The 72,089-nt window shown below is 38.0% G+C and overlaps 1 protein-coding gene across 2 annotated transcripts; it reads right to left on the bottom strand.

The window, feature by feature from the left end:
- Positions 1 to 21,031: 21,031 nt before the first annotated feature.
- Positions 21,032 to 62,007, bottom strand: LOC116905352 (DNA polymerase alpha catalytic subunit-like). 2 transcript variants are annotated; one of them, XM_032908266.1, is made up of 3 exons: positions 61,491 to 62,007; positions 60,992 to 61,114; positions 21,032 to 21,453 (listed from the first exon to the last, which is right to left on the bottom strand). In XM_032908266.1, exons 1-3 carry the CDS (start codon positions 61,590 to 61,592, stop codon positions 21,421 to 21,423), a joined length of 258 nt encoding a protein of 85 aa, XP_032764157.1. In that variant the 5' UTR covers positions 61,593 to 62,007; the 3' UTR covers positions 21,032 to 21,420. The 2 variants fall into 2 exon arrangements, with proteins under 2 accessions (XP_032764157.1, XP_032764158.1); XM_032908267.1 differs by lacking the exon at positions 21,032 to 21,453 and adding an exon at positions 25,193 to 25,699.
- Positions 62,008 to 72,089: the final 10,082 nt, after the last annotated feature.

Here is a 72,089-nt window from a genome sequence, read left to right as displayed (position 1 = left end):
CTATGAATGACTGTTACCCTCCCAATTAGACCACACGCTTCTGGAGGCCCAAGTGCAGTTCACACCTTCAGACCTTAGATATGACAAGCAATCAAAACTGTATGCCAAGTGACTGGCAGGTCCCATAGTAATTAGTTTTTCTAATAAACACTATAATTAAATTATGGGACAATGTAATTTAGAAAAATATCCAACAATTTTTGGGGGGAAAGGGAAATAAGGAGATTGGCCTAAGTGAAGCTAATCACAGAGAGGATAAACTGCTTATCAAAGGTTCATCTCCACCTCCTTATAAGACTTAGCTACTCTCATCACACGATCAACTCCATAAGCTCCCTGGGTAGCTGAGGTAACTGTTACCTGTAAATGAAGTAACCCAGGATCAATTTGTCACTTTTCACTATATACTCAGTATCCAATTTTTATTCCTCTTCTCTCATAATGTGCAACAAATCTATGCTGTCACCCCTGCGCATGATCTAGTAACTTTCACCACTCGCCTCTCTTCTAATCTGCCAGAGACTCAATGATTTTCAGGTCTGACCTGAAGGCTGCTACCAAAACTATCCTCCCTCTCTAGTGACATAAACCTTTGAGTGGTTTGGGTTTTGGTGTTGCTGGTGTTGCTGTCAAGACAGTGCTATAACTGCTTTTGTCAACTAATGCTTTCCTTTTAGAGATGATTCTAAAGCCATATATAAAGAACCCACTTACTCTAATGACCACCTAATAGTCTATTATAGAAAGAGATCATAATTTATTAACGTTCCATGCACATAGGTTGTTTAAAATTTTTGCCATCATAAACCATATTTCAATTCCTCCAAGTGAACTTACTGAGTCAATCATTATGTTTTATCATTTTTTAAAAATGTAGCCCACTAAACTCACTATAGAACCTATAATGATTTTGTAGTTAGTTTCTATCACCATGTTCTCCACTGCTTTCTACCAAGAGCTGGTGACAAAACCCTCAGTTAAAGTTCTCATCATAGTCTGCAACTCTTCAGACTATCTTTATCTGATGTTATATGAGACAAACTGGAAACAGGCTGACCACGATCTTCTTGTTCTTCTCCATTAAGCTGCTCTACATGATGAATAGATACTGTGGTAACCTATATAGTCCAATGCTTACCCAAGTACTAATAAGCAATATCATGCAAAAGCTGTCTTAGGCCCAGGCCTCAATTCTAACTGTTCACTGGAAATGGCTCTGTTGTTGGATACCTGGTAAATAACAAAACTTAGCATCTATTAGAGGGCCTGGTACATGGGGACCACTAATGACCAACTTTAAGGGTGATGGATGAATGACCAAGGTTTTCACAAGGTCCATGTGACAAATGAGGAAAACTAAGTAGACACTTTACCTAAAGATTTAGAATAATGTTTGACCCAGAAGTTATAGTTCAGTGCCTGGTCTAGAAACAGGATCTTTGGATTCATTTTCTTTGCATTGTGTTCCTAGAGCCTTATTACAAAAGTCAACCCATATGAATGTTCTATAAGCTAATAATTATAAACTTATATATCACAGGCATTTTCTCCATTGAGGAAATACATTTTTAAAAATAGCTACTGGTATCTGGAAAAAATACTGGACACAAGGTACAGTGAATACATGATGACTGTTCATAAATTCACTTCAAAGTGACAAGCCTAATATTAAAGCTAGCCATTCTGACAGAAAATCATTTTATAAGCACCACTGGCCAGCAAACAGGGCTGTAAGATTGCTAAATTCATTAATAAGGCAGTCTGCAGCTATCTGATTTCACAGCAACACCTGCATATTTAGCTACTCATTACCAATTGGATGATGGAATTTTTTTCAAGCACATTTCAAAAATCTGCCAACTTCAAGTGTAAAAAAATAAACTTTGTGGTTAATTTTTCCCTTAACAAAGTACAGCTGTTGAGAATAATTGTTCAAGATCTTACCCTGTAATGTCAACTGCAGCAGAACAAAGAGTATTTAATTAGCAAATCTATCCAGTAATTCAACACCTATTATATAAAATGCCTTCGTGATTTTATTCAGGATAATTTGCTAAGAGGGTTATTACTGACATTCAGATGGAATTTAAAATTCCTACGCAAGTCGAGTCATAATAGCAGTAATGATCTCCCCAATCAGGAGATTCGGTGTCACACAAGGCTCTCTTGCAATGCAGCAGCCGATTTCCTGACTTCTTAATTCCTGGGCTCAGCTCAGTGAGAGCCCTTCATGCCGATATTTCAGTCAGCAATACATCTTTAATGGGACTCTATTAAAATAACTAGAACAAAAATGACTTTTTTTTTGGTTAAAAAGAATGACAGCACTGCCATCATATCAATCATTTACAGGCTTTGCAGAACAGTGCGGTTAGGGGGAAAGAGGAGGGGGGAAATAGGAAAGGAATGGGGGTTGGGAAAGCAATAATTAAAATAATATCAAAAGGCATTTTAACCCAAATCTGAGCCTCTAAGGCAGGAGAAAGGTGGCAAAACTATAAATGAAACTTAAAATTTTTTAAAAAGCTGTTTTCCCCCCTGGAATACATGTACAATATGTGGTTTACTAAGCAAAAAGCACAAGTGTTCTACAGGGAGGTTACCAACAACAGCGACCTAAGACTACTATTGCATGTCTATTAATAGGTCCCTAACCTGCCCAGTAGTACACATGGGGATTTATATTTTCTTTCAAAAGAATGCTGCAAAGCATTCAAAAGTTATGAAATGTTTTAGATGTTGTTACAGATTAATAGTGTTTAACACCAAATAATTGAAAACATCAGCATTTCAGTTCAAAAAAAAAAGTTTCTAGGTCCTACTCCCAAGGGTCTGTCTACTATAATAACTACTAGCAAGAAATCCACTTCAATGTATGATCTGTGTTAAACATAATGGAATACTATATAGGAACAAATTTCAAACACATAATAAAGACAATGAATACTGAAATCTCAATGGTTATTAGTTATACAGAATTAGAAATAACTGGAAAAATTGAACATTACTATTACAGGGTTAGAAAAATGAAGGATTTTTGAATGATAGAAAAGAAAAAATAGAAGATACATAAATATTATGATATTTGGCAACCCAGCCATCATCTAAGTGCTTCCTACTCTAAATTTCAACAATTTCCAAGCAAGATCCAAGGCTACACAGTTCTCCTACTTGATGAACATTTAAGTACGTGCTATTAGATTGCATTTTTCTCTTCAGTTGTATTCTCAAATTTTACATGTGTCTTCTGTGCATTCTGTTTTCTGTCTTTAAGAATTCCTCCTCTTATGATAGTAGGTTGCTTACTGCTATTAACATTAATTTCATTTTCTCTGAAACTAGGGTGTTCTTAGAACCTAGTTCTCTGAGCTGGGTAGGAATAAAAAGAACTATATACTTAAAAATACTCTATAAAGATAAAACATACCAAGACAAAAAAAAAAAAAAAGGAAGCAAGCAAGAGGTCAAAACCTGAGCCCTGATTGAAATTGCCAATTCTAGTTAGGTCTCTGGATCCTCATCATTGATTCAACAAGGAGGCTGGGATTACCTTCAAATCTAAAAATCTAGAATTCCAAGTTTGACATGCATGAATATCTCTTCACATGATTGGGTTGTTTTATTTCTGAAACACATTCATCTCTTTAGTATTAGGAAAGAAAGACAATAATATATCCAACAAAAATAACAACACTGAATACAAGGATCTATTTCCATATTCTAGGTTGCCTTTGAAGACTATTAAATGTAAAATAACTAAAACTGTTAGTGGTCACAGACTACACAGCTTTATTGCCACTGTATAAGTGAGCAGCTGACTATCTGCACTACTTAAAAATACCCAATGCCTTCTGTTGAGTTATCTTTTCTACTTCCACCAAGTGCCCAAACATGCCTACAAATACATCATGGTTTCTGAGCCTCAGCACTGCTTATATTTTAGGCCAAATAATTCTTTGTCATGAGGGCCTACTTTATAAGACGTACACTAAAGATGTTTAGCAGACAAAGGGAGAACTTCCTCTCGAAATTCAATGAACCCAAATGCCCTCTGATACTAGACTATATCTTTGCAATGTGGGGCTGCCTTTGCATTTTCTCTTACTCCTTAGATTCTCACCATTCAGTCTGCCTCTAGCATTAGTATCTTCTAAATCAGTCTTAACACTTTGCCAATATTCATCCTAAAACATTCTTCCCTGAAATGAAATCCAAGATTCCTCATTGAACCTAAGAGTCAAGATCTACTTAAGGACTTATCTTCTAATGTTTGCCACATTTGTCCTTCAACAGTCCTTTCACACATAATTTAGGGTCACTAAACACAATTATGTTTGGTTCCTCCTTAGTCCAACAGGTACCACAACAGTCACGGATATACACCATGTTTTTACTCTTAAAAAAAAAAAACAGGCCTCATAGCTCTGCTAGCCTGGAACTCACTATGTAGACCAGGTTAGCCTCAAAATTCGAGAGATCTGCTTGCCTCTATCTTGTAAGTAGGGGTGGGGGTGGGGAGAGAGATTAAGCTGTCTCATGTTCTATTTTTACTTCTGTGCCCTTCACATGCAGTTCCCCCATGCCATGGCTAACTGTGTACGTTAGCTTGGTTATACCAGATACCTAAAGATTTGGACAAACACTAATCTAGAAGTCACTAAACATGTTTTCCAAACAGGATTAAGACTCAATGAATTCTGGGTGAAGCAGATTTCCACCACTTCCAATTAGGTGAAGGTCTCAGAAGATAAAAATGAAGCTCTCTCCAAAGAAGAGATTCCACCTGCAAATTGTCTTCTAATATCAATCGCAGCATCAACGCTTTCTGGGTCTCCAGCTTGCCCACCTGCTCCACAAATTTTCTACTTGCAGGTTTCTCCATTTGCATGAGCAAAATCTTACGTATGCAGCCTCCCTACAAGTCACACAACACTACCTCTTACTGCATCGGTTTCTGTGAAGAATGTTAACACAGGGAACCGAAATGCAAAACTTAACAGTGTGTGACTCAAGAGAAAGTAATAATGTCTTGAAATTGCTAATTCCACAGGTAAAAACAGACACAAATTGACAATTCTTTATAGTAGAATATTAAATATAACATGGTATATACTTTAATATGTATACTTTCTGAAATAAAAAATTTGATTATTATCTAATATCCATTTCTATTATAAGGATCATCGTTCATCAGAAAAGGCCTCTCTTGCTCTGATAATTCAATGATACTAATGAGCATGTCAATCCTACCAACATATGGGAAGTAGATTGAGAGCCTATGAGCAAGCTATAGACTGAGATCATAGCATAATTAACACAATTCTTAGCACACAGCAATAATTCAACAATAATTATCTCAGGTTATGGGAAAATGAAGAATATTCTCAATGGTCCATTTTGAAAGAACAATTCTATTAGAAATCAAAACCCTCCTACACACATAAAATATATATTCAAATGCTGGTTCTCCCCATACAAGAAATGAAGAGTGAATCAGTTTTACTCTTCCAACACAATGCATGTTATATAAACAAATCAACAAGTGAATTTCTAGCTCAATAATAACCACCCATCAATTATGAACTTAGCTGAAAGCACACTCTTCTAGACAACTTCGGATAAATGGAACTTGTTTTAAATACTTACCTAGGTCTTCTAGTAGTAGTTCGTGTGTAAACAAAATCAAACATGGTGACAAAACAACACTTTCTGAGAGGGTCTACATCGCAGAAGACACAGTTAACAATATTTCTAGTATCTCAATAACTGGCCTACAATTTGACAAGGGCTCTAATTTTGATCTAAAAATCTAAAATATGACCAACTATGGTTTCAAATTTTAAACTTAATCTCTTCCACATCTTACAATTTCTAATCTCTAATGTGAATATTATTCTGTGAGTTTTCAAAAATCACATTCTAACTTTAAAAAGAAGCCTTACACAACCAACATGCTTATTCTCCGTTCTTCCTCCACTTCAGTCTGTTTTAGAAGTTCAAGTCATGTTAGAACAAAATGGCAGATTTGAGGTCATATCTCACACAGGACCCATTTGTAAAAATGGCTTTAAAGCACACTTGAATTTAATCTACTCATCAACACTAGAACTCAAGTATAGGCCTGTACACTTTTAAAATATTAAATTCCCTGTAAAAAAATAAATAAAGCCTTAAGAAGGTAAGACTGAAACTAAAGCAGGAGATATTAATCAAAGATCCGTGAAAAAATCCTGAAAACTCCCAGCAGAGATTTGAATGTATACATTTTTCTAAGAAAAGGGGTCTTTATTTTTCATCAAATTTGAAACTTTAATTTGCTTCAACCTAGGTACCCTTGGAGATGCCCAAATGAGTTACAGGAACAGAATTTTCTGGCACCTCAGGATTCACAGAATGTCCGTAAACTATAAACACTCCAATTTAACAGGCCTTGGCCCTAGCTTTGGAGTTGGGCGTTTTCAGCCCCTATCTAGAGTCCAATTCTCCTCACAAAAAAAAAAGCATGTACGTGTCCAAATGCTCAAAGAGTGGACTCCCTGATTGATTCATCTAGGGGGCTAATTAAGATGCAGCCAAGCTATGTCCATGCTTTAGTGAACATCAGCACTCAAGCAAGTTTCACACAACCTGATTAAAATTGACTCAAAATGTCTTACTTCAGTAATCACTTAGATGGAATGAATTTTACATTAGTGGGATCAAGCATACACCAGGCCTCAGTGGAAATGAAAAGGGCTTACAGTAATAGGATTTATAAACCCACCCATTAGGTTAATGGCTAAATGATTTACATGTAACTTTCTCCCCCACCCCGCCTTCCCTCACCCTTTAACTCAGTAAAACTATGCTTGGCATTTTCCACTGCAGTGCCACACACAAAGGAAATAGCCTTTCTATTTTGGGACATTCTAATTTCTAATAATGGCCTGGGTAGATACCATTAACTCTTTCAAAGCACAAATAATTGACTAATAAAATTAAGTATTCTATAAGGCCTGAAAGTGCTTAATTGATCATAATTGTCTATTTGAGAAGGAGGCGTCAGGCTGGCTATGCTCAGATAATGAAGTTGGGCAATTCTGAAGCACTGCAATCAAGATAATACTTACAGCTAAAAAGGATATTAGCATTTTCTAGAATCTGCAACATTTTCTTTATAACTGAGGTCATGGGAAAATCTGACTAGAAAACTTTAAGTCCCCAAGTCCTAACAAACAAATGACAGATCTAACAGGTTGTCAGTTGTCATTACTAACCAAATAGCCTGAAGCTCAATCCTGAAGGAACACATAGCTAGCTGGTAGTCTAGAAGACGTGAAATTGGAAAGTGACCAATGCCTTGACATCACCACTTTGCAGAAGCATTTCTGATTTCATCCAATGACCTTCTCAGCATCAGCGCACAGCAAGACAGTCCCCGTGATGCCTTTTATCACATGCACATGGCAGAAGGAACTTTCATTCTTTATTTTATTTTTTAGAGTCTTGAAAATTGAACCCAGGGCTTCATGAATGTCAGGAAAGTGCTCTACCACTGATGTACCACCGGCTTAGAAAATCCTACATCTAATACCAAAGGGCAACCCTCTTCAGTAAATTCTGTTCTATGGACCATCTTTTAACACGCCCTCTTTTAATAATTTTTATTTAAAAAAAAAAAGGTTATCCCTTATACTCCTCTATCTCATTAGAAGCTCCTAAAAACAATTTCATGAGATAGCTATGCTTCAACTTTAGGGGCCCACTTGAGGGAAAAAAAAAACCTTTAAGAAAGATAATCTAGTTTAAGGAAAAACTAATTGTGCTCATCTATTCTGGAGAAATATACTACAGAATTATTCAGGCATTCTTCTAGAATAAAAATATTTAAGAACGAATCAAATCATAGGTTCGAATTTATCAATCATTTTTCTCCTGTCTCATTATCTTCTATATTTTCAGAAGTCTGAAAGAAAATGTGAGCACTCATCTAGGATAGAGATACAGAATATAATCTAGAAGCAGTAATTTGAAGTCTGTGTAAGATTCTGATACACACTGCCAAATAAATTCACCTTTACCTCCAAAATGCCATTTCTCCTCTTTCAAGCTGGCCACAGTGCAAGCATTTTCTACAAATGATATGAAGCACTACGTTACCTTTTTGTTTGGAAACCCTTGAAAGAATTCACTTATTGATGTACCAAAAAGAATTTACTGAATTACCCACGTACTAGCTAATAAGGAACACAAAGATGAATAAGAAATGACCCCTTCCTTGGTGTGTTTGTGTGTGTGTGTGTGTGTGTGTGTGTGTGTGTGTGTGTGTGTGTACACATTCACATACATACATATCCATAATAAGAGCCCCTGGGGCAGGAGTCAGAGCAAAGTTCTTGGAAATAGATTGCATGTAAGTGGAAGATGCATCAGAGAATATGAGAAAGGGGATGAAGGAAGACTGTGTGAAGAAGATACAAATGACGTAAGGATGAATGATGGTTGAAGGCAATCGCATTGTTCTAAAGGTTTTGAAAACTGCTGTAGCTCCCCAATAGGAAGAGTACAAAGCATCTGGTGGAGTTAGAGCTCGGGAAAGTGGGAAGAGAATAGAGAAGAGCCAACTCAAGGACTGTAGAGATGGTCCCATAGACTCGGGGCTTAAAGAGGTCTCCAAAGACAATAAAACATGTAGCAAGCATGGACAGTGGGAACACAGTGATCAAAGTGGCATGCTGTGGGTTGAGCAGCACAGAAAGTGTCAGTAAGGACACAGAAATCACATGCATGGAGGAAATGAAATCTAGATGACTTGGCAACAGGTTGCATTTTGGACAAGAGGACAATGGGGTCAAGTATAATGCTTATGTTCATGGCTTGACAACTGCATCTAAGAAGGGTACTTTTGACATTGAATAGGGGGCACTTTGGGAACATTTAAATGAAGAACACAGGACTGGGAAGAGATTCGGTGGCTAAGTGTACTTGGCTGGGCAAGCCCAGTGACCTGCATTCTAACCCTGAAATGGGTGGGGGTGCAAGGAAAATGCTGACTCCTTAATCTCCACATGGGCACCCACCGTGGCATGTGTACATGTGTTCCTTTACCCCCCCCCCACATATACACACTAACAACAACAGCAATAACCAATCTAAATAAAGATTACAAGCAGGCAGGGGAGTAAAGATGGTCAGCAGAGAGGAAAGGATGGGGGCAGGGAGGACAAGAAATCTAGTGTTTGAAAGAGATACAGTATATGAATACGCAAAGCAATGTCGTCCCAGAGATAACTTGCGAGGTGGATAGCACAACTCTGGAAAGGCCCAGCAGCAGCGAAAAGGGAAACTAAGCAAAGGATTACACCACAACCAACAACACTAAACTAACAGGTGCTCCAAGGAGCTCTTGATCTCTCATTCCTCCATTCCCTTCCATTCCCTTCCAGCGATCATGTCTCCATTCTTTCTGTCAAAATTGGCAGGTGTGACACAAATGAGGGGCCACTGGCAAATCTGACACAGGCTGCCAGTCAGACAGCCAGGCACCACATAATAACCTTGAATGAGAACAATCCTAACAGGTGGTTAGAGCAATACTGAACAAGGTCAAAAAGGAAGAATACTGTGCCTTTTCACAAGCCACAAAAACAGCTTCTGGGGGCAACTCGAACAACAGCCAAAAGTCCATCTCTGCCTGCTTTTGAGATGACGCTGATGAGCTGCATGGGAAAACTGACCAAGGATCGAGTTGTATCACAAGAAAGAACTTGCTTTTAGTTTCAAGTAACCATGCTTTCCTCTGTTTCGCCCCTATGTTGGACGGAAAGGTGTTCTTTATTTCAAACTTGATGCCATTAGCAAGCATTTGCTTTATATTTATCCACACTTGGTGGCTCACACCTAAAGTCTCAGCACTTGGTGGCTGAAACATGAGGATGAGCATGAATTCAAAAGCAGCCGCAGCTACACAGTGAGATCTAGGTAAGCTTAGGCCACGGAGTAAAGTAAAACTAGATGCCAGAATGGGTTCTCCTCAGTATCCAAATCAAATCCTTCATACATTTCCAGAGAACTATGACCAGGTCCTAAGTGATTTTCCTACTGTGTCACTGGTTAGATTTTATAAGAGCAAATGTCTTGTAGTTCTCATGGATCTTTGGCCACCGTTTATAGACAGGCCAGGCAGCTGGAGCTCAGAACTAGGCGGGAATGGAAGGAATGATTCAACCTTCTCTGAAAGACAAACACCTTTATCAAGGCTCAACAATCCTACTGCATATTAAGAAGCCAGAGAGGTGTGTGTGTGTGTGTGTGTGTGTGTGTGTGTGTGTGTGTGTGTGTGTGTGTTTCTTTTCTTTCTGAGACAACTTTTTCGCACCCCTCCCTCTGCACAGGGTGCATGGTTAATGAGGCACACATAATACTGGCATGTGGGTACTCAGACAAAGAATCCAACCAGTAGATCAGATTGCTGGGTCAGCTGAGAGAGCCAAAGCATTTCAGCTGCTTCTCATTCTTTATTTTTAAATGGCAGAATGGGCTCAAGGGCATGGTGGCCTGTCACACAAGAAGACACTAAGGATTTTTAAAGATAAAATCAAAACACTTGAGGGTGCACAAGCTCAAATAGGAGTAAGGAACTGAACGTGTGCTTCAGAAAAGCCTAAGAGCAGAACAGCATTTGACAGAAACAAAAACTAGAGGACTTCTCTTAGTGACAGAGGAAAGGGGAACCTAAAAAATTGTAGCAAAATATCAAACCCAAATCAATTTCATCGATTGGTTCTAAATGCTTGGTTTTTAGGAACACTGAGAGCAGAGCATTTAAATGTTGAATGTGCTAAAGCTTCCTTAATCAATCTTCTTCAAAACCAAAAGGTACAGATAATTAGACATAAACCAATAAAATGTCAACAGTCTCAGAAGAACTTAGCTATGCAGAATTAAAATGTGCTTTATGTGTCCCTATATCACTACCGACATCACCACTGGATCAGTCCTGACTTAATTCTCCTTAGCTGAAGACCAAGTTGGATTTTGATGTGCAAACTGCTTTTGATGATATTTCATTTTAAACAGATAAACACTTAAAAAAAACCCGCAAGCCAAAAACACCCTTTTGAGAAACTAAGAAAACAGATGTGGAAGCCATTTGTTTAGATGAAGGGGAATTTTCGCTTTTATAGGAATACAATGATTCATGAACAGGAAAAAAACTGTCATCAAGTTTACTTCAATAGATACTCTTGGGTTTGAGGCAGCTTTCTAAATATGGCCATTGCTTTGCTTCACATCTTAACTCTCCTGAAATATCTCAAAGTACCACTAACAAACATCACTTTTGTCTTTGTTTTTTGAAGTTTTCTGCTTAGTATTTATATATTATGCTGGGGGGAGGTCCCTAAAACCCCACAACTGTTGATGCCATAGAAATACATAATTCCTTCTATTGCTTAGGTAAACTAGACTACCACTATCAAAAGCTTTGGTTATTTGTCAAAAACATGCTGGACTAGGTATGGTAGCACAGACCTTTAATTCCATTACTCTAGAGACAGAGGCAGGGAGATCTGAGTTCAAAACTAGCCAGAGCCTCACAGTAAGATCATGTCTCCGAAACAAAAGAGAAACCTGGAAGGCTTAAGATTATCATAAAGAACACAAAAGAACTTCTTAAATAACAGCTCTCCTCAATACTGAAGGAGATGGAATGAGAGAATAATGGAGCTTTCTCCAACAACTTCTGCCAATGAGAAAACTACCTTTTTTGGTTTCTGTTTAATGAGATGCTAGGAACTAAACCAAGGGAAAAACAAATGGTATTAGGCCTAAAGTAAAGGCTTAAGAAATTTCTCTTCTTCCTTCTTGTGCTCCACCCATCCTCTTCTCTTCCGTTCTACACCCAGCAGCTGGCCTCCTGGCAGTGTGTTCTTCTAGAGGTATCAAGAAGGGCAGGCCTGTGGGTATAAGACAAAACTGGTCCACGCTGATCAATTTCTTCAAAGTGGCATAACTCTCTCCCAAAGGGTAGCCTCTTCCTCAATATTAGTACTTTTATGCTGATGCTGAAACATAATGGGTACTTGTCACATCTTTTTATTTATCAACTTTAATTGTTCTGAACACGTGATGCGTTCAACTTAAAGGAGGAGAGAGTTTAATGAAATCACGCCATGAGAGCTACTGTCCATTATGTATGGAAAGGCATGGCAAAGAGAAAGCAGCTTATAGCTGGGGCAGCACAGGAAAGGAACAGGGACACGTAGCTGGTTTTCTATCTTTCCCCTTTTATTTAGGCCAGGAACAGGCCTATGTCACCATTCAGGATGGATTTTCCCCTCAATTCTCATTGACAGGCCCAAGTCTGCCTTGTTGGTGATTCTAAATACAGCCAACTAATAATTAATTAATCAGCCCCTGATTACTTTTACCAAAAAAAGTGACTGGGTTTGCTGGCCCAAACGACATGTATGAATCCTTTGCAGATCATCCTAAAAATAGGTTCTACCACACATGTATGAAAGTCAGAGAATATTTTGCAGAAGTCAGTTCTCTCCTCTACTACATGAGTCTTGGGATGAAATGAGTTATCCAGCTTTGTGGAAATAGCTCTTAGGAGCGGAGCCATCTTGCCAGCCCCTATGAACATTCTTCTAAGAGAACAGCTAGGACATAGCTTTCTTACCTTGACATATTACCTAAAGATATTTTATTTACTCTAATCAGAATTTACTCCACAGAAAGAAAAAATAGTACAATTGTTCTATCAGTATTAATTCCCCATTCTCCTTTTAATTCTACATTCTGCACCCAGCCCTACCACACACAAGTTACAAATTAATGTTATCTTTTAAATCCTAAAAATGGACATGTAATAGTTACTTTTTTTAATACTTGATCTTAGCCCAAAAGCTGAGCCCCAGAAATTTACTAATGATACATTTTCCTATCTCAACTCTACTACTTATGTTCATGATCTGGTGAGTAACTTTATAGACTCCTTCTTAATTAAAATACATATTTGCTAAGGGCTCAGAGTGGACGTACATGTAAAAGGAGCTTCAATAACCAAAAGAAACATCATCGTGAAACAAAAAAGTGAACACTTCCAATTGAACATGTTTCATTGTTTAAAAATTAAAGCAATGGGACCTAAGAGCTGGACTGGAGGAATGTTAAACCAAGAAGACAGCTATCACACCAAGTCCCAAACAGTTTTTTTAGATGCATTCCTAGCTCTTGAAAAAGAAAAGGCATAACTTCAGTCTATGCACACACAAACAGTGTAGTTCATTTTTTTAAAAGGGTGTTACAAGGTGGGGGGTGGGTTGGACATGTTTAAGATACCTGACTTCAGCCATCATTCATATAAAAGTATTCAGTAAAAAAAAAAAAAAAAAAAAAAAAAAAAGTAATCAGTAGCCAAGGCTCTTGCCACGGCCGTTTGTCTGGTAACTCGTGTGGCTTCAGTGGAATAGCACATATGCTCTTTCTTTATGGCCTAAACTTCACATTTCCTCAGAATCCAGTCACTCTGTCAAGTAAGACTCTTCTCTTCAAGCCTGTCCAGCTACTTTCCCTTCAGTGTCTATAGCACCCATTTCTCCCCAACCAAGAATTACACTTTTACAAACATACACTGACAGCCTACAATGCTCAAGACATGGCACTTAAAGCCCTTTAAGAACTTACAATCTATATCGAGAAACTGCAATCAGATTATTGACAGGAGCCTCATTTCTTCCTATCTTTGTTTTTATTTCAACACCATCCCTACTGATGCATCATGATTGATGTGCAAGGCCTTCATTCTGAGAACATAAATCAGCCTTTTGCCAGTAAAATCTTCATGGAAAAATAAATGGTCATTTCTCAGACTACATTCAGCAAAGACGTATCCTAATGGAAATAAAAGGTATGTCGCTCTCCCTCACCATCCAATATGATAAGTCCATATGTGAGCATGCCTCAAGACATCAAGCATCCCATATGAGCAAATTTTTCCCTCTTGAGAATTACTAACCTGTAACCGTAACTAAAATAGCCTCTATATAATCTTGGTGTGGCATGCTTGAGAAGTATATTGATTCTAGACACAGACCTACATCAGAGAGCAATTTGGCAGAATGTTACTCTGGTGGCATGAATCTTTGATGTCGGACAAACTTATATATTCCAAATATGCCAGATACTCTCACCATCACTCGTGTAGTGAGGGGGGAGACTCAACCTAATGTTCCATGACATACTTATCACTGCCAACTGGGTTTGGCTAATAGGATCGGGAAAGGTAGGAGATAAGTTGGGGGGAGGGAGGGAGGAGATTGGGGGCAATGTTAATGCCCATGGCTCTCTCTAGGGGAATAGAAAATGCTACCTGGGTCCGTATACCTATGATGAAGAGTCCTGTATGTAACTTTAAATTTTTCAAAGCCTACTTTTAATGATGATTCTTGAATGCTTTAACCTCCCTTCTAACCCACCACCCATCAGAGACAGTGGAAAAGAAAGATATGGAGAAAGCTCCATTAGAACTGTTTGGGAGCAGATTCCATCTGCATTTTTAGGAAATCAGCAATTCAGGTCACAGGTTAGGAGCAGCAGCTTGATCTACTTGCAAACACTTCAGAGATATCCCAGTAGTCCAATTCATTAGAGTTGGGATAACAGCAACAGTGGTAAGACCTAGCAGGACCAGTTAGGCCTCTGCCTAAATAGCAAGGGACAGTGGGAGGGACCAGAAAGAACTCCGGAAGTTCTCTGCTGTGCCTCTCTCTGTGAAGCTAACATCAAGCAAAGACAGGAGACCAACATTGCACAGCTAGCACTATAAACAAGCCAAGCCTACCTCCATCACTGTCTCTCAGGCCCTATTTACACCCTCCAAACATCACGTGTCCTCCACAGGTCTTTCCTCAGCGCATGAGTCTTGTGTCAGCTGACATAACCCTGTCAATCAGCCGGAGTCCACGGAAGCAGCAAGAAACCACAAAACACCACTAGAAGGGGTGTGTGTGTGTGTGTGTGTGTGTGTGTGTGTGTGTGTGTGTGTGTCTTTCTCAATATGGAGTCCAAACAAATGCAGCTCAACTATGCAACGTAAGGCAGACAAATACACGAAGGCTGCTAACAAAAAATCGTTCATTACATATCCATCCCAGTGCTTGCTTTAGCTGAACATCCTTTTACCTGTGTCTGGTTCAGCAAAATGTTCCTTCACGTATCTGCTTAGCAAAACATCCTTTCACTTATGTCTGCTTCAGGAAAACACCCATTCATGTGTTTACCCCAGCAAAACACCATCTAACACAACTGACTTTCCAAAGACCCTTAAGTTTCCACTTCACTTTTAGGTATATATCACCTCCTCTTGAAGAAGAGAAAAACATCCCTGTTATTAGTAACCTTAGAATTCATATAGTTTCTATTATCATTTCACTATTGTCTGCCCACATTTTTGTAATCATATCTTTAGCTGATAAAATTACTCCCAGTGCCATCTCGTTCTTATTGTAATCACGAGAGATACATCAAATTTAAAAAAGATAAAGGAAGCATTTTTTTTTTTTGTCAGAGCTGAGGACCGAACCCAAGGCCTTGCCTTGCTAGGCAAGCGCTCTACCACTGAGCTAAATCCCCAACCCCAAAGGAAGCATTTTTAATGCCTTGCTTTAAACTCCACCTCTTAAAATCAGACTCATAAGAAAATCTAGGCTTTTAAGATTTGTAAACTATATGTACTGTGAACTTTCATTAAAGAATGATCCTATATTTATCTATCTCTCTTACTCCAATATATTAACCAAAATGTTAAGATATATGGATTTTAACCAGAATTTAGCACAGAAAGAAATTAAGTAGACCATTACCTCCTGCAAGGTCTTAAAGTTATTACACATGACTATCATATGTTGACTACATGATTATTTTCCATGCATGTCATTACACAATGAAATTGGATAGTACCATAACTTATATTTGTTTCCCTCACATGAAACCATATATTGCAACAGTGTCTTTAACAAAGAATATATGTTAAAGCAATTGTCAACAGTTGAGAATGTTGCAAAAACACGAACTTGTAGTGTGTTATTCTGATGCTGCTTGTATTATGTCTTATTTTGTATGTGAATCTTATTTCTGGGAGCATGAGGCTGGGAGGCAGAACTGGCCTTAACTTCAACACAAAATCTATAATATTAAGGACACACAACATAACACTAGCCTAAGTTCAGTTCTTCTCTTATTTGATATGTGTTATCAAGATATTCTGCCACCACATGAAAAATGAAGACTTCACTCTAAGGTGAATATAAAACCTTGGGGAAACAGCTGTATACCCATCAAGATTATTTTCCACAAGTAGCCAACATGAAACAGAATTTACAACAGAGACAGGAAGAAGAGTAGGTGGAGTTAGAATAGAAGGAAATGAGGAGGCTCAACAAGAATTAATTACTGGTAATTACATATGCTACAGCCTCTCTTCTTTCTCCACCCTCTAGCTAATCAACAGTGGGAACAGATGTGGTCTGTGGTATTGGGAGGGGAAATGCTTAACAGCTGTTTGAAGAATGCCATTAAAGGCAGTTTGTCCACAGAAACCCAAGTGTTTTCTGTTTGAAAGAAAGGGAGGTAATGAATAACAAGCACAAGCTTACGACTTTGAACTTGAGTTCTTTGAGAGCAGTGGGCAAGTGTTTCTTCTGATTTCTGGTGTGTGACAGCAACCACTGTATTCTGTTACAACTGTAGGTCTCAGTACTTCTCATCCACACAGTACCCCTGAGACCAGGACAAAGCAACCAAACTATTCAGGATTGAGTGGAACATAGGATAAATCTTAGCTAAGCCAATGATCATCACAAGAAAAACCTAACTCCCACTATCAACGATACTAAATTAGGTCAAAGTGATCGTAAATTTGCTAAATCAGCTTTTTAACGTCTTTCTGAGTAAAAACGGGATGAAATACAGAACTCAGGACACAGCAGTCTATGGCATAGCTTTTCTGAAGGTTGCGGCACACTACCACACACATGGTCTTTTCCGAAGTAAAAGTGCAAACCAAAGCCTGTGGGTAAGCCAAAAACTAGGAAACTACAATCTAAGATTTCACAAGAAATGTGGTTTACTCACAAAACTAAATTTATAGCCTTTTTCTGGTAAGAGGCTCTTTTAGCTTTCTGCAAACCGAGGGCTACTGGTCTGGCACAATTCAGAAATCAATGACATTCCCATCTTATCTGAGATACCCCGAAGGCCATATGACCAACTAATAGAAAGCTGGGCCTCTAAAAAACACAATTCTATAAACAGAGTATCTTTTCATGGGATAAGAGATAGATAATAAAACCAATCTAGTTTCAGAAATTAGCAGTTGATCTGTTACTCTTATGCTAGAGTACCACAAAAAAAGTGCCTTCATAAACATTTACATGCCAAAAAGAGACAAATCTTGTTTACAAATAAAGAGTAATGGTCAATAAATGACTGATTAGGTCACTAACTGAGAACAAGCTTCCAGATTCTTCAGCAATTGAACAACTTCAAGTTCTTCTCAAGTTAGAAGGTATTTCTACTCATGTGGGGAGGTGTATGTGTACCTAAAATGTGTGCGAACATGCATACTCATAAATACTTGTAGGATACAATGCTAATTTCTCATGTCTACTCTTAAACTTGCACTCTCTAAAATGCACGTCTATGTATTTTGGTGGGCAACTTCAAATTTTTACTAAGTTTTGAAACATGAAAGTCTACTATGATTAAATCCGGTGAGACAGATGATGCCAGAGTTGAGAATAGGAAGAAGGTAAAAGCTAATATCAGAATATGCATCAAGAATTTTGCATTTAAATCTGGACTACAAAGTGAGTTCCAGGCCAGCCAGAGCTGTCTACATACAGTAGGACCTCATCTGAAAAATTTAAAACCTAAAAAGATGTTTAAAATGAAGGCACAAATTGAGGAGACTCAAGTCAGGAGCAAAGGTCACGAAAGTACTGTTTGAGGATGGAGATCTAAGCAAATGGACAGCAACAGATTCTGAATTCAAATATGAGGAAATTAATGAAAATTAGAAAGACAACCAATCATGGTAGAGGAGTGGAAATGCCTCAAAACAAGCTTATGATTTGCAAGAAGCAATTTTTTTTAATTAAGCAAGGGACAGTTATGTTAAAAAAAGGATATTATCATTTATTACCAAATCAAAGAGTATAAATTAAAGGGTCATTTGCACAGCACTTAGAAATTATTAAGTAATGTAAACACTGTTTATTCATGCAGGTTTCCATAGATACATTCCCAACTTTAGTTCCTCTGCGGCTATAGTGCCCATAAGGTCTAAAATTCTTGGGCTTCAACTCTACACACATGACAGTTTTCAGGAACCTCTTGCTCCTAGTGATGAAAAGACTGTACCCATTCTTTGCAATTCACCAGGATAAAGCTATTCTTTTTGGTGTGCTCTGCAAACCAACCTTTTGATCCCCTAGAAATAATGTTAATTACCTGCAAAAGAGCATGTAAGAAGTTTAAATTAATCCTTCATCCTGAATTATGTTGCTTTTCTGCATCAGCAAAGACACGTTGCCATGCAAAATAATGAGGTGGTTTTTACCCCCCTGATAGAGAGTATATTTGGGAGAAATGGGAGTTTCTGGCAAAAAAATAAAGGCTTCATTACTTCAGATTTAAATGTAAATTAGGCACTCAGCAGCTTGCAAGTTAGGACAATTTTCCTTACACAAGATAAGATGAATTATATTTTATTCCTTAGTTTTTAACAAGAGTCACTTCCTTAGACATACCTAACCCTTAAACAAAGGCGTTCTTTGTCAAAGCTAGGGAAATGTTTTTATTACTGATGTTCTTTAAATATGAATAAAAATCTCTTTTCTATACTTATGCTCATAACAAGCTGTTACTTTGGCAAAGAATATCTAAAATGAATATAGAAATAAGAGGAATATTTGCTTTCTATGTGAACACTACACATATCACCAACTTTTTTTTAAAATCTATGAACAGAGTACCTTTCCATTTATCTGTGCCTTTCCCGATTTCTTTAATCAATGATCACAGTTTTTAGTGTTCAGATCATCTACTATTCTTGGTTAAATTTGTACTTCAGCATGTTTTTTGTCCTGCTGAAAAGGGAAGACAGAGCCTTCCACAGCCCGGACAAGTACTCTACCACCATGCTATATCTTGAATGCCTATTGTACTTTAGATGTTGTTGTAAATGAACATTCTTTTCACTTATAATTCATTTACATTGTATTTCATTGAGATCTTTTCCAGATAGTGTTCTCAATGCATAAGAACACAACTACTTTTTGCATATTGGTTTTTGTATCCTGTAAGTTTACTGAATTCATTGATTAGTTCTAGCGTTATAGAGCAGTCTTGGAAAAATTCACAGAGATCACAATCTCTTAGAAGACAGTTGAGCTTCTTCCTTTCTCATTTGGATAGCTTCTGTTTCTTTCTCTTGCCTAATTGTTCTGGCTAGGTCTTACGTTGAATAGAAGTGACAAGGGTAGCAATTCTCATCTTCTTCCAGCACTTAGGAGAACTTGCTGAGTATAATGTTAGCTGTAGGCTTGGCAAGCAGTCTGTACAGCGTTGAGGGACATTCATTCCATCTGTAGGTTATTGACCTTTTTTATCATGGAAAGTACTGGAATTCTGCAAATGTTTTAGCAGCATATACTGAGATTATCGCATGATTTTAATTCTTTAGTTTATTAATATGCATCACATTTTTTGATCCGTGGCTGTTATTTTATTTATGAATCTCAAGGATAAATTCTACTCTGATATATAACCCTAATGCACTAATCTTTAGTTTGTGTGGGTTTTTTGGGTGAGGGTTGGTTTGGGTTTTTTTTTTTTCCTTGCTTGTTTGTTTGTTTGTTTGTTTGACGATTTTTGCACACATGTTTATCAGGGATAGTTACCTACAATTGTGTTTTCTGATATCATCCCTATCTGACTTTGTATGAGATTTAGACTAGCCTTATAAAATTAGTTATCTGTAAAATGAGACTATTCTGGGATTGGAGAGATGGATCAGTTAGTGAAATGCCTGCCACACAAATATCACTATCTATGTTTGGATCCCCAGCACTCAAGTAAAAGCCAGGGGTAGCAATATATATCTTTAGCCCCAGCACTGGGGATACAGAGACAAGTGGGTCCAAGAAGTTTACTGGCCACCTGGTCAGCCTTGGTAAATTTGGTGAACTCCAGGATCGGTAAGATACCTCATTTTGCAAATAACAAGGTACAGAAAGGTAGAAAGATATATAAAGTCAACCACTGGTGTCCATACATATGTACATACACATGCACAAATACACACACAAACGATACATATACCATGCATACACACAGTAAATAAATTAATGAAAACACTCCTTACATATCCATATTATTGAAAGCAATCTACGAAATCAGTGAAACTCCTATCAACATTACATTAGCTTAGTAATAATTCTGTACCTAATAAGTACAAATATAAAAAAGAAAACTTTTCAAAAATGAAAAATTATACGTGTATCAAGTACAAAACAAACAGTGATCAATGTATATTAGTTTGGTTACTGTAACCATTACATAATGTATACATGTGTCACATCGCCCTGAATGCCTTATAATCTTCTGTTGTAAAGTACTTCCTTTGTCCTTTAGTTTAGAAAGTGAGTCATATATATAGACTCACACTAACATAACTACCACTATTAATGACATTTTGCTCTTTTTAATTAAAAGGGTGATTTCTTTTAAATCCACATGACTCAGTATATCTCTGATCTGCAAAAGCATTTTACTAAAACGTGTGCCATCTTTGACTATGGCACTGTGTTAGTTAACTCCAGCAAATATGTTTCCAGTCCATTCGCCTATTCACAACATCCTTCACATACAGGTAAGAAGCAATGCTAGTCCTCTGAATGGTTTGCTAATCTGACTTTATTATAAGACAATGAATCTTTTCAACCTGAGTGTGCACCATGGTAAAAAATATACTTTGGGCTGTTGTTCTGGATTTTGGTTTTCATTCCTACAGTGTGGAAACAAGGGGGAGCGGAGTGCAAAGGATACACTTGACTGACATCTTACTGAATTAACTCATGCCACTTAAGAGTCTAACACAGTACCAAGCTTATAATATCAGCTTTACACTTGAGACATTCTACAACTGTAAAACGTCTTTCCAAACTAAACTCCTTGAATAGTATTTCATCTGATGAGAGCAAAACTGACCTAAATTTCTACATCATGGAATCTCAGCTGTGTGATTCAGTTTAAGAGTACTGCTGTTCAAAACTACCAAGGGCAACATAGGGACACTCCATCTCAAAAAGAATTACTGTAACTTAGTCACTTCTTCTTATGATTTTATTTAGTGCAGAAAAAGTGTGCTTATACCTATCTTTCTCTGTCGTACTTCAGCAAATATCCCTAGAAGGAAAGAGAAATGAACATTTTATTGTTACATTAATTTCTACTTCAATTTCCATTTACAACCAAGCTATCTCACATTTTAAATTATCTAGGAAGGATAGAGGCCTTATATCCAAAATATACAAAGAACTCAAGAAGTTAGACCGCAGGGAAACAAATAACCCTATTAAAAAAATGGGGTTCAGAGCTAAACAAAGAATTCACAGCTGCAGAATGCCAAATGGCTGAGAAACACCTAAAGAAATGTTCAACATCTTTAGTCATAAGGGAAATGCAAATCAAAACAACCCTGAGATTCCACCTCACACCAGTGAGAATGGCTAAGATAAAAAACTCAGGTGACAGCAGATGCTGAAGCAGGATGCGGAGAAAGAGGAAATACCTCCATTGTTGGTGGGATTGCAGACTGGTACAACCATTCTGAAATCAGTCTGAGGTTCCTCAGAAATTGACATTGAACTGCCTGAGGATCCAGCTATACCTCTCTTGGGCATATACCCAAAAGATGCCCCAAACATATAAAAAAAGACACGGCTCCACTATGTTCATCGCAGCCTTATTTATAATAGCCAGAAGCTGAAAGAACCCAGATGCCCTTCAACGGGGGAATGGATTAAAAAAATGTGGTACATTTACACAAGGGAGTACTACTCAGCTATCAAAAACAACGATTTTATGAAATTCGTAAGCAAATGAAATGAACTAGAAAATATCATCCGGAGTGAGGTTACTCAATCACAGAAAAACACACTTGGTACGCACTCATTGATAAGTGGCTATTAGCCCAAATGCTTGAATTACCCTAGATCCCTAGAACAAATGAAACTCAAGACGGATGATCAAAATGTGAATGCTTCACTCCTTCTTTAAAAGGGGAACAAGAATACCCTTGGCAGGGAAGAGAGAGGCAAAGATTAAAACAGAGACTGAAGGAACACCCATTCAGAGCCTGCCCCACATGTGGCCCATACATATACAGCCACCCAATTAGACAAGATGGATGAAGCAAAGAAGTGCAGACCGACAGGAGCCGGATGTAGATCTCTCCTGAGAGACACAGCCAGAATACAGCAAATACAGAGGCGAATGCCAGCAGCAAACCACTGAACTGAGAATAGGACCCCCGTTGAAGGAATCAGAGAAAGAACTAGAAGAGCTTGAAGGGGCTCGAGACCCCATATGTACAACAATGCCAAGCAACCAGAGCTTCCAGGGACTAAGCCACTACCTAAAGACTATACATGGACTGACCCTGACTCTGACCTCATAGGTAGCAATGAATATCCTAGTAAGAGCACCAGTGGAAGGGAAAGCCCTGGGTCCTGCTAAGACTGAACCCCCGGTGAACTAGACTGTGGGGGGGAGAAAGGCAATGGGGGGAGGGTTGGGGGGAACACCCATAAGGAAGGGAGGGGAGGGGATGTTTGCCCGAAACTGGAAAGGAATAACACTCAAATGTATATATAAGAAATACTCAAGTTAATAAAATAAATAAATAAATAAAAATAAATAAATAAATAAATAAGTAAAATGGAAAAAAAAAGAAATATTAACCTTAAGGAAAAAAATCATAAACAATGGCAAAATTATGAGTTTAAGATATGAGCTCTCAGTATCTCCCTAAACTAAGCAGAAGTTAAGAGTCTAAAACAATGTGACTGAACATATGTCTAATAAACACTTGAAACACACCTAGTAAGGCTAATTAAGCAATTTTTTATTTGATTTGGTATAATTTCTTTGAACAGCCTGATGTGACAGGTAGCTAGCTACTATGTCTAGTGAGTACTAGAAATGTGGCTGGTATGATGACAGAGAAACTGACATTTTAACTTAATTCAGTTAATTAATATTTAAATAATAACCTATAACTACTGTATTGGTCCATGTAGTTCTAGAGCATTGATAGCAAGACGTAATATATGAGAGTAAACCTGTTGTTAATTGGAATATATTTTAAGGATGAATAATATTGAAACTGGAAAAATATAGAACCTGAAACAGCATACTTACTAGCCTTAAAATAAGTCAACAAAGACTTTAAAGGGCAGTCGCCATCCAAGGAGTCAGAAAGTAGTTTTACTTTTCATCTTAAAGCAGTGGTTCTCAACCTTCCCAATGCTGCAATCCCCTTAATACAGTTCCTCATGTTGTGGTGACCTCCAACCATAAATAATTTTTGTTGCTACTCATAATTAATTTTGCTTCTGCTATCAATCATAAGGTGAGTCTCTGTGTTTTCATTTGGTCTTCTGGGGATTGTGACTACATGTTGAGAACTGCTGTCTTAAAAGGATCAACTTGCAGTTAGGTGCGATGCATGGTATACGCCTGTAATCCCAGTACTTAGGAGGTGGATGCAGAGCAAAGATCAGATTTGCTACTAAGATCCTGTCTCAAAAAAAAAAATCAACTTGCTAACTTGTGTTTCACACAGTACAATTTGTCCATAAAGAAAAAAGAAAGCAGTGCAGTAGTTCGGATGAAGCAAGAGCTTGTTGCTATCAGTACTGCTGTTGTGGGTCTTACCTTCAAAAGATGTACACGTGGGACCCTGCCAAGGCTGGACATTTTATTGGCTAAATGCGAAGTGTTAACATTCGACTGGTTCTTAGAATATGATAATCATGGCTATCACTTATATCATTATACTACTTATTGCTCACTTCTTAAAACTCTAACTTAGTGGTAAATGGCTGATGGGTAGACAACGATGGAGGGAATGGTTAAAATAATCTAGTGAGTAAAACTAGCTTACAACTACAGTGTCAGAATGGGAATACTGGTAACACAGGGGCAAACTTTTTCCACAACATGGATACAAATCAGAAGAGAACGGCTACTCTCTGGGGGTAAAACCCCTGCATAACAGAGCTAATAGTGTTTTATCAAAATCAAAACGGGGTGTTCACATATGGGCCCAGGCCTAGAATCTGAATGTCTCTAAATATTTCCAAAGGTGGTGTAAACTCAGTCTCGGGAAGAAGACCTAGATTATGCTTGTCATTTTGTAATATGTATTTTGTACCTTGGTTTGAAAAAAATAGGAATAGAAGAAAAATGGTCAGCATAAAAGTAAGGCCTTCATACCCCAGACACTGGCAAGCTTTTCTACTCAACAGTCCTCAGGGAAACCCAAATAGTCCCTGTAGCAGGTGGATCCTAATCATGGATTATCCACGCAAGTCCTTTTGTTTTGATTCCATTCTCACCAAGCAACCCTGTGATTGTAATTTGGCTTCCCACGTGGCTTGTCTATAAAGAGAAAATGCACTAATCTCTCAGTTCAACCTCCAGTCTAATTAACAGCTGTACTACTCATTTCAAATGAACAAATTGGCATTAGGGCAAGTGCATGTGAGTCTGACCATCCAGTGTGCTAACAAGGTAAGATTTCTGAGTCTCTAAGAATATAAGCTCCTCCTCTACCACTGAACCTCTTGTGCTCAAAACAGTGTGGTTCAGGATAACTGTTGAGTAAATAGCAGGCTGAGATCAGATAACCAAGATGACTTTTCTGAGCACCTTTCAATTTGAATTATAGTGAACAGTAAGGAGGATATTAAAGTAGATATCAAATTACCAGGAAATGGATTCTACTATAAAGAAATTGTTTAATTTTCACAGCATTAATGACTAAAACTAATTTACTATACATAATACTCATTATACAATTAGAAATGCTTTTTTTCAGATCTAAAATATCACAATGTTCATCATTTTCTCTTGTAAATTTTCCCTGTGACAGGCAAACCACTCAAAATCATTTTTAAAAAACTGGGCATATTCAGTATTCAAAATGTATAGTTTTTAAAGTGGTAACAGTCTCTCCCGCTGAAAACATTTTCAAAGAGCTAACCCAACATTTCCTTTTTGCTTTTCCCCAAACTCCATAATTTATTCTAAATATCCAGTAGAGCTATGCCATATCAAACCCAATAAAGGCAACAATAAAAATACTGCTAAGTTATCAAGTTCTATGCTTTGATTGCAGCCATTTAAAATATATCTCATTTTTGCTAGAAATCACAAAATCAGAAACCCAGAAATTCTATCTCTACCACTGGTCTAAAACAGTCTTACACAAAACAACTGTTATTAGTGCATGGCAAACAAACAAATAATGAAAGGAAAACAACTACCTGAAGGCCCTGGAAAGCACCCACAAGTAATCCAAAAGAGAACGGACGCCCACAACTAGGGGGGAGGGATCAGACAAGATGCCCAGTTCTCCAACTTCTCACTGCAGAACAGGCACAGACTGTGTGGAACAATTAACTAGGCTGAAGGAGTAATGCGCTAGTTCAAGTAATCACATAGCTAGTGTACTGAAAAGATACAGATGGCCAATACCAAGAAAAAGAGATTATCACTATCGATTCCATAAATCATAAATGATTCCTTTAAAAACAAACTACCAAAACTCACTTAATAGATACTTAATAGAAATAGATATTTAAACAGCTGTTTGTTCCAGAAATTAATCTGCAATTTAAAACTCTTACACAAATAAAGTCCAAGCTAATATGGCTCTAATAGTGAATTATTCAAAATATTTGGTGAAGAAATAATACTAATTCTATAAGAACCTTTCCAGAACATTGATTAGGAGGAACTACTCAATACACCTGGCTTCACAGACAAAGGCATTACAAAAAAAAATAGGGGCCGGAAAGATGGTTCAGTTAAGAGCTGCACCACCCTTGCAAAAGACCTCTGTTCGGTGCCACATCAGGCGGCTCACAGATGCCGGTTACTCCAGCTCTAGGGAATCCAACACCCCCTTCTGTACTCCACAGGTACTTCTTGCACTCATGTGTACACATGCCCAAACACAGGCACAACTGATTTTGCTTTTTAATTTCACATAATCTTCATCGATATAAATATTCTAAAAGCTTTACTAAATAAAAGACCTAAAACAAAAAGTACCTATCACAAAGAGGTAGGAGTTTTCCTAGGGTAAAGGTTGGCTTAATATATCTGAAAAGCTATCAATCGCCGTTTTAACAAATTAAAACGAAAAACAGAAAAATTTGTGATCAACAGACATAAAAACCAACTTAGGGTCTAAAGAGACAGCTCATCATTTAAGACTGCTTACTATTCTCCCAGAAGACTCAAGCTCAGTTCCTAGCACTCAAATCAGGTGACCCACAACTATTACTTAAGTACCAGGGAGATCAAGTACCCTCTTCTACCCTCCTGAACATACATGTGCATAAATACAAAAATACAAACACACAAATTAAAAGATTAAAGACACTTGAAAAATATCCAATAACCATTCTTGACTTTAAAAAATCATTTTAAAAAAATAATTTTCGGACTGGAGAGATGGCTCAGCAGTTAAGAGCTCTCTGAGTGTACTTACAGAGGTCCTGAGTTCAAGTCCCAGCAACCACATGGTGGCTCACAACCATCTGTAAAGGGATCCAATGCCCTCTTCTGGTGTGTCTGAAGACAATGACAATATACATTAAAAATAATATTCTTTTAAAAAGTAATTTTCAGTATTCTCTCAACTTTAAAAGTATTTAAGCTGCCTTGGGGGAGAGTGGTACATATCTGTAATCCCACTCAGAAGTCCGAGGCAGGACTGTAAATTCAAAGTTAGCCAAGATTGGCACAAAAGGTGGAATGGGAAGTTATCTAACAAAAGTCTGCAACCACCAACTTAATTAATGCAAAAAAGCACCTGAATGTTCTCCCCCTAGTTTCAAGAAAAAGACAAGGATTTCCAACCTCACATTTCTCTTCAGTATGACGGTTGAAGAGTATGCATTGGCAGTCTTCTAAATACAAAGGACTAGTAGAAAGGGGAGGGAAGTCCATACTGAAGCCCTGGAGAAACACCTCAGCTAGTAAAGTGCAGGCCATGCAAGCATGAGAACCTGAGTCTAGCCCTTAGAATCTAGGAAGAAGGCCCAGTACGAAGAAGGCCCAGTACGGTGGGGCACGTTTGTGAAGCCAAAGAAGCAGAAACAGGCAGATTCCAGGGGCTTGCTGTCCAGCCAACCTAGCCCAACTGTGACCCATGGCTCCTGGTGAGTCTCTGCTTCAAAAACAGAGGAGGGAGGAAACTTTTCAAGAGCACCATTTTGCTTGTACCTACCAACACACACGCACGCACGCACGCACGCACACACACACACGGAAACAAAACGATGAAGTTAAAAGTTACCTTTAGCTTCTCAGAAGACAGACATGCCAGACTGCTGTCATGCAGATACAGACAACCACTGGACTGAGGTCAAGGGCCCCAATGGAAGAGTTGGGGAAGGATTGAAGGAGCTGAAGGGATGCCAAAGACATAGGAAGAACAACAGTATCAACAAACCCAAAGACTAAGGCACAAATCAAAGAGCTTACACGGACCGGTCCGAATGCCCCAGGAAAGGGGACTGATAATTTAACTAATAGAACTCTATCAAACATTTCAAGAAAAACTGACCAAAGCCAAGGGTATGGCTCAGTGGTAGATTGCATATCTAAAATGTGTAGTGGCTTAGGTTCAGCTGCTAGCACCTAAATTTCCCAAAATTGAAGAGAAGGGGAATATTTCCAAAGGAATTTTATGGGGCCCACAGTATCCTGATACCAAAGACATGAAAATAAAATTGCAGAAACACTTCTCTTGATAAACAGAGAAAACACGAGTCATCAATAAAACATTAACAAGGCAATCTTGGTGACACATTAAAAGTAGCATACAACAGGTCAAGAACACAACAGAGCTAGAGAGATGGATCGCTCAGTGTTAAGAGCACTGCTTGCTCTTCCAGAAGTCCTGGCTTTGATTCCCAGTGCCCACACAGCAGCTCACAAATGTCTGCACCAGGATATTCATGCCATCCTGGGCACTAGGCACGCACAGAGTACACAGATATACATAGAGGCAAAACATATGCATATAATAATTTTTAAAAATTTAAGGAATACAATAACCAGAGATAATTCATTTTGGCAAACTAGTAACATGCTGTTGAAAGATAAAATGATGTCTATTATATAAAATGTTGGACACTGAACTTTTCTGTCCTTAAAAAAAATTTTACATCTGTCAAAATTAGTAGGGTATGGACTGGGTTCAAACCCTAGAGCCACTTATACTAGTATGTATTTTAGGGTATGGTATATATCCTTAGTTTCTTCATCACAAATTAGGTACAGCATTAGCCAGTTACCAGTTATGTTGTCAGGAGCTAAATACTATGTATATCCTTATAGAACTGTGCCTAACCCATGGTAAATGCTCTGTCCGTGTGAGCTATTTTATATATATCACACTCATCACAACCCTAGCTTTTCCCCTTCATGTGAAAAGATACTTTTTCCCCACCTAATAATTGTGGAGGTTTAATGATACTACTTCAAAAGTCAGGAGCAGTTCTTAGTTCTATTTTTCACACAATTAAGAAACGCAAGCCAGGAGTGGCAGTGCATACCACTAAACCCAACACTTAGGAGACAGAGGCAGGAAGATCTCTGTGAGTTTGAGGTCAGCTTGAACTACAATGTAAATCCAGGACAGTCACTGCTATTTACACGGATGAACTCTGCCTCAGAAAACAAAAACAGAAAGAAAGGAGGGAGGGAGGGAAACAAAAACTAAAAGAAAAAGTCAAATTTTAAGATATGCAAACATTTCAGTTTTCAAAACTGTGAGTATTCTATATACCCTTGTGCATTATCAAACTCAGCTATATCTGTAAATACATATATATGATAGTTTGTGCTTAATCCTAAGATTTACAAAATTTGTTCCCCCCCCAAAAAAAATAAAATTCAAAATAAAAATCACAATATAGGAGAAAGCACCAAAGATGGGAAAAATTTAACTGCCCATTGATGGGTGAATAAATAAATGTGGTATATACATATAATGGAACACTGTTTACCTTTAAAATGAAAATACCCTATCACATCTACAAAAGAGATGAAGCTCTTTTACATTAAGTGAAGTGAGACAGTCATAGGACACAAATGCTGATTCCACTTACATGAGGGATCTAAAGAAGTCAAAATCAGAGTCAGAAGAAAAGAATGAGTGTAAGGACTAGGTAAGGAAAGTGTTAGAGCATGAGTACACAGATTGTTTTATAAAACGAAAGTATTTGAGATCTGTTTCAAGACATGAACATAATTAATAATACTATGTAAGGATATGACAGCAGATGTTCTATTTTTACTATAATAAAAAAGATATTCTAAAAACAATGAAAATAGTAAAATGTTTATCCCTTGAAAACATTCACTTAATCAATATTTCTTTCCCATTGTCCTAAGAACATGACGGAAACAGAATGCTAAATATTAAAGCTTACAAAAAAATTCCTAACCCCAGAATTGAAGTAGTTTTTAGTCACACATACCAAATAATTGTCCAAACTATTTTACTCTGATCGAATGTATCCAGAGATCATCCCAGTAAATAAAATATTTCCTAAACATATATATAGCAAGAAAAGTTAGGTTTTTTTCTAACCAAACCCTAAATTTCATTTCATGTACTACAATAGATGACCAATTTAGCAAAATTCTAAGAGAAACAACTGTGTGATACACAGTCTATGGGAAGTGTTAATTTTAAAATATGTCTCAAGAAAGCTTAGGATTCAGTAAAAGAAAAGTGGCTGAAAAAGCCATCTGTCTTAACCGCCATATCCTAGTATGTATCAGTGACTGATATAATCAATTCCCAAGGATTAAACAAGATTTGCCTAAATTTAATGGAGAAGCAATTCTGGTTTTAAAAGAAAAGAATAAATATGGGAACATAGTTCACAGTTTGAGCCTGTCTTCTTAGCTCTAGATCATAGTCACTCGCTTTAAAAAAAATCATACTGTTTCTGGTTTAAGTTTGCTGTTGTTTGTATTTAAATAGTTTCCAGGCATCCAATTTCTCTCTCATACTACCAGTTGACACAATTCTCAACTGTAAATTTATTAAATGTCATAAACACTTGAGAAAATAAGAAATAATCATGTAAAAACCTCCAGTAAGAATAAATCAGAGCACTTTATCAGAAAATGAGGTCCCACATTCTTGCCACAATCATTCTAGGGAAGTTATTTTGACAGTCATCAACAGCCAATAGAACTGTCCCCACCGTATATCACAGAAAACATTTAAGTACAGAGCTGTTAGCTCCAGACTATCCACAGATCTGTAGCAAGGTTGCAAAGGACACAAACTACTCTCCTTCCCCATGCTTTTGCTATACTTTACGGGCTTTTTCCTGAACAATTTTTTAGCTCTTAGCCAATTTAGGAAAAGAAGAGGGGGAAAGCTATACAAACCAGATCCACCCAAGGTTGGAAAAGATAGAGGAGGGGAGAGAAAAGAGCCTTTAAAATAACTGTGCATGCAATAATTGTGTTTTCCTACTTTACCCCCTCCCTTCACCATGCATTACATTAGCAGCATGAGTCTTCCAGATGACTTTTAAGTGGCAATAAGAGAGTAAGCATTCTGTTAACTGGGTAAAAGGTGGACCAAAAAAAAATCTGCTCAGACTTTTTGAAGACTATGGTTGGAAGAGATAAGTTATTTAAATCAAATGACAAAACCTGTTTAGACTTATGGAGCCAGCCACATTGTTTTACAAGCAGTCATCTTCTATAATGAATCAGTACTTTCCAACTCCCACAGTGGCGTTTGGAGCAGCTAGCAGAATGGTGGCATCCAATCAGCTCTCCCTCTGGAAAGAAGACTCCTGGGTTTAATTTTCTAATACTCCTGATTCTTGATCAATCTGATCCTATGGACTTATATTCTTTCATTTGAAAAGTAAGGAAGTCAGATTATAAACTTCTTTTCTGCTTACAAGGATCTACACAGCCAATACTTAATTATTAAAGTGTCCTTCACTGATAGGGTTGTAATTGAATGGTAGAATTCTTACATAGCATATTCAGGGCCCTGGGTTCAAATACTAAAAATGCAAACTACATAGACATCATCCATGTCTATTATTTAAATGATTATTGTTGCAGACGTTTGTACTGTACAGTTAACACAGCACAAGGACAAGAGTAAACACAGATATGTTCCACTCTATGACTATCGTGTTCCAGAACCTTGAGGTTCTGTTACAATCCTCCTATTGAAGACTATAAAGCTCTTGGTCTTATAACGTTTGAAGATTAAAGAGGGATACAAAGCCTTCTTAAGGCGCTAGGCTTAGCACACTAGCTCAAAATACAAGTACTACAATCCTAGGCCTTCAAAGTATCAGTGTTTACCACAGCGCTTGTGTGTATCAATATTTCAAATGATTCCCATGATATACCAGTGTGTTCTACATTCTGGCTGAAAAAAATACTACTACTTAAAAGGAATAAAACTACTATGATTGCAATGGAACAGCCAGTGCTTTGTCTGAAACTTATTACACCCACCTTGTCTACAGATGGCTTCTCTGAAACATTAACCTGCCGGGCTCACAAATCAGTTATTCTTTAGGCTGTTCGCTGTATAGCAGACTTCAGTTAGTGCATGCAAACTAAGCTGTATAGCAAACTATAGCCAGACTGGTCACAGAAAAATGCAGCAAGGCCAGTTCTTCACTTCAACTATTAGTTACCAAACAACACAACTAAAGATTAAACATTAAGAACATGGATTGGAGAACTTTTTTCAAAAACTTTATTTTTTCCAAACTGACCTCTAATAATGGGTTTTATAAACAAGAAATTAAAGAAGGGAAATTCACTTTATTCAAAATTTGATAAGCAAAAATGTGTATATACCATCAAACATGTTAAATAACAGACATGGTATGATTACATCAGCTTAAAATCCCACTAGATATCTAACACACACTTAAACCTCTTGTTTTGAAGATGATAGCAAGTTCATGAAAGGTTCTCAAAGAATTTTACATATGTCATTAATTCCCATAAACCCTTGACAAGTGTGGCAAAAAGCCAATGCTCCAAACACTATAAACAAGAGGTGCAGCACAAAACAATGTCGGAATTATTCAGCAATAAAAAAAAAACTTATGAAAGAAAGGATTAGGCTCCCAATTAAACTTTGCCACCTAGCTATTATGAAGCTACTTTTCAGTAGCTCAAGGGCAAAGAGTTTCAATTCATCATGACAGAAAGTCATCTCAATCCCATATATTTAAGACCTTCAGTATGTATAATAGTGTGGGCTCCACACTTCCTACACAGAAATTCAGAGTACTGATGGTGAACCTAGAGAAACACCAGACAGTGAACACCCAGAACTCCAGAGCAAAATCCTAAATAACATATGAGCCATATTCAACACAGACAAAACTTGTGTGAGTTTTCTTAAAGAACAGTCTGAAACATGCTTTGCTGACAACAATTTTCTACTGTCTGATAGATTTATGAAGAAAAAATGCACACTCATTCAACCCATCACCTAGACACCTGTCACTAAGGAATGATCAGCCTAGGACAAGCTAGGCTGTAAGACTGAACCAAGCTAAGGAATGGGCTGATGTCAAGCTGACACACAACAGGTGAAAGAAAATGAAGCAGGCAACCCCAGGATAGGTATGGATTAGCAGCAGCAACTCTTCCAAACATGCACTCATGTGGCCTGACTGCATGTTTCCTGATAATCCTCCATATTCCACTTAGAATCACTGAACCAGCCTAGACTTGAAAGAAAATTTAGAGGTCATCTAGTAAAAGGGCTAGTCAAAGGCCTCTTTTTGTCTCTTATTCAATTATAATAATGTCTAAGATTTCTACTTCAATTTCCACAACTACAGCAATTCTACTTCTAAGTAGGGCTAATTGGTAGGTAGTCCCTTAATGTCCATTCCTGACGGAGAAACGCATCTCTGCTTTCCAGAGCTACACAATGGAAATGTCGAGCTTTCTTTATAGAACAGGTCTAATACTATAAAAATGACAGACTTGCCCATGACATTTCATTTGCAGTGTGAGCTCATCCAACCTGCCTCCAAAGTCTTTGATTCACTCATTCGTTAAATTACCATCTAAGAGAAAAATTAACAATAGCAACTAACCTTTACTGATCACTTACTAGGGGTCAAGAATTACATTCGCAGTAATTCTTATCAGGGCTTCATTTAATAACTTAATATCTCCCAGGAAACACAATGCAAATATTCTGTTAATTCCAATTGTATTGCCAAGGAAATTAATACAGAATAATTAAATAACTTTGCCCGTGTCTATAGAGATAATAGACAATGGTATGACCCCCAAAGGAATGTTCTTATGTTAAAAGAACCCCAGGCTGGGAGAAAAAAATAATCACCAACACTCTTTGACTTTCTGCCACATCTAGAAGAAATTGCTACAAACAGTATCCTTCAGGTAGGTCAAAGAATCTCACCAAATCATATTACACATGTCCTTCCAAGTTGACAATCTTTAATAAAACTTTCCAGGGTATGGTTGTTATGTAAATTAGAGATCCCCAATTCTACCTACATTCAGCTCACATTGGTCTTCCCAAACCAAAAGAACACTATGAGAAACACTTTCAGGTCATTTAACAAAAATCAAATTATATGATCTGTTTACTAAATTTATCAAAGATAGAAAAAATTGGCTGATCCTAATTTTCTTGTTTCTCTTAGAAGTGACAGCTGTGATGATGTTACAGGAAGGTCACTTATTGCTGAGAAAAATAGAAATCCTATGACAAGAAATTTTAAGGAATATTTTTATTGGATTATTTTTTATGTACATTTCAAATGTTATTCCCTTTGCTGGTTTCCCAGCCAAAAGCCCCCTATCCCATCCCCCTACCCTTCTTCTAGGAGGGTATTCCCCATCCCAGACACCCCTGACATTCCCCTGTACTGGGGGGTTCAGCCTTGGCAGGACCAAGGGCTTCTCCTCCCATTGGTGTCCAACAAGGCCATCCTCTGCTACATGGGTCTGACCATGTGTACTCTTTGGATGGTGGTTTAGTCCCTAGGAGCTCTGGTTGGTTAGTATTGTTGTTCTTAGGGGGTTGCAAGCCCCTTCAGCTCCTTCAATCCTTTCTCTAATTCCTCCAATGAGGACCCCACTCTTAGTTCAATTGTTTGCTGCTAGCATTCACCTCTGTATTTGACATGTTCTGGCTGAGCCTCTCAGGAAACAGCTATTATCAGGCTCCTGTCGACATGCATTTCTTGGCTTCATCAATATTATCTAGTTTTGGTGGCTATATATGAATGGGCTGTATACCCAGGTGGGGCAGGCCCTGAATGGCCATTCCTTCAGTACCTGATCTAAACTTTGTCTCCATATCCCCTCCATGAATATTTTTGTTCCCCCTTTTAAGAAGGACTGAAGCATGGTAGAGCGCTTGCCTAGCAAGCGCAAGGCCCTGGGTTTGGTCCCCAGATCTGAAAAAAAAAAAAAAAAAAGAAGGACTGAAGCATCCACACTTTGGTCATCCTTATTAAGCTTCATGTGGTCTGTGGATTTTATCAAGGGTAATTCGAGCTTTTGAGCTAATATCCACCAATCAGTGAGTGCATACCATGTGTGTTTTTTTGTGACTGGGCTACCTCACTCAGGATTATATTTTCTAGTTCCATCCATTTGCCTATGAATTTCATGAAGTCATTGTTTTTGATAGCTGAGTAGTATTTTCAAGAGTTCACATGCTTTAACCCAGTAACACCACTTTTAACAACACACCCCAAGGAAATCGACAGCAATGAAAACTATGATTAGAAAGATGGCTCAGTGGTTAAGAGCACAGACTGCATTTCAAGAGGTCCTGAGTTCAAATCTCAGCAACCACATGGTGGCTCACAACCATCTGTGATGAGATCTGATGCCCTTTTCTTGTGTGTCTGAAGACAGGTACAGTCTACTTATATATAATAAATAAATAAAATTTAAAAAAAAGAAAACCAAGACTCATATAAGATGCTAATTGTGGTACTGTATATTCTATTATAAAAGCTACAAACAACATGTCCTCACACAGGAATATTAATAAATTGTACATCTACCTAATGAAATCATAATGTTAAAAAATTAATTTTATAAGTCACTAATTATAAGTAACTGTTTGGTTTAATTTAAATAGCCAGGGGGTTGGGGATTTAGCTCAGTGGTAGAGCGCTTGCCTAGCAAGCGCAAGGCCCTGGGTTCGGTCCCCATCTCCAAAAAAAAAGAAAAAAAAATTTAAATAGCCAGAAAAATCCACAAACATGAAGTATGATCTACATAAATTGCTTAAAAACATTCTGGTAAATACATGTGTGTTCAAAAATCCACAAACATGAAGTATGATCTACATAAATTGCTTAAAAACATTCTGGTAAATACATGTGTGTTCATACATACATAGAAAAATATTCTGGTGAACATACATGTGTGCACGTATGTATATACATATAAACATAGAAAATAAAAATTCATTTTTAGATTCTGGGTAAATATTATTTCTCTTTTTTCTGTATTTTCTAAGTTTGCCACGACAAACATATATTAACCCTATGGACATAAAAAATAAAAACTATGGTGACAAATCACAAAAAGCTACTAATATTCAAGTACTTTGCACTTTTAAAATATAGTTTCATGGAATCCAAGCTAATATTAAACTGAAAAGATTAAAAAAAATTAACACTATTTGGTTTTAGGTAAAGGACTAGTGATCCATGGTGACTGCTGTAAAATGCTGCAAAACTACACAGAATTGTACGACTCACTGGTACACTTCTTTTCTGTTCCCCTTTCAGAAACCAGAATCAACAGTTTCTATGTTCAGTCTTCCAGAGGGAAATCCTTCCAGCAAAAAAAAAACCTGACATGGTCATATAACTGGCATCCCAAAGGGCAAATTATGATTGATCTTGCTATTTCTGCTCTAGGAAAAGACTGAAATGTTTGTCACCTTTTATTTAAAGTACAAGATACTAAAGCCAAACACAATATCCAAATGCTTCTTACTCCTGTTTATTAGAAAATGGACACTATGAAACAGATTGATGCTTCTTGATGTCCTCTCTACAACTTTCATTTCAATGAGATCAAAAAGTTCTGAGTTACTCTGTTAAGTGGAGGTTTTTAAGTATGAAAATCTCAGATCAGGTAGTATGCAGAACAACTCAGAGATTACCTATAGCATTTAATAATCATAGTTTTCTTCATAGATTGTATACCAAAGGTAAGACACCACACTAGCTGCCTTGAGCGTTCTAGGATGAGACTATTAGATAGGAATGTGGAATTTGTAAAATAATCTTGTTAGTTGAAATATTTTCATCTCTGTGAATTTTGATGTCCATTTGACAGTCTAGCTATGCTTTTCATTATCGATGTGATAAGGTGACACTCTTTTATAGAAAGAAAGAAAGAAAGAAAGAAAGAAAGAAAGAAAGAAAGAAAGAAAGAAAGAAAGGAAGGAAGAAAGGAAGAAAGAAAGAAAAAAGAAAAAGAGGCTCCCCCATCCCAAAGAATTAATATGAGTTGACCACAGGAAGATTTCAAGTTCTGTTGTCCCACAGCAAATCACCTTTGGGCAGTTATTCTCAACCCCTTTGTGGGTTGAAGAACCCTTTCACAGAGGTTGCATTATTACCATATATTTCCACTAAAATTCATAACAGTAGCAAAATTACAGATATGAAGTAGCAAGGAACATAATCTTATAGGTGGGGTCACCGCAACATGAGGAACTGTACTAAAGGGTCACAGCACTAAGAAGGTTGAGAAGCCCTGCTCTAACCTGTAACTTGCATAAAGAGAACTGTACTATGTGAATGGTTGATTAGTAATCAGTTACCTCGTGAGTTAGTGACTGGGTCAAATTAGAACTCCCCCTACCCTTCCTAAGAGAGGTATGGCTAAGAAAGTAAAAGGTCATAGCCATAGAATTAAGGGTTTTTTTTTTTTCACTTATCAAAGCCCAAACAAAATACTCTTAAGAATTTAGATTACCAGCTCAAGAACTAAATCCCCAAAGATGTACTCTAACTAATGCTCCTCTCCAATCTCACCTGCAAAAAACATCAACTCAACTTCTCTAAAAGAAACCCTAGCAATGACCTAAGAATCAATCGATGGCAGGGAGAACTTCCTATAAATATATGTATCTTTCTCTAGCTTCCAGGGAATGTCTTCCCTTCTCCTTTCTAAAAAGTATACTATATTCACATGCTATGGACTTTGTGCACAGGTCTGTGCCTTTACTTTCCCTCCAGCTCTACTTCTAATGAAGTCTTCAATAAATCTACATTAGTCTTACTTCTGTCTCCTCGGGACTCAGAACTAAATCCAGCACAAGCCAACCACAGGACTCAAGTGAATTTGGCTACTACAACCTTCAATTTTAACAAAAAGCTCTCAATTTAAATGCAGTAACAAAAACAAATCTGTTCTAGCCCTTTCAGTGACTATCATAAAATAGTTACCAAGTATAAAGAAAGCAAATATTGATGTCTGTTTCCTCTATTTCAGAAGGGTAGTAGAGATGTGAGAAGCCATGTTCATTTTAGTCACTCAAAATAAAGAGGCCTTGGCAATTTACTTAATCCCTTTGAGACTTTATCCTCATGTGTAAAAAGGGATAATATCCCCTACCACAGTGTTGCAAGGGATTAAATGAAATTGAGAAAATTCTCTATGTGGATAGTGGGATCAGCCAGAACCTTCCTAGCTTCTACCATCTAACCAGGCTACCTTTTGCAATCACTTGATTGATCTTATATATTTTAGCTTACAGATGTCCATAGGTCACAACAAAGCACTTCAACCTAAATATAATCAAAAATTCAAATTTCCTTTCTTTTCCATCTTCTTCCCTTCTCACTTCAAATCCTATCATAAACAGCCAATACCAGGCTTGTAACTTTGGCTCTTAAGAGAGTCAAAGTTCTTTCCTTTTGCCTTCCTGCATTTAGTTTTAACATGAGTGCTTTAAAAAAGAAAAAAGAAAAACTGAGATAAATTGGAAGATGGTCAAACTCCTGATTATAAATTTCTTAAGACACAAGTATAACAGAATTCAGGAAGTAAGAGCACTTGTTCCTGGAAGCAAGCTTTATACTTCCCACTAAATGAGTGTTCAATCACAGACAGAATGGTGAAAACACCAGCAGCCCATCACCAAACCTACAAGTGCAAAGGTAACAAGAAACTGGGAGAACAAAAAGGCCACCTTTATTAACCGAGCCAGGCACTCCGCTGCCAGAACACATTTCACTTAGCCCCAAATCTCCAAACCAATTAGTTTCAAGAAATCATGTCAGTTGACATGATTAAGAATGAGAAAAGCTAAACATGAATTTTACACAAAGTAAAGAAACAATAACAGAAAAGAAAGTCTCTAAAATCTGCCAAATTTATAACAGTAAAACTAATTGGAAAAAACCCTGGAACTCCTACTGTGTTGAGCATTAAAACAATTAGAATAGCAAAGACAGGAAGGCAACAGACCCTATTAACAAGCAAGCATGGCTTGGTAGCTTCAACACATTAAGAAACCAAAGATAGGACAGAGGGATAGATGACGTGTACTAATTTACCCCTTTCCAAGCAAAAAAAAACAAATTACCCACACAGGTACATTTCATTAAACTGCATGTAAAAAAAATAAAGCACTGTTTCCAAGCAACAAACACTTCAGGAGGTTAATATTCAAAGTGTAGAATCCTAAAAAGTCAGTGAATGTCTTGGAATTTCACCACACAAGCTTGCGTCACTGCATTCTTTTGTGTCAGACTGTTTAATTATCTTCAAGACTTAGCATAATTGGAGCCTTAGTCTAAAAATAGGCTAGTTTTTCCTTTGCAATCTGATTGGTAAATAAAAGTTAGGGGAGTTTTTATCTCCTTCATTTGTTTTAAACAGCTCCTTGCTTCTGCTCATCAAGCAAAGATTACATGAATATATTTTCTGGATCTATTTGTTTATTCTACTAAAGGCAAACAAACTATGACCTTCACAATTATACCAAGTAAGAGTGCCACATGCGAGCTATACAAACACATGTTCAAGATTTCAGGTGAGGACATCAATGATGACATTTAACTTCCTGAGACAAATGTGACAGAAGGAAGCAATCCTCTGCTTTCCTCATCTTTGCATCTTTACATGCCTGCCTTCCGAATCTTCTTCCTGTAAGAATTTCCTTCACAGCTAGGCAGATTGATTTCTAAGTTCAAAGCCAGCCTGGTCTATAGAGCGAGTTCCAGGACAGCCAGAACTACACAGAAAAATCCTGTCTCAGATAAATTAAATAAATAAATACGTAAATAAACAAACAAACAATAAATATTTTTTAAAAAAAGAAATTCCATTCCAAGGCCTTCTGTTTTTCTTATGATTGGTGTCAGGACAGAAGAAATAATAACAATCAATCTAGTACAGTAAACAAACGGATAACACATGCTAGCACAGCCCATAACCTTTTAAACAAAAATGGCCGCACTGTTATTACATGACACTATTCCTACTTTCTAATACCTCTGGCATAGATGAATTCTAAGAAAACACAAATATACTGTGGCAGCTATAAATGGACCAACTGCACTCACTAGTCCTGGGGCTTTACACATGGCATCCATACTTTCTGTACTTCAGTTTCTTCCTCTTTAAAGCAGGGCTAGGGCCAGGAAAACAACTCAGCAAGTTTAAAAATAAAAAAAAAAGAAAGAAAAAGAAAAAAAGACCATGCTGTGCAAGCCTAATGACCTGAGTTTGATCCTAGCAGGCACAGCAGACCTCCACAAATACACCATAGAGTGCACATCCATATAAACTGACTGTCTGTCTGTCTCTCAAAAGTAAAATAAATTAATAATAATAAAATAAAACAGTTAGAAGTACAAAACCCCGATACTAAGTTGCCTCATAATCAATCCAGATGCAACACAATTAAGAAGTGTTTTCTATAGTCATTCACCCCTGCTTAGAAGTACAAGATAAAGCTTTCATCAAAGGGGTAGGTAAAGAACAAGCAGGGCAGTAAGAAATAAACAACCTATACCCATACAGATTTTCCCAGTTCAATACAATATTATTATCTTAATAAATAAAAATGTCTTCTTTTCCATCCCATCTCCATGACCTTCAGCAAATATAAAATACATTTAAAGAAACTATTTTCATCAATCTTACAATAAAATGATGTCTACATTTTGTACAAATAGAGACAGGGTTTCTGACTAAGCTTATTTATTTTAGTAAAGTTTTATTGTTTGTATAAAGAACTTAAAACAATATCAGGTAATGATCAAAGACTGAAGATATCTTAGTTATTAATTTAGCAATATGTCTAAATATTTACATATGGAGGGAGAGGGAGATCAGATCTTAATTCTCTTAATAAATTTATCATAAGTGTCACAAATTTAAAGTCAAGGGCCACAATGAGGTGAGAGGCAGAATAAATTTTTTTTTGTTTTTTTTAAAGATTTATTTACTTTATGTATGTGAGTACACTGTAGCTGTCTTCAGACACACAAGAAGAGAGCATTGGATCCCATTACTGATGATTGTGAGCTACCATTGTGTTGCTGGGAATTGAACTCAGGTCCTCTGGAAGAGCAGTCAGTGCTATTAACTGCTGAGTCATCTTTCCAGCCCAAGGGAGAGAATTATATTAATATCCCAAAATGAGAAAGAACAAGCTACAAGGCATTAGCATAAGACCTGACTATTGCTTTATTTTTTCCTGATAATATATATCCCCAGAAAATTTACAGTGATTCTAATTTGTAGCAAAGGGCTTACACAATCCTAGAAGAATGAGATCCCCTGTGCTGGGAATGAGGTCCAAAGTATGATAACAACAACATTAGTGTGAAGAAGTTTCTTGTTATTGTCTTTTCTCAATACATATAAATTCACTATGAAAGCATCAAACACCCAAACATTAGGACAGTGATGTCCAAGTGTTGTGGCATATACCCAGCACTTAAGAGGTGGAGGAAGGAAGATCATGACTTTGAGGCATTCTGGGCTACTTAACAAGATCTATAATAGCGAATATCAATAATATCTAAAAGTATAAAAGAAGACCCAGAAAGCAAAGAATCCTTACCAGTCAACGCTACTGCACTAGAATTTTAAAATACTAATCGACATTAGCAATCCTGTTTCAAAGATCAGCAGACTTCTTCTATTGTCTAGTGAGTTGACAGTCTGTCTTCTATAACTACCAAAAGTTTTACTCCAAAGGTAAAAGGCAATCACTAGGTAGTAATCACTTTCTAATTTTCAATAAAAGTAATTTTTAAACAATAAGCATTAAATCCTCCACCCCTAAAATTCTGTAGGACAGAGTAATGCTGCTATAGGTGTAGAGAGACCACAGCTAAACTCAGCTTCTTTAATTAGCAGTTAGTCCTTGCCATTCTTCCATCCATTTCGAGCTACAAAAGAACCTAATCCAAACCAAAGCATTTCTTTATTTTTCTTCAGCTCCTTTCCACACCAGACTTACTTAATCATGTGTGTCCACTAAGCATAAGGCCTGGCAACTTACGCCATGAGCTACCTCTCTTCTTCAGGAATCTGAAAACCAAGCTTCCAAACCGAAACGGAATAATGAACCAACACAGAAATGCAGAAAGCAAGGAGACTCAAGTAAAAGAAATAACAACGAATGCCATATCGAGTGCCTAAGTTTGTGACAGTTGATGTGTGGGGAAGAACTGAGTGAAACATAGTGCCAGCCCAATGGTACAATCTCTAATAAAAGAAAGATGAACAAAATCACACAAATTAGTCAGTGGTGACAAAGGAGGAATGGAGCAGGATGCTGAACAATAACAATGATCACCACAGAGAAACTCCCACACGGACACACAAAGAGTAAGTACAGGAAAGTTTACTTCCCTGATAGTGGAATACTAACCACAATCTGAATGATTGGAAGAGACAGAAAAATAGAATAAAGAACATTCACAAGATAGATATCTAGAGGGCAGGTCAAATGTATGGTAAATATATATGTAGCATTTGAAGACATATGACACAATACCACTTACATAAATTAAGTGAATACATTGATAGGTAGCAACACCATGCAAAATACAAAAATTCATATTAATACCATAATATTAAGTGTCATAAAGAAGGATATTAGAAAATAGTAAACAAAAAACATCAAGGACCTATGATCTTTTATTCAAAATAATATATAAACCACTTATGGACAATATAATCATGTTTTAATTCTAGACGATGACTATGTATTATTTCCTTATGAAAAAAAAAATAATTGACTATGGAAATGCAAGGTTGGCTCCAGAGTTAGGAGCACTGGTTTCTCATTCAGAGGAACCAGGTTTGATTCCCTGTACCCACATAACAGCTCACAACTCCAGTCCCAGGGGATCCAGCGCCCTCTTCTGGTCTCTGCAGGCACCAGGTACACACATGGTATACGCAGAGAAAACACCTATACACACATAAAAATAAATTCCCACAACACTCAGAGGAAGCCTGACACCCAGGTGCTCTAACACGCCAGGATCACAGGTGAGGAGGCCACAACATCTGCCCCAACACCCATAGTAACTGGGACCCCTAGTATCCAGGAACCCTGCCCATCCATTGGCACCAGTTCCTTCCAGTTTAAACTTGCAACCAGAGCAGGCCTTGGGTACTGGCTCTGCACCCACTCCTACAACACAAAGAGGGAGTCCAACTTGCAGGTGCTCTGAAACACCAAGGAACACAGAGGAAGCTCAACTCCCAGGAGACTGAACACAACCAGGAGCACAGGAGCTCTGACACACTCAAGATCACAGTTGAGGCCATAATATCTTTCCCAACAAACAACATAACTCGGACCCACACAGGAACGGGGGAAACCCAAACCCTGCCAAGTCAAAGGCATGGGTTCTTACCAGTTTGTACCTGTGCCCAGAGCAAATTGGAGGGCTCTGACTCCCACCAACCTCTAGAACACCAGAGAAAGCTTGTCTCCCAGGAGCTCTGATACAACAGGATTTCAAGAGCTTGGTGTGACTCTAATCAGGCAAGTGAAAGATCTGTATGACAAGAACTTCAAGTCTCTGAAGAAAGAAATGAAGATCTCTGGTGAAAATAGAAAGATCTCATGCTCATGGATTGCAGGATTTATATAATAAAAATGGCCATTTTCCATAAAAAGATCTGGGTGATTCACGTAATCCCCTATCAATATTCCAAACTCAATTCTTCAGAGTTAGACAGAACAATTTGGCAAATTCATCTTGAATAACAAAAAACCCAGGATAGCTAAAACTATCCTCAACAATAAAAGGACTTCCAGGGGAATCACCATCCCTGAACTCAAGCAGTATTACAGAGCAATAGTGATAAAAACTGCATGGTATTGGTACAGAGACAGACAGATAGACCAGTGGAATAGAATTGAAGACCCAGAAATGAACCCACACACCTATGGTCGCTTGATGTTTGACAAAGGAGCCAAAACCATCCAATGGAAAAAAGATAGCATTTTCAGCAAATGGTGCTGGTTCAACTGGAGGTCAACATGAAGAAGAATGCAGATTGATCCATGCTTATCACCCTGTACAAAGCTTAAGTCCAAAGTGGATCAAAAAGGACATACATCAAAAAACCAGATACACTCAAACTAATAGAAGAAAACTAGGAAGTCTTGATCACATGGGCATGGGGGAATTTTCTGAACAAAACACCAATGGCTTATGCTCCAAGATCAAGAATCAACAAATGGGACTTCATAAAACTGCAAAGCTTCTGTAAGGCAAAGGACACTGTCATTAGGACAAAACGGCAACCAACAGATTGGGAAAAGATCTTTACCAATCCTACATCTGGTAGAGGGCTAATATCCAAAACATACAAAGAACTTAAGAAGGTAGACTCCAGAGAGCCAAATAACCCTATTAAAAAATGGGGTACAGAGCTAAACAAAGAATTCTCAGCTGAGGAATATGGAATGGATGAGATGCACCTAAAGAAATGTTCAACATCTTTAGTCATCAGGGAAATGCAAATCAAAACAACCCTGAGATTCCACCTCACACCAGTCAGAATGGCTAAGATCAAAAACTCAGGTGACAGCAGATGCTGGAGAGGATGTGGAGAAAGAGGAACATTCCTCCACTGTTGGTGGGATTGCAAGCTGGTACAACCACTCTGGAAATCAGTCTGGAGGTTCCTCAGAAAATTGGACATTGAACTACCTGAGGACCCAGCTATACCTCTCTTGGGCATATACCCAAAAGATGCTCCAACATATAACAAAGACACGTGCTCCACTATGTTCATAGCAGCCTTATTTATAATAGCCAGAAGCTGGAAAGAACCCAGATGTCCTTCAACAGAAGAATGGATTCAAAAATGTGGTACATTTACACAATGGAGTACTACTCAGATATTAAAAACAATAAGTACATGAAATTCTTAGGCAAATGGATGGAACTAGAAAATATCATCCTAAGTGAAGTAAACCAGTCACAAAAGAACACACATGGTATGTACTCACTGATAAGTAGATATTAGCCCAAAAGCTTGTATTACCCAAGATACAATTCACAGACCACATGAAGCTCAAGAAGAAGGATGACCAAAGTGTGGATGCTTCAGTCCTTCTTAGAAGGGGGAACAAAAATATTCATAGGAGGAGATATGGAGACAAAGTGTGGAGCAGAGACTGAAGGAATGGCCACTCAGAGCCTGCCCCACCTGGGAATCCAGCTCATATACATACAGCCACCAAACCCAGACAATATTGCTGATGCCAAAAAATGCATGCTAACAGGAGCCTGATATAGCTGTCTCCTGAGAGGCTCTCCCAGAACACGACAAATACAGATGTGGATGTTCAAAGTCAATCATTGGACTGAGCACAGGGACCCCAATGGAGGAGTCGTGGGTCTAGCTGGTCTTCATAGTAAGTACCAGAACAATCATGCCTACATAGTGAGAGCCTGCCTAAAAACAAAGATATTTATTAGCTATCAAACACATACTTAGAACTATGTATGAACGACTAACATAGTATTATTATAACAATTATTAGCAAATTAATATTACCTGTGCTGGCTTGTTTTTGTCAACTTGACTCCAACCTAGACATAACAGGATTGAGGGACCCTCACCTAAGAAAATATTCCTATCAGATTGGCCTGCAGACAAGTCTGTGTTATTTTCTTGATAATGTGGAGGAACCCAGCTGACTACGGGTGGTGCCTCCCTTGAACAAGTGACCCTGGGTTGTCTAAGAAAGCAAGCTGAACAAGTCAAGGGCAGGTAAAGCAAGGAAACAGCATTCCTCCATAGCCTCTCCTACTGTTTCTGCCTCCAGGTTCCTGACCTGCCTTTCCTTATAATAGACTACAACTATAAGCTGAAACAAACCCTTTCTTCCCCAAACTGCCTGTGGTCATTGTATTTTTGCCACAGTAATAAAAATCTAAGTAATATATTATCTCATTTAACTCTTCGACAACCTTATTGGGCATTAAGACATCCTTATTTAAAAGGGAAGCTGAGGGCTGGAGAGATGGCTCAGCAGTTAAGAACACTGACTGTTCTTCCAGAGGTCCTGAATTTCCAGCAACCCCATGGTAGCTCACAACCATCTATAATGGGATCCGATGCCCCCTTCTGGTGTGTCTGAAGATAGTGACAGTGTACTCACATACATAAAATAAATAAATAAATCTTTTTTTAAAAAAAAAAAAAAGGGAAGCTGAGGTTCAGAGAGTTAAATAGTTCATCAGTAGCTCTGGAACCATTTGAAGACTCAGAGACAGGGCAGAGAGATAGTACTGACTGAAAGAGCAGGGGTTGTAGGCCCCTGGGGTAGAACCTGGATTTGAGCTCAGCTCATCAGTTAACACTTCCAAAATTTACTTTTCCTCACTCTCCCTTCTCAGGTATAAGTCAAGAACTTCTAATTTCTTCATACAGCAATTCGGCTTCACTAACATGGTTCCCCTCAAAGTAAAACATGAACAGAAGATATCGATCACCTTCTAGTCTCTTAACATGACAGAAAATTGTCAAAGCAATCGTTGCTGCTTTTTTTTGTAACAACTGACCACAGCCTACCTCCATGAAACAATACTACCTCTTCCTACCTTTAACACTGCTCTTACTGTATTTTTTACAACCTTAATTCTAAGCCTCCCTCCTCTAGCAGCATCAAGTTGCAGACCCTAGTGACTGAGTCCTAAAACCTACTACTCTTTGTATTTTCTCCTCCCAAAATAATTTCACTCATCATTTCTCATTACAGGGCTCTCAAATGTATATCCAGACACTATAAAATGAACATATCCATTAAAGAGTACAGTTGGTTAGGAGGAATAAAATCTAACATTCTATAACACATAGGATAACTATGTTTGACAAGAATTAACTAGTGTTCCAAACTACCTAGTAGAGGATTTTGAATGTCCTCAATGCAAACAAATGATAAATATCATCAGTAATAGAGAATGCCAACAGATCTGTCCTGATCATTTTATATATATATACTGAAGTAAATATGTACAATCTATCAATTAAAAATAACAAGATTTCCTAAAACTTAAGTAAACTGGACATTGTTCCTTCTCCTTGGTCATCTTCCCATATTTTATTAAAAGGTCCCATCAATTTACCTATAGAAAACCTGAAGCTGACCTTAATATTCTATTCTACCCTAAACTCTACATCGAATTCATCAAGCCTTTGAAATTTGTAATTTTCAGTTTCTGAAATTATAATTAACATCATTTCTTCACTTCCCTTTCCTTCCCCCACTGTGCTCTCACAAATTCACAGCCTTTTTGTTTGTTGTTACATACAGATCCTCGAAGAAGTTTGTCTTTGCAGCAGAGACCATTATAGAAAACTCAAAACGTAGAAAACAAGACACTCTGTGGTACTCGGTCTCAACTGATGTATCTACAGCACAATGTCTATGCCTAAGGCCCAAAGACATTATAAAGGAGTCTAAGAAGAACCGAAGTCTGCTGCAGACTGTCACATAGAAATGTCAGAGAGGTTGGCTACACCAATGAAGTCTCATCCATATGGTTACCTAAACAAAAGCTGAACTTCATTTTGTACTGGTTGTTTTTCTTTTACCTTTTATTTTCCCCCACCCCGTCCAATTGTTCTCACACCAGTGCAATTACTAATGTATCTTTCATAAAATATTCTGATAATAACCTATCAGTTTCCCTTCCTCCAGTCTAAGATTAATTTTTATTTCATAGATTTGAGTGTTTTGCCTGCATTCATGTGTGTGCACCACTTGTAATGCCTACTAAGAAAACACGGTATCTGCTAGAGATGATGCTATAGATGGTGCTGAGAACTGAACCTGGGTCCGCTCCAACAGCCATCTCTCCAATCCCTTGCTCCAATATTTTTTATTTAAAAAGTTTCATATAATATATTTGATCATGTTGTTTCCTCCAACTCCTACATCTATTTTAGTTAGTTAGGGTTACACTGCTGTAAACAGACACCATGACCAAGGCAAGTCTTACAAATGACAACACTTAATTGGGGCTGGTTTATAGGCTCAGTGGTTCAGTTCAACATCAAGGCAAGAGCATGGCAACATCCAGGCAGGCATGGTACAAGAGCTGAGAGTTCTACATCTTCATCTGAAGGCTGCTAGTGGAAGCCTGACTTCCAGGCAGCTAGAGTAAGGGTAAGCCCATGCACACAGTGACACACCTACTCTAACGAGGCCACACTTCTAACACTTCCTAATAGTGCAACTCCCTGGGCCAAGCATATACAAACTATCACACACACACACGGCTAACCCACCACCCCAACTACCCAACTTCATATTCTCTTTTTAAAAATGAGTATCAAAACAAAAAGTGAGATTTAAAAATGCGAAAACGGAACAAAAAAAACGTGAAAAAGAAGGCACAAAGACAGGCACGCACACGCGCACACACACACACAATGGATTTCATTTTGTAGTGGCCAACTACTCCTAAGCATGAGATTTGTCCTAGACTGTGGCTGATCGGCCATTGGAGAACACTGACTTTCTCTTTCCCGGCAGATAACACTGCCACAGCTTCTTGGTTAGGGGTGGGACTTTGTGCCCTCTTCCTGTTCTCAGTGCGGGGTTTTGTCTGGTTTGAACCTGTGCTGGTCTTATGTGTGTTTTCAGTGTCTGTGAGTTTATAGAAACCCTGCAATATCTGGAAGATGCTGCTTACTTGAACGCATTCACCACGTCTGGCTCTTAGAATCTGTTTCTTCTTCAACACTGATCCCTGAGCCTTAAGGGGAAAGTCTCGATAAAGAAATCGCATTTAGGGCTGAGTGCTCCGAAGTCTTTCTGCACATTGTCCAGTTGCCGGTCCCTGTGTTAATTCCCATCTACTGCAAAGAAAAGCATCTCTGACATTCCCCTCCATTCTTAACCTTCCAACTCAACCATACTTCCAAGCCACCCCAGGATCTCTACACATGGTACATCCTGAAATGTTTGTTCTTAAAACTCTTTACTTAGCTCACTTTGATCTACACCCTAGCTCTCAGCTCAAGTGCCCTGGCCTCAGGAATCTTCTAATTTTTCAATCCATGTTAAGAGCCATTGCTCCTATGTTCCTTTTCTTTGCATTTATTTTCTTCAGTGTGGCATAAATGTTCATTTGACCAACTGACTAATGGCTCTCACCTACCAGAACAAAAGCTCCCCGAGCTCTTGAATACTTAAAACTTACCACTGTCTTTCCAACACCAAAACCAGTCTACCGCCTAGTAGGTGTTCAATAATCTGCAGGGTTGCTTCCCCTGGGTTTCCCTGAGACACAGGATAATGAAGTGTGCTAAGATAAAATCTTTGGACCTGCAGCCTACTATGAGATGATCATCCTCACCTACCACCCACTGACAAGAGACTGAATCACTTACTCAAAGCCACACCATGCAAAAGACTGAGTACTCGAGATATCTATTCCAAAGCTTTCTTGAGTGCATTTCTGTAAGTGATCACGTGTCTAGCGTCCCAAGCTCTTGCTCTAGTTTTATTGAATTTTCATCTCATGTCTGTGGGTCACAAGCAATGTCATTTGTCTGCATTTCCCCCATGGTACATATTCAGCAAATATTACTTCAAGAATTTCTGGCTATGAGACAAGAATGAGCAAGTGAATTAAGTATATCCACTCTTAAGTCCCCCTTCTGAAAACAAGTTATTTTGTTTTCCCAACCAGAACACCACTGAAGAAGAAATATCAAGATTTTTTTTTCTGTGATGGAATTACCAGCTGTCCACTGCGTCATGCCACAAAATCCAGTGGAAATAGAACATGTACCCTATACTGGGGACCAGTGCTTAGAAATATGAACAATGTGCATTATTAATAGCCTATGAGCATATTCCTCTCCCCAACTCTCACCCTCTTCCAGAAGAAAACATACCACCCTCCTACACTGAAATGTAGCTGCTTCTATGCTGGCAGGGCAAACGGCCCCTGAAATAAATATGACAAATGTCTGAGACTTCAACCTATGAACGAAATTCAATATCTTTGTTCCATTCCCATCCCCAGTCAACATTTAGCATTAAGGCAAATAAATTCCATCACTAGACTCAAAAGGCAAGCCTTATTTTAAATGTTAAAAAAAGACAATAAAAATAGGCAATTACTAACCAAAATATATAAATAGTAGTGAGGATTCCAAAGATGGCAAATAAGCCATTTCTAGAAATTATTTGTGTTTCCATGTTCTTTTAAAAAATATGAACATGGACTGACTTTACTTCATATTGCTTTATCAAAGGTGAAGAGATTGTCAAAGAAAAACTTTAGATATTTGAGACTGTAATACACTCAAGTTTAAAGGGGATACAAGCTAATTCAACCACAAAAAGTAATAAAAAGGAAACAAGGACAGCTGTACAATTCAATGCTTGCACTAAATTTCAACCATAAGATCTCAGAAAGAATGACTATAAAGAGCCCAGGAATCTCTGGTTTAAAATCAAACCACTACACACACACACACACACACACACACACACACACTACTATCATTGCTTTCTTAAAGTCCCAACTTAACCAAGCTCAGTTCGCTGTAATTTAACACACTATTTATGATCTGGCAAAACAACACCAGGCTCATACAGCCCAGTAAAATGGAGTCTATTAGTCTCTGCTCAGTCGACCAGCCATGAGTCATAAGCCCAACAAACTTAACATGGAGGTGCCTTCAATGGGCCTGATCATACTGTCGTGAAAAGCAGTTAATGCCACCAGACAGCACAAGATGCCAAAAAATATATTACTTCCAATTAGTAAAACACATACTATGTGGCTAAAGTAAGGAGAAAGTATATCGCCATCACATCCATTACGGATCAAACACGCCCTGGCATCTGACTTATTTGGGGTGGGTCAGGGGAATCCTCATTGCTATTGAGTGTTGCTGTGGCATCCATACATTTTCTATGACAGATAAAGGAAAGCAAAGCTTATGATGAAGAAAAGGTCAATGCTTTAGATTGTTACAAATCTTTTCATTTTAATTGACATAAGTACAATTTGTGAAAAGAAAAGGGAGCATGGGAGAGGAAAATGTGCGTCACTCCCTCTTTTCTTAAAAGTGGTATAGTCAGGAAAGAACCTGTACAGACTGACTATAGAAACAGTTAAACCCTACCCCAGTTTCCATGCTACTGGTGAACAGTGGTTATGAAATCATTACTGCTGTTATCTTGGTTTGCTGCCAAAGTAAGGAGCTTTAGAACACCTGGCAAATACCACACAGCTTGTAAAAAGGAAACGTATACCAAAATAGGCCGATATAAAATGTTCACATATGCAGAAAATGGGATGAATTTACCTTAACAGAGTCATTCACTCCAAAGAAGGTTGGAGAAGAAAGGCAAAAGATTTCTAAGGTCATGGTCCATATGATTTGAGTCAATGTAATGAAACTTAATCTTAGAGATCAGTGTCAATGACAGTCAATCTGACACAATTTCTCTCTTAGCCTTATCCACATTCCCAATGGTTTCTGTAATTCGAAGGGCAAAATATCAAAGCAAAAATATTCCATTTGTGCCTCCTACAAACATACGAGGTACCCGTTTTCTTATACAGAGTATCCTGGCTATTCTCATAAACTCAAAATAGGCTTAAATATCAAGACTACATAAAAACTGCATCGTCCATATCCACCTACTTATAATTGCAGAAACACATAGATGAGTATGACCTCAGAGTGAGGGCAAACAAAGATCATTGCATGAGACATAGAAATACATAGAACACAAACACATGAAGAGTAAAAACTAATAATAGAAAATCCAATATATAAGTGGAAAGGGCATAAGTTTTGAAGACAGACAAATCTTCTAAAGTGATCTGGCAAATGACACCCTAAGCCTGGAGATGCCAACCCACAATAACAATGCTAGGACGATGCATTAATGAAGCCAGGTTGCAATGGGGGGGGGGGGAGACCCTTTCTCTGACAAACATTGGCATATAGGCCCACACTTGAATTCTTCAAAGGTCAGGTCAGACAAGTATGTGGCAGTCATGAAAAACTTAAGTAAATCAAAAGAAATAAGTGAGAAGTTACTTAAGTGCTTCCTTGATGAAGCCTTCTCTTGCACTCACAAACCCAGATCTATTTCACAAGAGGACCTCAGTCAAGTAAGGCTTGAGCCAGTCTTTATCTTCCCAGGTGCCTCTAATACCATCCAGCTTTATGACCCCCTAAACGTTTACCTTTAAAATGAATGAATCACTAGAGGTACTGAGATTTAAATTTTACTAATCAGAAAAAAGAAGGTCATGCTACATTTGTATCAAGTCTCAATCTTTGGGGGGGGTGTTTATTTTAAACCATAGGGATCATTTCAAATTAAGCCTAAGTGTAACATATTTTGTTATATCAGAGACTGATATATATGCTACTTACATTTACAAATGTATGTTGTTTATTACAATAAGGTTATATGAAAATATGCTGGTTTTGTTTTGTTTGCAGTTATATGGATTAAAGGGAGGGTCTTGCATATACAACATAGACATATGATCCCTGAGCTACAACTACAGACAGAAATATCTACCTTTTGGTCACTACATTTCTCACCAACTATTAACAATCTAAGTTACCATGATCTGGACTAGGCTCTTATTGGGTGTTTCCAAAGCAGAGCTTCCTCTTCTCAACTTGATATTTAGCAGTATTACTTTTACCAATTTTTAGAAAGGATACAGCTAGGGGACAAGCAAACCAAGATGTTTAGTACAATATATCAATACAAAAAAGATCTGCACTTTAAAATGTCACTTATTTGATGGCAGGGAATTATTTCTATACAGTTTAACTAGATAGAAGAACCTAAACTCATTTCATTTAAATTACCACAAAATCTGAATTTAGAAGTAGAATACAAATAAATAACACCCAATAATGTATATTATCAATTCAGGAAATTGCAAAAATCTTAAAACTCAACATCCCTCAAATATGCCAATAAAAAGTTTCTCTGGCTTTGAATTTTATAATGTAAAGGACTTCAAACATGAGTAACCTATAATCACTAAAAGTTACAATTTTTCAAACATGAACTATATCTGCAAAAATGCAAAACCATCATTTTAGCACTCAAAGAAATTATCTGTTAATACTTAACACTGGGAAGGCAAAGCTGGAGGATCCTAAACTCTTAAGAAACCCAGAGATATATATCAACTCTTAGATTAGCATGTGCTACAGATAAGACTGTCCCAAAATAAAAATGAAAATCACCCTTATATTACATGAAAATTATCTTTTGACACAAAAGATGGCAAAAACTTTTCTGCAAAGCAATAAGTAACATATAGTTTAGGCTTTGTGGTAACTATTCACCTCCAAAGTTTGATATGAATACAGTCAAAGACAAATGGGTATGACCGTACCACAATAAAACTTTATTTAAAAAAAAAAAACAGATCATAGGTAACAGTTTGCCAATCCCTGGAATGGAGAAACAAATTCAATAAATACACAAAGAAGAAAATAGACAAACACAATTAGATCACTAAGTTTTCTTGCTCCTCAGAGAAATCTCCAGAAAGACTAAAGATCTAAATAAGAAAAGCCAAGTTTTTCAACATTTAGAATAAAATAAGACAGTATTGCTCATTGGAAAGTATATTTTTTTCAGAATAAGCCTAGTCTGACAGAAAAATGTCAACTATTTAGTGTAAAAAGTAGACATTTCTTCACAATGAAGGAACAAGCCAAACGACAATATGCTGTTTGAATACAAATAGTCAAAAGATTCAATTTTTAAATACCCGCAAAACAATAAGAGACCTGCAATGCAATAAGACATGTATGTCCATATAAGCAATCAACAAAACCAGTAGATGACTTAGTCAATATGAAAAGAAAAATGATTTAACTCCTAATTAAGGAAACAAAAATTAAAATTACACCATAATAACATTTATATTCATTAAAATTCTGATCCAGGAATGGTGGCACAAGTTGGTAATTCTAGCCCTTGGGAGGCCAAGATAAGAGGATAGTAATTTCAAGATGGCCCGGGGAAATATAAGAAATATGAAGCAGTATGTGCTACACAGACAAAAACCAGTGACAAAAGAAACACTCAAATAATAAGGATTATTTGAGTATATTTACAAATACATGGTAAGTGAAAAAAAAACCTTCAAAAATAGACAAGTTTCAGAGTCAAAACTATGTATGAACAAGCTTCAGTCAAAACTGTGTATCAATGTCGAGATTAGCATCTGAACCTGCGACCCAGGAGAACTATATGCTGTGTCTCTTGCCAAAGATTTGAACTTACTTAGCTCTCTGACAGAAGAATTTATCTTGTTATAGTAAATTAAGTCTAACACATTATCTAGTATAATCTGCTGTTAATGGAAAAAAAAATAAAAAATGAGAACATGGCAGCAGTTCAAAATAACAGGTAAAGCCAACATACTGACACACCTTTAATCCCAATAACAGAAAAGCAGAGGCAGAAATGAGTCAGTCTAGGTTGAATCCTAAGTATGACCTACAAAGAAAGATACTATCTCAAAAATGTAGAGGGGACCTTTGAGAAAATCCAACACTATTTATTTAATGATAAAAGTCTTGGAGAGATCAGAGATACAATGTGCATACTGTAACATAATAAAGGAAGTTAACAGCAAGCCATAGCTAACATCAACTTAAATGAAGAGAAACATAAAGCATTTCTACTAAAATCAGGAACAAGACAAGGTTGTCCATTCACTCATTGCTACTCTATTCATAATAGCCAGCAATTAATCTAGATATCCCTCAACAAAAGATTGCATAAAGAAAATGATATATTTACACAATGGAGTATTACTCAGTCAACATATAAAAAGTAGGAAGAAATTCTCAGGTAAATGGATGGAACTTAAAAAAAAAAAAAAAAAAAAACCACCTGTAACCCAGACTGAGAGAAACAAATATGATATATATCCACATACATGTGGATATCAGCTGTTAATGTCAGTGATACACAAGCTACAATCTGCTAAGCTACACAGTTACAGATTAAGGGACTGAGAATGGGGGGAGGAAACAGAACAGATAACCAACAGAGGACAAACTCGGTGGCATCTTTGGAGGCTCCTTGACGCACAATGCCACATCAGAGCTTTCCCTTTTTTCCTCTGCTCCTTCTACCCTCCAGTTCCTCTGCAGAGCTAGCCTGGCTTCCAGTTTACTGCTTTCATTAGAACCCTGAGTATGTAAGCAAGTAGGTCTCTGTGTCTAAATCCATTTCTTGTGCTCTTTTCCCTCTGTTTATTTGTTTTGTTCTATTTTGATATGTTAGTTTTTGTTTTATCATATTATATAATATTGCCTTCTTTGTTTTCTAATGAGACAGAAAAAGTGACTCCAGATGAAAAGGGAAGGGGGAAGAAACTGGGAGTAAAGGGAGAGGCAACTGTGGTCTGGAGATACATATTATCATATGGGGGAAAGCTATTTTCAATAAAGGAAAAATACCAAAAAGTAGGAGAGAAATGAGAGAACGAAAATACTCAGTCATATTCACTCACTAAAATGTTATAGAAGAGTTAACATGATTAAGTAAAATCTAAAACTGTATCAAAGGGATGTATTTAAATTGTGAAATACAGAGCATTTTTCCTAATGCTTTTTTTCAAACTGTAAAATGACACATGAATACTAAAAAAAACTAATAAATATGAAAATGAACACACACACACACACACACACACACACACACACACTTCCATATTATAAAATGGAAAAGACAGGTAAGAGAGGAAAAAAGGCAACAATATAATTACCACTGAAGAAAAAGAGAGAGTCTGTAGCCATTTCTATGTTTTGTTCTTTTAAGTTAAAACAAAACTAGGCTGTATTTCATGAAAAATATTGGAAAACTGAAATATTCGTTTATTTCCCAGTAAAGACAAAGGACCCTTCATAATGTAAAGATCCTCTTCCATCACGAACAAAGAGAGCCAGCGCCATTGCCAAGGACTCTCACTAGCCCTACCTCATCACCAAGACAATCTCACAAACCTGAGCCTAGATAGTGGTGGCTGCATGCAATGATTTCGATGCATTTTCTAAAATGAACAAATTTCACTTCTGAACACAACTGAAAACCAGCTCTCCTACAACTGGTCGAAAAGCAGGCTGACAATGACTCGCTTCAGCCTACAGCCTACAGGACAGTAAAATGAAAAACACATGGACTGCTCCTGAACACTGCACTTGAAATTGCAATCAGAAATCCAAATCAAAAATTGTTTCCTCAAGAACACAGAATTAAAGAAGGCAGGAACAAATAAATAATAATTCAGTAAGTACTAATTATTTCATAAGAACAAATATCATTATTATACTACATGACAAGTATGCTTAAAAGTCATTAAAAATGTTAAATTCCTCAAATTAAAAAAATATCCTATTCAAAGAGGCAAAATTACATACAAAAATCATTTTCAATTTTTTTAGAGTTGACTGTGGTACTATGACTAAGAAAGTCATGTGTCTCCATAATCAGAGATAAAATTTATCTACTCAAAGGAAGAATTCACTTACTAAAATAAATTAAATGATTGTTCTCATCAATAAAACTTATAAGGCAAAAAAATTACAATTTTAAACACTAAATCTATTACACTACCTTTGGGCCATTTTAGCCTTTATCTAGTATTCAAATTTGGTAAAAATCTAAAATGTAAACATTTAATTCAAAAAATGGCCTTCACATTATTGTTCACAGAATAAAATCCTTAATTGATTAATGATCTTAGGGTGTCTATCGCCATCTAGTGAACAATCACTTCAATTACTACACCATACACTTGACATTTGATACTTGTCTTCATAGTCTAAATATTTGCGCCCACTCAGTGTTACCCATGAAGTCTTGCCCAATTTCATTTTTTTGCCTCTTCACACAAACATCTGTAATAAAAGCAATTACAGATGGTATTGTTACAGATTCGCTTCTACAAGTGTCTAAAAATGAAATTTCATTATTTCTTCTCTGGAAATGCTCAATTATTTTGAAATAACGTGCATTATTGTGAGGTTCCTGCATAAGATTCCTTCAACAGCAACTAATTCCTCTATCATCAAGCAATTAAAATTATGGGATAGTTGAAGTATGAAGTATGAAAGATCACACCTGTGAAAAGGCAATACTGATGTCCATTTAACATATTTTTACTTTTATTATAAATGTTTTTTAAGAGAACAATTAGTAATTACTTGGGTATTCTAACAGCTATAATACATTTACTTACAGAAATTATTAGGTCACCAGAGCCAAATCTGCATGATCCCAACAAAACTAAGCAAACACTCACAAAATCTACTTAAAAATAAAAAGGGAAGGAAGCCTTTAAGGCCATATCAAAATGCAAAACTTCATGCCTCTCCAGACTGCATTTATCCATATCCAAATGAAAAACCTTATAATTTTTCAAGGACATGTCACCAGGTTTCCTTCTCATTCCTACTTGAACTTGAACTTTAATTTTTTTTTCTTTTCTTTTTTTTCGGAGCTGGGGACCGAACCCAGGGCCTTGCGCTCTACCACTGAGCTAAATTCCCAACCCCTTGAACTTAAATTTAATTAGGAAGTTTAGATGCAAACAAAATAGGTCTTCAGCTACTGTGTTATTCTGTTTATACTGCCTTATGAGCAAAGCACCAGTATAGTAAATTGCAAAAGTATCGTGAAACCTCAACTTCATCCTTCCTACCTCTTTAATAATTAAAAAACATCTGACAGGTGTGTGCTTGCAATTAGAGCACATAAAAGGGATTGGGTTCAAGGTCAACCTGTAGTATATGGTCATACATTGTCTCAAAACAACAATGAAAATCTTTAAAAACAACAGACTCCACAATATATAGGAGAGTGATAGTAAAACCAGAGAATACCTCTAGACTTCCTGTCTATCAGTGTTATTACCACCAAAACTTTAGCAATAATTTTTATTTTAGTAAATAACTTCTATAGAGATCTTTGGAGCTTCCAGAATAAGAGTTGCAGAAAGCAGGTATATTATATACTTACTGCTTCCCATTAACTTCACATTAAAGATATAATACCAACAACTATAGAAGGTACTATATATAGGAAGGAACACATGAAAAAGAAAAGGAGGAAAGCAGAAATTATTAATGTGATCCCATGATTGATTCTAGATTTGCCTGAAATTCGTTTTTAATGAAGGTTTTAAAAAGGGAGGTTTTATATTTTACATAAGATATAGTATCACTATATTTTATAAAACAAGAACTAAAAATTTAGCTTAGTTATTACATGTTGATCAACAAAAAGTAAAATTTGAGTTTAAATTCCCTATTAAAATTCCAGCCAAAAGAAAACACTGCCCCTAAAATATAATGGCTTGGGGAAGTAGGAGAGATCATTGGACATATTTGGGGCTTATCATTATCAACGGTGCCCTTTTAAGCCTGTGGATTTTTAAGCCAATGCAGAAAATGTAACAACAGGGATTTCTCAACAGCAAGAGGCACTCTCCAAGGGAGTAAATTGTCAACTATTGCCTCTCGTGAGAAACTTAAGAGTAACCTTGATCCAATCGCAATAGTCAACCTATGTATTATCACCCAGTTGGGGCATAGTGAGTGCATTTCCTAATACAAAAATAAGATGGTGTTCTATCAGAACCCACTGAATATATATACAGAAACAAAATTTAAATAATTTTGAGATAAACTTAGCCTAAGAATCTGAGAACATCTTTATCTTACTTCAGCTAGCCCCTAATATTTCTCATGTAAAAAAATAGGGCCCATGCCATATGTTGAAAAGGATGACTGTCTCGTAATAAGGTACATTATAAAGCAGAACTGAACTTGCAAAAGCCATTCTCTAATGGTGAACCCAAAGGCAGTAAAAGACTTAGAATTAGGAAAACAGTTTCAATTCAAAGTAACCACTGTTCTCCTCTACCTCCTAGAACCTTAGCTTCCTCATCTACAAACCAGAACACTACTACATGTCAAAGGCCTCTTGCATAGTTTTGATATGATAATGCACAAAACAGCTCTTACTACACCATTGCTATTCAAGCCATGCACTGCCCTTCTCTGCCCTAAGCCACATATCTGAGATAAGGCTGCAAGAGAAAAGTGACTTCAAATAGCGTGACATTTGTTTCATGTCACAATTACATATATACTGCTCAATAGTCACTCTCCGCACGTTATCCATTAAATTTAAATTCATTTTAATTAAAACTACATGAATCTAAAAATCAAGTTCCTCATCTAACCAGAATAAGCAAATAGGAAGTGTTCCCCAGCCAGTTGTGGCAAGAGGCTATTGAATATAGACAGTACAGATAAAAAGTATTCCTCTATCTTAAAAGTTCTGCTGGACAGAATTGTTAAAGCCAACATTATCCTGAAAGTGTCAAGTGTGTGTGTCAAGTGTTGTAAAACACAGTGAAGTTAGCCTATGAACCATCATGCCAAACATCACTCTAGAGCTTTCTGCATCCAGACAACCAGTATTACCACCGTATACTATGTTTACAATTAAGTAGCCTTAAATTCACTAAAAGAAAACAGTATCTTAATATACTTGACTGAATTCAGTATTAAATATAACCATACTTTTACAGATTATAAAAATAAAAAGTTCTACACAAAGCATTAAAATAGATGAACTTAAACTGTTCATAAAGTGTTGGTACTGAATGGTAAGGTTGGAGCTCTAACCAGTGTAGATGCTAGGAAATTTCACATGGAAGTTCCTATGTGGACTTGGAACAAGGATTGGATATAAACGCTTAAAAAGAGTTCTTTAGCGCTAGACAGATGGCTCAGACCAGAAAGAACTAGGTCCCCAACACTTAGATTAGGTGGATCACAAGTGCCCGTCACCCCAGCTCCAGAGATTGGCACCTGATTGGTGTGCGCCCCCCGCCCCAAAGTTTAAAACTCACACATATACATAAATAGAGTTTGTATACTGTGGTCATTGATACCTGGCAGATAGGTAATATTGCTGAAGAAAACTTGAATTGATTACGTTGCAAAAAGGTAGAAGGTACTATGTTTGCAAGGCAAAAACCAGAGAATCAGAAGGAGAATGAGAAACAAGGGAGAAGGCAAGGAGATTAGGGTGGTAAACAATCACCAAAACCAGATAAATCCTGATGAAGCAACAACAGGCAGTTGTCAGGTCCCGCAGAGAAATGGAGTTAGCTGAGAAAGGATTCTGAAACACTGAAAAATTCCCTAAAAAGTTGGATAGTCTTCAACTGGGATATTATTTCAGAACAGGCAGTACTGGGAAGCTGGAGATTGGAGAGGTTGAGGGGTAAGAGGATTGGTGAAATAAAAGATTTGGGGATTAGGTGTTGTGCATGAATTTAATCCCAGAGCACGAGAGACAGAAGTAGGCAGATCTCTGAGTTCAAGGACAGCCAGGGCTATAAAGCTAGACCCTTAGGGGATAAGGAGGCAGGAAGATGCACCGTTACCTGCAGAGCCTGAGAACCCAAATTCCATCCTTAACTAACATCCTACAATGGCCAACTCATATGCCCAACAACCTACTGGAAATGCATAAAGATCGATTACCCACAAAGACAACACAGAAGACAGAACTCTTGACCCTGCTGTCGCCCTTAGTGAAAATAAAAGGTCCTGTTAGCTATTCTCCTGATTTCTACCTTCTCTCACATTACACATTAAACTCTCAGTTACTTATCTGAAGAACATTAACTTCTAATATCAACCTAGGCATTTTTATACATATTCAGCTGTTTTCCCACACTATGCTCTCATCAATCAGGTCCTGTCTCACCTCCCTTCCCCCACCAGTCTGCTCAAATATAAGCTTTACATAATATTCACATTCTATCTTTATTGCCTTACAGCAAGGCTGGCATATAGACACATACAGAGAGGAGAGAGGGAGGGAGGGAGGCAGGACTGACAAGTGAATTCTTATTCAAATGCCTATTTGTCTCAAACTTACTCTAAAGAAGAAATATTTGAAACTGTAAAAACTAGGTAAAAAAATTAGCTCTCCCATATTACAGCATATATTTACAGATGCGAATTTTATTTTGCAATTTACCTCCCTTCCTTTGTATGTCACCAAGGCAGCCAGCGGTTTAGCATAAAATCTGCTGTATGAAAATCCCAGGCAACCATACATACTGTTCGCTGTGAGCTTCAAAGCCTTCTGTCGGATATCATACTGCAAGCCAACAAAGACAAAAGATATATGATACCTGTAGATTCTTACTAATACAGTGGATATCTTTTTAGATCACAATGAGGAGAACCTCTCAATATTGGGAGCGGTGGGGATACTTAATACTCAATCTGTTGCCCTACCCTCCTAGTAGCAAGTACATAGATCCCTAATTTCCCAAGATTCTGTAACATCTCACAGCGAGAGAACCCTTCCATTCTGAAGCAGCCTACCACTTCTGAATGGCTAGTGGCCAAAATAAAATAAGCGCATGTACTTACCCACACTATTCATCCTACTACTAATCTAGTAATCAACCTAATAATCAAGTGTTACAAGCTCAAGGTGTCTCCTAACACCTTGCAGAGAAAAGACTTACCTGAAGAACAAGGTCTGGATTTAAATCCTGCTGTTTCATTAGCTGTTTCACTTGTTTTCTCCGCTCTACCAGTTTCCGGATCTCTCTGGGCAAAATGCCCATATCTAAGTTTGGATCTGGCAACTCTGGAATCTGTTCTTGTTCCTCATCCTGGAAAACATACAATAGAAACTTCAAATAAATTATGAATCTGTCCTGTATGAGGAAATCAATAATATATGAGCAGTTTCATATTGTGCTGAACTAAGTGTCGTACAACCAACCTGTAGCCCCAGTACCAGGGAGGCTGAGGCAGACAGAACATCATAAGATCAAGGCCAGCCTGGGCCACATAACGTGTTCCAAATCACTATGGTTACAGAGTAAGTCCCTGCCTCAAAACCCAAAACCACAACAGAAACCACAAAGAACCCAAACAAGAAAAAGATCTGTGTGGTCATAAACCACTGATGCTCCTGCCTGCAACTCGTGAAGCTTGTGTCACTGTCACCATTGCTCACACTTGTTACTCACACATTTAAATTTAATGTAAAAGAATGAATTTCACAAACATGGAGCAACGTGTCTGGGAAAATTGTGTTTAAAATACAAACGCTAAGATAGACTTCTAATATTTTTAAAAAAGCAGCTAAAGTCTTGTTTTATAGCATTTGTACAACCAAACAGAATGCTACAGAATGTTTCACAACAACTACTATAAATGCTTTTACTGTTAAAAATAATTTATATAGGTCATGACATTTCTAAAACTTAATATATACGCACACACACACACACACGTGTGTGTGTGTGTGTGTGTGTGTGTGTGTGTGTGTGTATTCCTTAGCATTTATTGAGTACCTTTTACCTATAAATTGCTTTGCAATCACCAGAAGAATAGCAACATTTTAGAAAGGCAATCAGCAGTCATCTTATATTAAAATTTATAGCAGGAAAAAGCAGGGAAAGCATTAGGCCTTTTTTTCCTCAAACCTCCATTAATTCTATTAACAGGCTGCAAAGAACAGCCAGGCACAGTTACCCTTTGAAAGATTCAAAATTAAAAATAAACCTTTTTGGCTTAAAGCATGTCAAGTCAATGGCATTTGATAACCCAGTCTTTACAAAGTACCTGATTTTATAAAGATCAATATCATAAAATGAACACCCTTGCAATACTAATAGGGACTATTGTTTTCCAATATACAACCTATTATAGAGAATTTCCACTGTATTTACAGCAACTAGAGAAGTCACATAAAAAGTAAACTAAAAGATTCTTAGGTCAGGACATTTAGAATTTATCTGAAGCCGTAACAGCATCTCCAGGGTGATGCTAACTGTTCCCTTTGAAATAATACAAAATCCACAAATTGTCTCATGTCTAGTATTTCTTCAGATGACCTCTTGGATCTTCCCACTCTATTATAGAGTTTCAAATAGGCGAAACATTGATGGGCATCAGTTGTGGAAGAACAATGATAACTGCGACTATGCTTGAAAAATAGCAGGACAGAGCCAAAGAATATTTATCAACAGCAGCTGCTACTTTTTTAAGTTGATGGTCCAAAAAATTCTTTTGAAAGTTAATTTCTAGTCCCTCAGAGAGGTCCACTCTTTCCAATGCACACTGGTCACTGGATGCACACACTGGTCACTGGATGCACACACTGACCACCACTGATGCACACACCGACCACTGGTTACACACTGACCAGTGATGCACACTGGTCATACTGGTCACTGATGCACACACTGACCACTGGTCACCTGATGCACACACTGGTCACTGGTCACTGGGATGCACACACTGGTCACTGGATACACACACTGGTCACTGGATGCACACACTGGTCACTGGATGCACTCTGATCACTGATGCACACACTGGTCACTGGATGCACACTGGTCACTGGATGCACACACTGGTCACTGGATGCACACTGGTCACTGGATACACACACTGACCACTGGGTAAATACTGGTCACTGATGCACACACTGGTCACTGATGCACACACTGGTCACTGGATGCACACACTGGTCACTGGATGCACACACTGATCACTGGGTACACACACTGACCAGTGATGCACATACTGGTCACTGATGCACACACTGACCAGTGATGCACACACTGGTCACTGGATGCACACACTGGTCACTGGATGCCTACACTGATCACTGGGTACACACACTGACCAGTGATGCACATACTGGTCACTGATGCACACACTGACCAGTGATGCACACACTGGTCACTGGATGCACACTGATCACTGATGCACACACTGGTCACTGGATGTACACACTGATCACTGGATGCACACTGATCACTGGATGCCCACACTGGTCACTGGAACTCCCAGGAAGGCCTCACCTTCCAGCCGAACCTCAGCTGGGTAAAGCTTTGCCACTCCCCTGAGGCTGAGGTATTGGAGTCCCCAGTATGGTTGTCCCATGTCAACATCACACATGCATACAGGGCTCCTACTCCCCACAGGCAACAGAAATTGTGATAGGTTTTTGTGTAAAGCCTCAATTCTATCTATAATTTCAATCACAGAACACCTACCTTTCCTACCAGCTAATTTATCCCTAGATTACAAATCATAGCACGATACTAAATCCAGATGTCAGTAATTCATGCTAACATAATCTTCATCTGTTTCCCTGGATACAGAACATGGTCTGTGTATGCATCAGGCCAAATTGTATTATATGAATATTTCTTTTGGTAGGGGGAGGATAGGGGAAGTTCTTTTTTTACATTTAGTAAAATGTATGAAAGCCTAAAGATACATATTCTTTAAATGGAACTGCATAAGCTATAGCCGGCTCTGATTATTGTGACTCAAGGGGGGGATGGGTTTTTACACTGAAGAATCAGGGAGTAATAGACTGTTTCCCTGCATATGTCTTCAGACCTTATACAGTCAAAATATACTCACCTGAAGTTGCCACCGAATTCATCTTTCCTGTGATTTATGTCGTTGAACTGCATTACCACGGACAGCCATTGGCTCTTCCTGCAGATATAATTAATAGAGATTCTCATGTTGAAAGAGAAACAAGTCGGTAGTTCAGGTTTCAGAGGGCGAGCTACAGTCAGGCGCCTCTTCTTGCCGGTAGTAATTCATTCTGCCTCTCCTTCAGTAAACAGGACTTTACTGTTTCTTCCAAGCTCCCTGGTTCTTTGGATCAGTAGATTGTCCTCCTGTCTAGAATGAGCCTGCATGGCCTAGTACCCATGGTTAGTATCTCTTTCCAGGCATGGCCAATCCCAGTTTTCCTGAAGGTTCTGGAAAAGAACCCTTGACTCTGACAGGGTAGGATCTTTTGTACAGCTCTCAAAGCCTTTTCCACTCTGCTTCTTATTTATCAGAACTGCATCTGTGGACTGTAAGTGTGCATGCGTGTGTACATGGACTATTTCAGTCACAGAGCATCCTATGCACACTCCTCTTGGGTTAGAAACATAACACCCCATTCGTTCTGTGGCTGAAGCCCCCCTGGGTAGCCCTGCCTGAGTGCATTTCCAGTCCTCTGTCACAGCCAATCCATACTTTGAACGCTTTACAGTCATTCATGTGGGCCCTTATGTTTTATGACAAAAAGATATGCACCTCAAATAATATGTGGTACTGTGTTGCTCACTTTTAACTTATACAACTGTACACCAATTTTTCTCTTCCATTTTCAGGCCCTTATCTGCATCAATATGTGCATCTTTCCTTTAATTCCTTCTGGTTAACAGTGTTGTATTTGGACTCTGGGGAGCACAATAGGCAGGACCCTCTTTGACCATCCTTAGTCAAATAAGAAATAGACTCCCAAGTTCAGGTGAGCGGCAGAGAGAATCATCAATTCTATTAGAGGGCTGGGCTTGCAGAAGAGCAGCTCAAATAGATTTCCCCCTGCAGTGGTGGTCTGTGTGTTTATCCGGGCCTCCTCCACTGGCACTATCTGTGCCCCCATCCACTGTGAGGAGATGCTTCTAGGGCAAAAGAAAGGACACTAATTAAGCAAGTTCCTCCTTTTGGAAGAATAAGTAGAGGCAAAAAGATTTTTCTGCCAAATCTCCAAAAGACATCCTTTTACACAGATGTGAAAACAGAGAACAGCAAGTTTCCCTGGAGTACCATAATTTGTATTTTTTTCTTCTATTGGAGGACAAGGTTCTAGCAATAGCCAGGCAGTCAGAACCTGTGCCCATCAGCATCCGGACGCGCTCCCAGGGGGCTGTGCCAGTTCCTGTGCCCAGCAACGATGCCCATGGCGTCCCTTCTCTCATCCAGCACATGCTCCTGCTCATGTATGTGAAGGGACATTCTTACTGCAATTTTAATCTCCTCTGCTACTAGTAAAATTTGTCATCTCCCAACCTTCATGATTACCCTCAATTCACTATTGTGGCCAAGGATGACGTTGAGCTCCTGATCTCCTGCCTTCTGTACTGAGATTGTAGAAGTGGATCGCCACACTCAGCTTAGGTCACACATTTTATATGTTTTTTTTTTGAGATTTTTCATGTATTCTTGGTGGTAATTGTTTTTATTTATGAGGCACAGAAATCATCAGTTATTCATGGCCTAAGTCACATTTTTGGGAAGGGAGAATATCTTTTGATATTAATCTAGGATACATATTTTTCTAGAACGTTAGAGAGAACCCAGGGAAAAGAGAGGAAGCACAGGACCATCTGACATGTTCAGACTTAGGATTATGTGAAGAATGTGTGTAGTGCCACTTGAACGCACCAATAGAATTCACCTTAGGGTTTTCTGCCTACACTTACATCGTCTTTGAACAATTACTGATTATTTCCCCTACATTAGCCCATTTGAGCAATCATTCTGCAAGCTTTACTGACTTTTACATTATAGGATTTTACTCTTGGTACTTAAGTGATGGTTTCTGCCTTGATATTGTTCATGTAAAGAATGATCCACAGAATACCTCCAACCAAAAAGCAGTCTGTCTACTGTTTGGACACTGCACAGCACACTTTCCCACAGTTATCAAATACTGTGGTGGCACTGTGCTGCGATCTGTCAGAGTATGGATTGACCCATATAGATTCATGTACTGAAGGCTTATTCTTCATGGTGTCATTGTTTAGGTGGTGGGACCTTTAAGAGGTGGGGCCTAGGGAAAACTGATCAGAAGGTGGAGACATCATGCTCATGAATGAAGTGATGCTGTCCTTTTAAAATGGATCATTCCACAGCTGGGAATGCATTTTCCACAGAGCAGGTTGGCCTCTTCTGCCTGTAGCTACTTCCCTTTCTGATGTGTCATGGGACGCAGGCGTCCCTCACTAGGCTGCAGTGCCACGCTGTTTGGCCCCGGTGTGCCCTGCATCATGAACCAAATAAACCTCTCAATAAGTCCCCTAGCCTCAAATATTTCATTGTTGCAGCTCATAGCAAAGTAAAACATACTGTATGGACACTTCATTCTCTTTCAGAGCTTGGGAACATTATTATATCTAAGTCCACCTGAGTCCTGGACTGCCTAGTCGTCATAAAACTTTTCTTTTAGGTTCATAGACCTTCATCAATGAAAAAGAACCTTAAAGAACATGTTATATTATCTTTAATTTTATGTGTGTGAGATTAAATGATCCATTGGAAATCACGAGTGTTTTAATTTGCTTTCTATGGCTGTAATAAAGATTATGACCAAAAGCAACTTGGGAAGAAGAGACTTACTTGGCTTAAGCATCCTTATCACAGTCTACCATTCAGGGAAGGGGAGGCAAGGCAGGAACTGAAGGCAGGACAGGAAACAGGAGGCAGGAACTGACCCAGAGACCACAGAGGAATGCTGCTTACTGACTGACCTGCTCTACATGGCTTCCTCTGCTTGTTTTCATATATCAGCCAGGACCATAGTGCATGCCCTTCCACATTAATTATTAGTCAAGTACGTGCTCCTGCATGCATGCCCATAGGCAGCCTGACAGAGAAAATTCTTCAGCTGAGATCCACTCTGCCCAGATATGTCTAGGTTTGTGTCAAGTTGACAGAAACTAACCAGCAAAGCATCCTTTGAAGGGTTAGAACACAAGTCCCTTAGCCCCCAGCATAGAATGTGTTTTGTATTACAATAGATTGCAGAGTCATAGCTTAATTCTGTTTCCTTAAAATTGGGGTAAATTACTATAGTTAGATTATTTTTTCGAGTGGAAGCTTTGAGTGCATTTAGCTTTGGTTTATGGAATGATTTTGTTCTTAGTACTAAGGAACTGTTTATGATACTTTCCTGAATTAGCTATATGGAAATTCTGTATTCTGCCTTCCTTCTTTAGATGCAACTGTATTTACATGCTAGTCTTTCCAACAGGTTGTATAAATAAGTTAAATGTTATGATAAATTATTCCAAAGTGGCACACTAACAGTTTGCATAAATTAAAACTATGGTGCAACACTTTGCATCAGATTGTAACTAAATGTAAATCTGTAAATGTGTGTGGTTAATTTTTAAATATAATGTTCCAGGCATGGCTGTTTGTATTTAAGTTAGTGAAGTTAACAATAAAATTAGCATATTTAACCCAAGAAGCAAAATACGACCATTAATTCTCATATCCCCACATATCCCTCCATCCCATCTCCTACCTCCCTGCCTAGGAACCACTCCCCTGAACTGAAGGTTTATTATTCCTGTGGTGTCAACCTTACATGAGTGTACGTTTATACCTGTGAATCTTAACGTTTAACCTTCCAGTTTATTTAAAAAAAAAACCCAAACATGTCATCTCGTCAGCTGCCCGTTTTCTGCTTGATGATGTTCCCAGTATTTATCTCTGTTTTATATGTAATTCAGCTACTTTAAATGTGTGTAGCACCGCATCATACACATTTATCCCTGTTTGGCTTACCTTGTGTCAATAGGTGATTAGTATTTTGGTCCAATTTTGTTTGCTCGTGCGAGAACTAGTAATACTATGTGAACATAGCGCCCTGGTATATACCCGCAAGCAGCACTCCTAGATGTGTACTCAGGAGTAAAATTGTTGTTACAAGGTATGTAAATGTTTACTCAAGTAATGCCAGAGTATTACAATTACAATGCCATTCGCACCGTTGACACCAGTCTGCACTTCCTCCAGTACCCTTTGAGAGTCTGCTGACCTCACACCTTCTCCAGCTCCGGGCACTGTCAGACTCCCTGTTCTTTCCCATCAAGTGGGCTGTCTGATCGCAGGTGGGCCTGATTTGCTCTCCCTGACCAATGGCGTTCTCCATTGCACCTCCCATGCTCACTGATCTTCTGTGAAATTACATAGCCATAGCTTTTACCCATCGATTTTCTATGGATACCAACGTGTATGTTCTTTCTATACATTTGTGCCATAGATTGTTTTTACTAAGCATCTAGATATCTTCTCCTAGTTCCTGGCCTGTCTTTTCACTGTCTTCTGATATCCTGTGAGAGTTAAGTAAACACATACTTGGATGTGGGGATCCTGCCCGTAGTCAGAGTGATTCAGCTTGGTAGAGGCCAGGAAGGTGTTACCTGTATTTTTAATAAAATTTAAAAATTTATTCTTAACTCTTCTAGATTTGTTTTTATTTGTTTATTTATTTATTTTTTATTAATTCATTTTACATCCCAATCACTACCCCCCTCATGGAGTCCCTCCCTTTTCCTCTGAGAGTGTTCCCTGCCTCGGTATCCCCCACCCTGGCACATGACACTTCTGCAGGGTTAAGTGCACCCTTACGCACTGAGACCAGACCAGGCAGCCCAGTGGGGAATGGATTCCACAGACAGACGACAGGATAAGAAACAGCCCCTGCTCTAGTTGTTGGGAGACCCACATGAAGACCCAGCCACACATCTGCAACATATGTGTGGGCAGTGGGCTTTGTCGAACCCGTGTATACTCTTTGGTTGGTGGTTCAGACTCTGGGAACCGCCAAGGGTCCAGGTTAGTTGACTCTGTTGGTCTTCCTGTGGAGTTCCTATCCTCTTCAGGTCCTTCAGTCCTTCCCCAAGTGTTTTGTAAGAGTACCTACTCCATCCAATGTTTGGCTGTGGGTCTCTGCATCTGTCTCGCTCAGCTGCTGGGCGGAGCCTTTCAGAGGACAGTTATGCTAGGCTCCTGCCTGGTCGTCCTGTGGGAGCAGGCCTCTGGGGAGGCAGGCAGAGCTGTGGGCTGGGGAGTAAGGTGCTGATCCTCTACTGCAGTAGAGGTGTGGACTGGAAGGAAGGTGGGGCTCTGAAAGGATGGAGCAGTCCTCTTCCTCCTGGCTGCTACACTTGCTGAGGTGGGGGTGAGGGGATCAGGTAGAGGATAGAATTAGGTTTTGATTAGGGGACACCTCATAAAAATCTGACTTAACACTTTTCCGTGTGAGTGACCAATATTGTCAGTTCTTTCCATTGAAAAGCAGGCAGGCGGTCCTCTTTTTGTCTGCTATCACACCATTTTGCCTCTGTCATATTTTCTGTTCTGTCCCACTTGTCATTTAATCTCTCCCTGCACCAGTGTCACCGTCCTGGTAGCTTCTTCCTGTCAGTGTGGAAATCTCCTGCCTTAGTTTTCTCCGTAAGTAGTTTGTTGATCATTTCTAGTTCTTTGCAATTCTGTGTAAGTCCTAGAACTAACTCATTAAGAACTCAGAAGACAAGGCCCCAAGTTCAAGTTCAGTCTCCAGCACTGGGTGGGAAGCAGAACCTGAAACTTGACTCACATTCTAATACATTTTAATTACTATTGAATTGTAATCAGTTTCTAGGCAATTGACATCTCTTACCCACTGGCACACCTTCTGAGATGCGTTTGCAGTTGGCCCCGCCCTCGCTTACCACCTTCACGGTCACTGTGGCTTGCACAGACAGTTTCCTATGTGTCAGGACATGCTCTCCTGCAGTCAGCCCTTCCAGCAAGCGAGTCGCACAGATCCTGTCAGCATCAGGTACCACAAATGGGAAGCCGAGGTACACAAAGGTTAAATGAGTCACTTAAAGTCAGACAGCCAGCAAGTAGCAGAGGCAGGATGTTAGCCCAAGGTACTAGGAATTGAGTCTATACATTTAACTCTAACTCCCCTTTTATTGGGTTTAATTCCTACATGGTATTACAACTACATGGAATTTTAGTTGTTGTAAAATGATAGGTTTTAGAAATTAATGCTCTTAAACTACTTGTAATTTTACATAAAAGTGACATCGATTCTGTATATTGATCTTATATCTAACAACCTCGTTAGTTTATCTGTAGATCGCTACAAATATTGCTGCAAAGATGATATCTGGATAAAATAGTATTTTCTTTTAAAAATACTTATTTTTGGTTTATGTGTATGAATACTTTGCCTGCATGTGGTGCCCCAGGAAGCCAGAAGAGGGAGTCACATCCCCTGGAATTGGAGTTACAGAGTGTTGTGAGCTGCCATGTGGGTGCTGGGAATCGAACCTGGGTCCTCTAGAAGAACAGCCAGTGCTCTTAACTGCTGAGCCATCTCTCGAGCCCCAGTAGTAACTGTTTTCATTCTCCATTCCCGATCTTTGTCTTAGATTTCTTTTGCTTGACTTATTGCACTGTCTAGACCTTTCAGTGATAGTTGTGTCTTGTTCTGAAAACTGGGGAAAGAGATAACTGTTTGTCCCTTAATTTTTATCATAGTTATAGTTGCCATCTATGGCCAGAAGACAAAGTGCCACTACTTAGAGTTAAAGACCCTTTCTACCAAGTCTGACCGAGTTCAAGCCTAATGACCCGTTTGGGGAGAGGAGAGAGTCAGTTCCCACTATTTGACCTCTGACCTCCACACATATGTGGTGGCAGAAACACATATGTACATAGAGTTTGAGATACTATAGAGGAAATTCGTTTTTTAAAAAAGCAGAAAATTATGCATTTTAAAAGCAAACAATTTTTGGTTTTGTGTGCTTACAACTCAAAAGTTATAAAAATTTCAAGGTAATATTTTATATCAAAATTTTCATAAAATAAAGAAAGGAGTTTACTAATTCACTATATATGAGGACATTATAACCCTTTTACAAAACAAATAAGAACAAAAAAGACAGAAAAATATGGCTCCATTTTGTTGACTGACATAGTCACATGTATATACTCACACACACACACACACACACACACACTCACACATACTCACACACACACACTCACACATACTCACGCACACACTGTTCCAAGTAAGCAGTAACAGAATAAATATTACAAAGTATAAAAAGTTAATAGTATGACCCAATTAGTTTTCTACAAAAAACATAAAAGGTAAATTGATATTACCAGATTAAAGAAAGGATATATCAACAGGTATAGAAAAAGCATGCCATAAAACTTAATGCCTGCTCGAGGTTAAAAAGCTGATACTAGATTAAATGGAACATTTTCATCTTTAAATTTTTGGCTCATTTTAATTAAATGACAATAGTGAAAAATGTTACCGCATGGGAGTGCATGCTGTGCATAACGGGTGCGGTGCATGTGCGTGTGTGTGCTAAGATTATAGGTGTACAGCGCATCAGACCTGCAGTGTTTCTAAGAGAATGAAAAGCACAAAGGGTTTTACTAACATCACATTTTATGGTTTCTTCATATTTAAGGTGTTTGAAGTTATTTATTTTTAAGCGTAG

The sequence above is a fragment of the Rattus rattus genome, chromosome 7, assembly GCF_011064425.1.
Source record: "Rattus rattus isolate New Zealand chromosome 7, Rrattus_CSIRO_v1, whole genome shotgun sequence".
In the NCBI taxonomy this organism is placed as follows: Eukaryota; Metazoa; Chordata; class Mammalia; order Rodentia; family Muridae; genus Rattus; species Rattus rattus.
The sequence above is the reverse complement of the archived record's forward strand: the minus strand, read 5'-3'. Positions and strand labels throughout refer to the sequence as shown.

Bases quoted from the DNA above. Each gene is read 5' to 3' on its own strand.
- LOC116905352 (XM_032908266.1), bottom strand. From the start codon at position 61,592: ATGGGCATTTTGCCCAGAGAGATCCGGAAACTGGTAGAGCGGAGAAAA. The intron at 61,115-61,490 runs GTAAGTCTTTTC...GTTGGCTTGCAG, and splicing joins ATCCAGACCTTGTTCTTCAG to TATGATATCCGACAGAAGGC. The intron at 21,454-60,991 runs GTAAATTGCAAA...CTTTCCTTCTAG, and splicing joins TGACATACAAAGGAAGGGAG to GGATATTTGCTGAAGTACGA.